The sequence below is a fragment of the Tursiops truncatus genome, chromosome 9, assembly GCF_011762595.2.
Source record: "Tursiops truncatus isolate mTurTru1 chromosome 9, mTurTru1.mat.Y, whole genome shotgun sequence".
NCBI lineage: Eukaryota > Metazoa > Chordata > Mammalia > Artiodactyla > Delphinidae > Tursiops > Tursiops truncatus.
Window position 1 is genome coordinate 99,074,090 of NC_047042.1, and position 60,522 is coordinate 99,134,611.

At 49.8% G+C, this 60,522-nt stretch overlaps 3 protein-coding genes across 17 annotated transcripts; 2 read left to right on the forward strand and 1 right to left on the reverse strand.

The window, feature by feature from the left end:
- Nucleotides 1-10,973: 10,973 nt before the first annotated feature.
- Nucleotides 10,974-19,701, reverse strand: TMEM176B (transmembrane protein 176B). 15 transcript variants are annotated; one of them, XM_073810072.1, is made up of 8 exons: nucleotides 19,110-19,701; nucleotides 18,322-18,387; nucleotides 15,551-15,747; nucleotides 13,647-13,757; nucleotides 13,217-13,273; nucleotides 12,750-12,977; nucleotides 11,688-11,807; nucleotides 10,974-11,290 (listed from the first exon to the last, which is right to left on the reverse strand). In XM_073810072.1, exons 1-8 carry the CDS (start codon nucleotides 19,354-19,356, stop codon nucleotides 11,201-11,203), a joined length of 1,116 nt encoding a protein of 371 aa, XP_073666173.1. In that variant the 5' UTR covers nucleotides 19,357-19,701; the 3' UTR covers nucleotides 10,974-11,200. The 15 variants fall into 15 exon arrangements, with proteins under 15 accessions (XP_073666173.1, XP_033719368.1, XP_073666174.1 ...); XM_033863477.2 differs by having other exon boundaries at nucleotides 15,551-15,750; XM_073810073.1 differs by having other exon boundaries at nucleotides 15,551-15,750; nucleotides 18,322-18,361; nucleotides 19,093-19,701.
- Nucleotides 19,684-25,747, forward strand: TMEM176A (transmembrane protein 176A; the record flags this gene model as incomplete). The annotated part of the gene is made up of 7 exons (XM_033862706.2): nucleotides 19,684-19,868; nucleotides 20,456-20,663; nucleotides 21,143-21,253; nucleotides 22,381-22,437; nucleotides 22,601-22,813; nucleotides 23,360-23,470; nucleotides 24,863-25,747. Coding segments are annotated over 7 exons (978 nt in total), but the record flags the coding sequence as incomplete, so codon positions are not given.
- Nucleotides 25,748-41,991: 16,244 nt separating this feature from the next.
- Nucleotides 41,992-46,409, forward strand: AOC1 (amine oxidase copper containing 1). Its single transcript, XM_033862735.1, has 4 exons — nucleotides 41,992-43,570; nucleotides 44,398-44,683; nucleotides 45,038-45,170; nucleotides 45,389-46,409. The coding sequence occupies exons 1-4, from the start codon at nucleotides 41,992-41,994 to the stop codon at nucleotides 45,656-45,658; spliced, it is 2,268 nt and encodes a 755-aa protein (XP_033718626.1). The 3' UTR covers nucleotides 45,659-46,409.
- The last annotated feature ends 14,113 nt before the right edge of the window (nucleotides 46,410-60,522 follow it).

A 60,522-nucleotide genomic window follows, 5' to 3' on the forward strand; every position in this document is an offset into this window, starting at 1 on the left:
ATGATTCCACTTATAGAAAACTCTAGAAAATGTACGCTCATCTACATGGACGAAAAGCAAATCAGGGGTTGCCTGGGCATGGGGGGAGAGGAGGGCCAGGGGGGAGAGATTGCCTAGGAGCACAAGGACACTCCCGGGAGGTGATGGATATTTTCACTACCTTAATCGTGGTGTATATATGTCAAAACTTACCAAATTGCATCCTGTAAATATGTGCAGTTCACTGTGTATCAATTATACCTCAATAAAGATAAACAAGTACCAAGAAAAGTACAAACAAGCATCAGTTGTTAAGACAAATCACTTGGGAATGGGCGGGGCTAGCCAAAGGAGTGACCGAGGATTTCAGAAAGGAAAAGAAGAAAAATACTGCACTGAAAATCAAAACTAGTATGAAAGGGTCACAATTGAAAAAATACTTTAAATTACTGATTCTAGTGATTGGTTTTACACGTTTTTACAATTTGTGCACGATGGCTGCTGTCTTTCAAACTCACCTACTTTTTTTTTTTGGCGGTACGCGGGCCTCTCACTGTTGTGGCCTCTCCCGTTGCGGAGCACAGGCTCCGGACACGTAGGCTCAGCGGCCATGGCTCACGGGCCCAGCCGCTCCGCGGCATGTGGGATCTTCCCGGACCGGGGCACGAACCCGTGTCCCCTACATCGGCAGGCGGACTCTCAATCACCGCGCCACCAGGGAAGCCCCAAACTCACCTACTTGTAAGCAATTATGTCCGGTCCCAGAATCAGGGACGGATATCTGTGGATAACTTTCTGAAACCTGAGATGCCTTTGCCAATTTTGGTGTGCTTTCCTACTTTTTGGTCCACTCTCAGCAATGACAGTCAGCCTGGCCTGTTCTGTGTGCTTGGCAACGTTCTCATCACTTTTACAATTTTGTTTCTGGTTCTAAGTAAGCTAACCAATCCCTCAGGCCCCTCCTGCTGCAGGAAACAGAAGTACAACTCACACAGCTTAAACAGAAAAGGAAATGTATCTAGCTTCAGTCATTGCTATATTCTCTCTCTCCTCAACCCTCCAACAAAAAAATCCCAGGACTGAGTCTTGTGGGACAGCCTTGGAGCCCAAGCCCATACCTAAGCCTTGGGGCTGGGATACACCGATTACCCTGCCTCACATGATGCCCTGCATCCTGCCAGTCCTGGGTTGAGAACTGGTGAAGTCAGAGTCACTTAGTTAAGGTTCAGGGGCTTACAGCCGAGGAGGACTGTTTCCAAAGGAGACCAGGGGCCTGTTCCCAGAAAGAGCAGGAATGCATGCTGAGCTGCCAAAAAACCAACGCTTAGTGATGTCACCCATAAAAGATTAATCAGATTTTTTTTTAAGGCCAGTATTTATTTCTATTTTTTAAGTGTTCAAGAAACTTTTAAAAGGTCCAAATACCCAAAGATGTTCAGGTTTGATATAAGATCATACTGAGCTGGCGTCTCTCCGTTTCTCTGCTGCTAAAGCCTCAATTGGATCCTGGTTAATTACACATGCCGCTAATTCTTCCAGTTGGGTAGCCGTGATTTCCTCCGACTCCCAGCATCTTCCATAAATGGTCATCAGTCCACGAATGATGAAAAATGCAATACCAGAAATAATCACTAAACATTTGCAGATCCTTCCTGTATGATTTTCTGAAACCAGGTCCTCTGAAGATCAATTTGGGCAGCGGAGATAATGTGAGTCTCATCTGGTATTAAACACAGCTCTTCACTACAGAAACCAGCAAACACCCTTCATAATAAAACAAATTCTCCAAAGAGAGGAAATATGAGGGGGATAGAGATGAAACTAGATCTGATCGCTGAAAGTAGAAAATGTGCTCTGAGGGCGCGTGGGTGCGTGTGTTACAATTGGCTATAGTTTTTTGTGCTTGAAAATGTCCTTTAACGTTTGTACTTTTAGGGCTCAATCCCTAAGTAATGCTATTTGAAATTATAAATATTCAAAATAAAATGAAGTATGTAGACAATAAAGATTAATCAAAATTGAATGTTTCATTCATGTGCTGATAATGTTGGTGCGTACCAAGATGATGTGGTTTGAGGACTTATTTATGCATAACTTAAGTTCATATATGCCCTTTCTAAGTTGTTTTCGAGTTTTCTTTGGCATTTTTACTTTTTTCTCAGCCAATGATGCCTTCATTATCTATGAGTACCGGCCTTGTTCCGTCAACAGGAGTGACTTTCTGGGTTCTCACAGGGAAGATGAAATATCCTCACCCTGCCCTTCCTCCCTCACCCACCCCCCCAACTTCCACGTCCCTCCTGCCGCCAACCGCACCTCTTGTCCTTCTTCTTCTGGATCACATGCCCTGGGAGATCCCATCTCTCCTTTGGGTGGATCTCTCCCTAGTTTTGCCAGCGCAAACCTTCAAATAGCTATCACTAAAAAGTGAGGAGGAGGCAAACTTTCTGAATTCCAGATGTTGTGAAAATAAAAGTATTTTTCTGCCCCTTCATTCAAGAACTGGATTCACTTGCACTATCAAAACGCCGATTCAAAATCATTTTCCCTCAAGATGCTGAGGACATTTCTCCATTTGTCCTCCAGCTTAGACTGATTGGGTCTGATGCCAATCTAACTCCTATACCTTCGCAAGCAACCAAATCATTATTGTTGTTATTTAACTTTTGGAATCTTCTTATCCTTTCATGAAGATGGGTCTACGTGGGAAAGAGTCTATTTTTTTTCCTGTTTCTTGTGCTGGCCACTAAATGGGCCTTCTCACTCTGCAAATTAAAGTCTTTCTTAACTCTGCAGTTTTCTTCATGTTGATTTTTCTCTGTTCTCTCTTGCAGACACCGCTATTGGTGGATGTTTCTCTAACAGAGCCATGGCCACAGGGGTGGCCTTCTTTTGCTCTTATTCTCTTCTCTCATATTTCATACCTCTTTTTCATTCTTTTCTAGATTTTCTTTGGATTTTTTTTAACTTTAGCAACCATATTTTTTTTCTTTTTTTTTTGCGGTACGCGGGCCTCTCACTGCTGTGGCCTCTCCCGTTGCGGAGCAAAGGCTCCGGACGCGCAGGCCCCGGACGCGCAGGCCCAGCAGCCACGGCCCACGGGCCCAGCCGCTCCGCGGTACGTGGGATCCTCCCGGACCGGGGCACGAACCCGCATCCCCTGCATCGGCAGGCGGACCCCCATCTGCTGCGCCACCAGGGAAGCCCTAGCAACCATATTTTTAATCTCTAAGTAACTCTTGTCTGTTAATTGTCCTTATCGATAGCACTTTCTTATGCTGAGAGATGCAATATTTAATGCAATTCCTCATCTTGCTAAAGATGTTATTTGAATGGTCTTAATTTCCCTTCTGCATCTCAGGGCTTCTCTATCAGTTTGCTGGGCTTCTGCTTTCCTCAGGTACCTGGTCTTCATTCCTACAAATGAAGGTGGCGGCAGCCTGAACTTGTGGCCTCCACGCGGGAACTTTCCCGGGGGCCCTCCCTGCCCAGGCAGCCTGATTAGCGACTCTGGTCCATCAGGCAGGGACTCCCCACCCCCCAAATGTCAGAAACAGGGGCTTTCCTATGCAGTATCATAGCCCTACTTGAAACCTCAGTTCTCCCCAGAGAGATTGCGCAATCATTTTGGAGAAAGGCTCTTGGCAGTTGACGTGTTTTTTGTGCTCTTTTGCCTAAAGCCTGACTGTGCTTTGGGTTCTCTGCGCATGCAGACCATCCCTGGATCATGTCATGTTGTCGTCTCCATCTAAGGTAGTAAAGGGACAAAGCAGATGGGCTTGGTGATAACGCCCAGCAGGCACTGGGTTAGCGAGGATAGAAGGGACCGAGTGGAAGTCTTCAAATATTTTAGTTTTTTAATAATTTAATTTAAACTACTTTTCTGATTAGGGAATACTCAAAATGTAGGAATGAGTCTACCATGAAAAGTCCCCCTGCTTCATCTCCTGATGTCCAATTTCCATCCCTCCAGGCAATCAGGGGAGCCAGTTTTGGTGTTTCCTTCCAAAAACCGATCCTATGAGTATATAAATTATACATATATGTGCATGTGTATATTTGCATTCGTTGCAAAGAATGTATACAACTTGTTATGCCGCACATATATTTTTGTAACCAAATTCTCTCCTAAGGGCATGGAAAATGGGGGGAAGGGAGGCAGTAGAATGTAAAAACCATATTGGGGCACATGTGATTTCCCTCCAACCCCCAAATCACAATGTTTTATCCCCCCAAGTAACAGCAATGGAGTAAGTACACCTGGGTTCACCCCCACAAAACAGCAGCCCACCCAGGCGGTTTTGAGTGCAGCACCCTAGGATGTGGGACCTGGGGACTCCTGGGCACCCATTTAAATGCCAGTTACCTTAGCCCAGTCTCTCAGCCTATTAATTAGAACTCTTTCAAACTGCAAGAAGCTTAAGCAAAAGACTACTTACTGAGCACGTACTAAAATGTCAAGGCTCAGTCCAGCTTCAGGCACTGCTGGATTCAGAGCTCGAGCAACACCTTCAGGAGTGGTTCTTTCCCACCTCTCAGCTCTGCGTTCCACAGGTTGTCCTCATTCTCGAGCCCGTGGAGGGGGTGTGGTCTTTGGCAGCTCCAGGAGAACCTCTCGTGGGGGCGAGGTGGCGGCTACAGCTCCAACTTTACATCCTTGCAGGTTCAAGTTCACTCTTCAAGTGAACCTTGCACTCTTCAAGTGCAAGAGCTTTTCCTGGTAGCCCTAAGATTTACTGTAATGTGACGGAGTTGGGCAATGGGCCCACTCCTGAAACAATCACCGTGGTCTGCGGGAAATGATCTGCGCTTCATCTAAGTTTGGGTCACATGCCTTATGCCTGGAACTGAGGATAAAGCCCCACCATGAACACACAGCCAGACAATGAGGAAAAACTGGATCCCCAAATGGAAATCTAGGGCTGTGCCTAGAAAATTGGGGAATGGTGAATGCTGGGGCCATCTACTTATGAAACTGCATGCTAACACTAGTCCATTGGTTCCAAAGGTGGAACCAAGATATTTCAACCAAGAATGGTAGGAGAGCTTGTGAAAGCTCCAGGGGGTTCTCATTCCTAGTGGGAATGTTATTCTAATCCCACACTGAGAATCGTTGCCCTACTCAATTACCCCGCAAATATATCCCATTGATCCCACTGCAGACAGTATAATTAGTTCAAACAAAACTCTACTCACACTGCAAAAAATAATTCATGCCATTTATTGATTCATCCAGCAAATATTTAGAAGCTGTCCTCCCAACTCTCTCTAATATCACTCTTGTATAGACAAGACAGGAGGGTTTATTTACCATTACAATTCAAGACCAAATCGCCTATCAACAGAAGAATGGGTGAACAAAATGTGCCACGTACAATGAAATACTGTTCATCCTTAAAAAGGAAGGAAATTCTGATGTGAGCTACAACATAGGTGAACCTTGAAGACATTATGCTAGACACGAAAGAAATATGCTAGACACGAAATAATAAATATTATATAATTCCACTTATATGAGGTACATAGAATAGTCAAATTCATAGAGACAGAAAGCAGAATGGGGGTTAGCAGGGGCTGGAGAGCGGGGGAAATGGGGAGTTAGTATTTAATGGGTACAGAGTTTCCATGTAGGATAACAGAAATTTCTGGAGAGGATGGTAGTGATGGTTACACAACAATGCGAATGTACTTAATGTCACTGAACTATACACTTAAAAATGGTCAAAATGGTAAAAAAAAATTAATAAAAATAAATAGATGTTAATAAAATAAATAAGACAGTATTGGTGAGAGTTGGGAGGGTTGGGAGAAAAAACAGCAAAGACTTCAAACTTGGTACTTCTGTTACAGAAAATAAAAAAATAATGTAGTAAGTTTAGAGAAATAAAATAGGTCATTGGTGGCATGACTTAGGAACAAGAAAATATCAAAAAGGAGCAGGAAGATCTGAAAAAGAAGCAAATATCATATCTAGAAAATGGAACTTAAAATTTAATGGAACGGAAAAAGCAGATTATACATAACTGAGGCAGAAATTGGGTAACTTGGTAAATAATTATGAAGAATTTAACCAGAGCACAGCAGGTAGAAATAAAGAGATGAAAAATAAAAAGCACAAACCGGGTTAGGAGATAAGGAAGCTAGAGTGAGAGGGTCTAACATGCGGCAAATCAAAATTTCAGAAGGAAATATTAGAGAGAATGTGGGAAAGGAATTATTCAAAGGCATAATTCAGAGTTTCCCAGGTTAAAAAAAAATTGTGTGAACTCTGAGACTTGGAATGTTTAAAAATACTTTCTCAGGAGGAATTTTCAAGGGAAAATAAATTCATGCACACCTACACACTTTGAAGTAAATTTTCTAAACATCAAAGACAAGTAAAGATCTCAAAAGCAACCAGAATTACATATAATTAACTAAAGCTGGAATGGTATATCCAGTGAAACTAGCTATCTTGAGCCAGGTATAATAAGGAATATTCTGATAAATAAAAACTAAGAAGGTTTACCACCAAGAGATCTTTACTATTAAAGAAACATTTAAAGGATGTACCTCAAAAAAGAAGAAAAAGGATATCAGAAAGAAGGCCTGAATTACAGGAGGAAAAGGAGAGCTTTTTACCCGTTAATAAAACTATAAGTAAAGTTAAACAAACACTGAGTATACGAAAAAAATAAAATATTTAATTTATGGGGTTGAAATAAGTCAATATAGAACTAAAACTCAAGAATATCATGTAACAAGGAACATTTTAAAGGCGCAGTACTTTTCAGGTAGAGGATAAGGTTACTGGTTACCTTCAGAGTTTGTTTAGTTAAGTGCACATGCTTTAAAAAAAAAAAAAAAGATTTCAAAGGCAACCACTAAGAAAGCAGAAATCCTCCTGAATGAGGAGTGAGTGGGGCACTGAAGATGGGAGAGGGAGAAACTAAAACTAAACCAATAAACGCTGAAGAAGTTCAAAGCAGTACCTACCGTGGAAATGAACACTTTCATAATGTCTGCTTCCTACTTCAGAAAGGATTTTTTTTTTAATTGGAGTATAATTGCTTTACAGTGTTGTGTTAGTTTCTGCTGTACAACAAAATGGATCAGCTGTACGTATACATGTATCCGCTCCCTCTTGGACCTCCCTCCCATCCCCCCACCCAGCCTGCCCATCTAAGTCATCACAGAGCACCAAGCTGATCTCCCTGTGCTATATGCAAGTTCCCACTAGCTATCTATTTTACAGCTGGTAGTGTATTTATGTCAAACCTAATCTCCCAGTTCATCCCACCCTCCCCGTCCCCCCACCCCGTGTCCACACATCTGTTAGTTTCCCATAAAAATTAATTGCAACTTTTTTGTGAGCAATTCTTTGCATCTGAGGCTCCAGGGCCTTCTTTGTGGAGCCTGAGGCGATGGGGCTTTATCCCATCCACTGAAATATCTCTGAAGAGACTCTGGGCCTTGCAGGGGCAAGAAATAGTAAGTGAATACTCGTACCGCAGGAAAGCCCTCCCCACCCCCGGCATTTCATAGCTGTCTCCTTAGGATGTACTTTTCCAGGAAGTTTTCCCGATTGAGCCACGCAGCTAACAGAGCAGCCGGCAGGGAAATTCCTAGATGCCTCCGAGACGGCGCAAGAACAGACACTACCCACATCACATCAGCAAATGGTCACTGGCCCCCAGCTGAGCCAAGAAAGCCCGGACCCCCATCCCCTCCCCTGCCTCCCTCAGGACTCTTTAGGAAACCGGAAGGAGAGGGAGGGGCCACACACTAGCACAGCACATCCCTAACCCTCCCAGTCCAAGCAGCGGCCTCTGCTGACAGGGGGACCCAAGCTCTGATGACTGCAGTTTTAAACATGACCAGAACTGGGTCTTGTACACCAAACATGAGACCATTTTAATGACCAGGTTGTGGAATCTGGAATCTGGTCCTGATGTTAAAAGGACCAATATCCAATGGGGAAATGAGGAGCTGACAAAACACAGTTAAAAGCAGTGATTGGAGCCTTCCCTGGTGGCGCAGTGGTTGAGAGTCCGCCTGCCGATGCAGGGGACGCGGGGTCGTGCCCCGGTCCGGGAAGATCCCACATGCCGCGGAGCGGCTGGGCCCGTGAGCCATGGCCGCTGAGCCTGCGCGTCCGGAGCCTGTGCTCTGCAACGGGAGAGGCCACAGCAGTGAGAGGCCCGCGTATCACACACACACACACACACACAAAAAGCAGTGATTGGAAAAGAAAAATAGAACCATTTCCCGTTTACACTCTGAATGGTTTTAAACACTTCAGTAAATATAAATAGGCTTGTGATTAATTGCTGGATCCCAGGGTCATGAAGTCAGTTGCATAAATACAATCTGGTCACCGAAACTGAGTTGTGCAAATAGACAAATAACTGTTGGTTTTTCCAAGTAAACAAAAGCAAGGGGAGAAGGGGATGATATCTGATTTCCTACAGAAAAGAAAAACAAAGATTATGAAACTTCCAAGGTTATTCACAGGGTAAGGAGAGGGAGGGCAGTGGAGCCCAGAAAAGAAGAAATGGGGGAGAGGGAGAAGTCAGATGCAGGGGCGACCCCTTCCTTCAGAGACGTCAGGGGGAAAAGAAAGAAGCTACCAGACTCTGACAGTAAGAGATCGCTTCATGCTAGAAAAACAGCAGCAAAATCAACAAATGAGCAAACTACCAAGTTGTCGTTTATTTACCAGAATGAAAAACGAAAAGAATTTCTATCGAATCCAGCTCTAAAGGGACGGTTTAGAAATACCGAACCACAAAAAACCCACAGCATCTTAAGCTAAGGAAGAGAGGAAAGATGCTTCCTCTTTGCGTCTGCCCTGCTGTTGTTTCTTCTCACGAAAATTCCTTTTTAAAATGCTAAGGTTAACAAATGCATCAAAAGAATGAAAGACATCAAATTCAAAGGGGCTTGTTCTATATCTGAACAAGACACCTAGATGTGATTATCTCCGTGCTTCTCTAAAGGTGATGGGGGCACGAAGCACCTGCCAATCTTGAGAAAATGCAAATCCTGACTCAGCCAGTCTAGGGTGGGGCAAAGCCTTCTCCCTGTTGCCCATGCTAGATTCACATTTGGGGAAGCAAGAGCACAGGCTCCCCGGCTCCTGTCAATCACCCAGTAGGACTAGCTACTTCCTCCACTGGGGTCTCCCACACCAGGGGACGGCAAACTCTATTTTAAGTTTTGTGGGCCATTTAGTCTCTACTGAGACCACTCAACTCTGCCCTTGTTGCATAGACAATGTGTAAACCAAGAAGTGTGGTTGTGTTTCAATAAAACTTCATTTACAGAAGTAGGTGGCAGACCAGACTTGCCCCTCAGTGCGTAATTTGCCAAGCACTGTCCAATAGTCTGAACATAATACCACCTCATCCCTCTGACCTTTATTACACAAGCTTGCTTACAAATCTCTATCTATAAGCCCACCACCCTTACCTCCAATGGTGGGGCTATGCCTCACCCGTACCAGCGGCTCTGCCCCTGCCGACACCACATCGTCGGGCAGGATTGTGCAGGGGGTAAGGGCGGGGCCCCTGGCCAGTTCTGCTGTGGGTCTTCTAACTAGTAATAACACCTGCCTCTCGGAGATTTCATAAAACCGCAATGGAAATGCAAGTCTGCTCACTATGTTGGAACCCAAAATGCCAGAATCCCTATGACGTCTTAATTCTACAGACCATGGCCGCTTTTTTACCCTTCGGAGATGAAATCATGCACCATAAGGCTAACAGAAACTGGTGACTAACAGAAATTCTTGAGCTCATCCTACAGAACTGCAGGGAAGGGAGCCGCTTGTTAAAAACCCCTCCCTTGTAACCTGCGTAACCTCCCTTGTAACCTGCGTAACCTCCCTTGTAACTAAGCTTGTCTTAATCATTTTTTGATTCCTTAGTGGCCCCCTATAGATAACACCTCTGATGAACGGGTCACTATAGTAACGGGGGCTTAAGTTGTTTTCCAAGGCTTGGAGTCGGCTCCTGTCCAGTTTAAGCTGGCTAAGACTGGTTGGGACCAACGACCCTAAAACTGGGCCTGCCCAGGGGTCCAGTGAGTGACCTTTTGACATCAGAGGGGTGAAAACTCCACCCTCAGATCATGCTAAGTACCTCCATTTTTGGACATGTATCCCCTGAAGAAGCACGTAACTCAGATATGCTGGCATGGAATACCAGCTACCTCACCTTTTCCCTACTTCCAATCACCTTTCTCCATGCCTAAGACCACCCTGCTTCTCTATCCCATAAATATCTCAAGCCCCTCACCTTCAGGGAGGCAGATATGAGATTTGTTCTCCTGTCTCCTCGCTTGGCTGCCTCGTGAACACACACTTTCTCTGCTGCACACCTCAGCATCTCAGCACTTGGCTTTCTGCTCATTGGACAAATGAACCTGGGTCCATTCTGAGTCCAGAAGTGCTTACGTCTATATACTTACATTGTACATAGAAAATTTTAAAAGTGAAAAACTAATCAATCGTATCATTTACAATGAAATTGAAGAATAACAGGGGTGTGTGTGTGTGTGTGTGTGTGTGTATAGCGAGAGAACCAACAGTAATTACTGCAAAAAACAAGAGAGAAAGAGAGAGATGGGGGAGAAAGAGAAAAAAGAAAGGAAAGGAGGGAGGGAGGAAGGAAGAAGGAAGGAAAGAGACAGAGGGGGAGGAAGAATAAGGGAAGGAAGAAAGGGAGGGAGGGAGGAAATGATCTTGCTTCATGTCTCACATGGTTCTGTAAAGCCCACTGATCAGTTATAGATGCTTCAAGAAAACCTTAGCAGGTAAAAAGATTCTAAGTATGTAAGAGTTATTTTCACTTTACACTGAACAGAAGGAAATCATGAAAAGGAGTTTTTGCACTTGGGATATAGAGCAGAATGTAAATTAAGTCTTATTGGGACCTTGTTTCCATATGACCCATAACTCTCATTTAATTCCACGTGTACCAACGCACCGTGCGTATCAACAAAGGGAGACTACATCCTTTCTGCACAAAATCATTTTTTGTGGTTGTTTCTGTTTAATCAGCATTGGGAAAAATGTGACAATACCTGTTCACTGAACTGAGGACCCTGGAGTGGGAATAGCGGGTGAGGGTGTTGGCGAGAGGATGGGCAGCCTAAGGAAGCGAGTGTGAGGGACGGGGCAGTGAGGGGCCCTGGGCTACTCTGGGGGGACATGCAGGGTCCAGGCAGGGTCTTTGGCTGCTCACAGGACAACAGCTGTGCTCTTCTCCTTGTGGGGAGAGGGAGGCACTGAATTCTCCCCCCACAGCTTCTTCTCTGACCCTTCTTCATCCTGAAAAAAAAAAAAAACAGGAGGAAAATCAATTCTTGGGAGGAAATGGTTGGAGTAGAGTTAGCTCCATAGAACTGGAAATCAGACAAATGAAAGGAGGAAAGAAAAAGGTGATGGAGGAAGGGGAGCTAGACAAGACCTAGGACGTGGGAAAGAGGGGAATGTAGGGAAATGAGAGCAAAGAAGGGCGCAGAGGCAGAAGGCGGAATTCAACCCAGGACACAATGATGGGGTCATGCTCCCCAGACAGTGAAGGGCAGAGCGAAGCATGGGAAGAGGGCTGAGTGAGGGGGGGCGTGACCCCTGCTCAGCAGTGTTCCTGCCCCGTTGTCCTTCCCATCCCTAGAGCTCCACCAACCAGATCCGCTCCTTCCCTAGTGCCTCCCTAACAGCTCACCAGGGCCCGGGAGCTCTGGCCACAGAAGCGTCGGAGACCCATGCCCAGGGAAGCCAAGGATACAATGACCTGCAGGACACAGATGGCCAGGAGCAGACCACGGATTCCTAGGAACAAATCCTGAAGATAAAAGAAGAAAACAGTTACAGTCAGGGGTCTGCTCCTCTGCTTCTGCTGTTACTATCATCTTGCTACCCCAGGAGGGATCAGACCCTGGCCAACTAACTACTTCCCACCAAAGCAGATTGCATCTTCCAACTATGGGGGCAGCCACTGACTCCATCCCATCTGCTTGCCTGCAATGTGACCTTACCTCCCCGCTGTGAAGAGGTGGGATCCACTGTTCCACCCCCTAGAATCTGGAAGGGCCTGGTAATGCTTTGATCAACAAAATACAGTAGAAGTGACACTAGGTCAAGTATGGGGTGGCCCTTATTTGGCCTGGCAGGTTCCATTTCCTACCTCTTGAAATGCTCACAGTGGGATGCTCCCTGTTGGAACCTGGTTGCTGGGCTACGAGAAGCCCAAGCCACATGGAGAAGCCGTTGTAGGCTCCCTGGCTGATAGCCCCAGCTGAGCTCCCTGCTGTGTGAGTGTGTCATCTTAGTGGCCCAGCCCAGTCGAGCTCTTAGATGACTTCACCCTCAACTGACACCTGACTGCAGCTGCATGAGAAAATGCAAGTGAGGACTGCCCATGTGAGCCTAGTCAACCCACAGAATGGGAGAAGTAATAGTAAATTGCAGTGTTAAGCCAGTACATTTTGGGGTGGTATGTTATGCAGTAATAGATAACTGATAACAGCCACACACCAGAAAAGACGGAAGGGTGGTTCATGAAATCCTCGCTTCAATGTCTCCTCTTTGTCCTCATCCCCTTTGATTCAGGGAATTTTCATGCCATGAGGATCTGAACAATGGCTTCAGATTAAGTTAAAACCTCCTGAACCAAAGACCTCGGATGAGGTCGAAACTCAGAGAGCCTACATCTCTGCCCTCAGGTGCCCCAATTCCCCAATGCACAGCTGTGACGCGTCCTGGAAGACTGACTCTCCTTTCTCACCGTCAGCATTTGCATGTAGCCTCTGCAGCGCTCCTCCCTCCACGATGAATAGGAATCGCTTCGTCTAGTCTCTTCGTACCCAAAGTTGGAGGTGTCAGGGATTGAGGAATCATACACGGAGCTGATGTCATAGAAGACAGGTTCCCAGGTTAAACTATTCACACAGAAGACAACGGCGGCCACGGCCGTGGCAATGCCAGCCAGGGTGAGCAGACTTGATATGAAGCCCTAGAAGAGAGAGGTTCCGGCTGCAGACTCCCTCTGTGGATAGCAGAGCCGTGGGGTCCCGGCCTGAAACCGGTCTCCTCTTCCCCAGCTTCCTGGCTGAGGAAACCCTCCCTACCCCTCCAGGAAACAGCTTAGGATATTTGAAACCAAAGGGGAGAAGACAGAAAAATAGGGCAGGAAAACAGAGACATAGGAGGGGGAAGAGGACAAGGTGGGGCACAGAGGATGCCCAGACTCACTGAAAGTTTGCCGCAGTGTTTCTCATGGACAATGGTCCCAACTCCTGCTGCAATGGCCTAGGAAGAGAAGATACCAGAAAAGTCCTCCAGTTGGCTGTCCTGAAATGAACTCCCATCAGACTTCTCCCAACAGGCCCCAGAACAGCCAATTTGAAGCAGGATCCAAGGAACAGGCAAAGAAACCTAGCAGATGGACAGGACTCCACCTACAACTGCCCCGCTATTCCCAGCCTTGCCTTAAAGAGAAAAACAGAGGGTGGAAGGGTTTTGCCCCCCCCCCCCAAGGCAGCCTCCTCATAACAGAGAGCATCTGGACTCTGGGTCTGTGGCCTCTTCCCCAAATCCCTGACCCAGGTCCAAAAGGAACTTTCTTTCTCCTTGTCCATAAACACTTGCCTCCCTCAGAGCTCACAACCCCTTTCTTACTCACCACAAACCCTGCCCAAAAGGCACAGCCTGAGTCACGCAGCTGAATCCAGGGCCCCAAGCAGAGAAGCCCTCCAAGAGCACAGCTCATAGCCCCCAGCAATATCTGCGTCACCTGCAAGAGATGCGGAAAGCCACACCCCTTCCCGTGAGTCACCTGCTCCAGGAGCAGCCCCCCAGCTCCCACCTAGGTGGCTTTCCTCTCCTCTTCCTCTGCCCTGACTTCTCCGCAGCTCCGATTCTGGAAATTCTGTTCCCTTAACGTCCGTGAAGCAGCCCGTCCTGGTTCTCCCTCATCTCTCTGACTTGCCAGCCTTTTATCCTTCATTCTTTTCTAAATCCCATTTTCCCTGAATACCACAATTTGTCATCCCACCTGATGATTCCTCCTTTTTTTCCTCCTCATTTTCTCTTGGGAAGCCCGTCATCCATGATGGGCCATGATGACCTCCTTCAGGAAAGGAGAGTGGTCAGCTGACAGCCTACAGTGGTCAGCGCCTTCAAGGTCCCTTCATCTTTCAAACTGAGGGTACAGTCTTTCGGGGTGGCTAACCAGCCAATGATTAAGCAAGGCAGTGGTTCAAGGGCCATTTTCAGCTAACATGGAACTCCTGTGATGGGCAGTCTTTGCTCCCGAGCTCCCCACTGGGCGGGCCCAGACCTCGTCAGCCCTGCCTCATGATCTGATGTCTCCCCCTGCCCAGCCCTGCTCCTGCCCTTTTCATTGCATGGATGTTACACCCCAATAAACCTTTCGCACACCCAACTCCCACTCAGCGTCTGCTTCCTGGAGGATCCAACTATCACAGCCTCTTGGACGTCACCACCTACATGTCCTGCCAGCTTCTCAGATTCATTGCGTCCAAATTCCAGACCCTACGCACACCCTCAGTGTCTGCCTCGCTGACTTCCAGGGCTCCAATTTTCCGGTCTCCTTCACTCCAAACCTCAGCATCTTCCCGGACTCCTCTCCTCCCTTGTACTCCACATCCACTCACTCTCAAGTCATGGCAACCCCATCCTCAAAGGATTTGGACTCCTCTCTTTCCTCCTCATTTCTGCTGCGACGTTGCAGGTGCAGACCCGCCATGCTTCTTACCTGGACACCTCCTGGCTGTGAGGCTGCCTGAAGTTCAGGTACCTGCTCAGAATCCCTCCACAGTCTTCCCACTATCGAAGCTGATTCAGGACAGCAGACTCCTCACCTTGTCACTCAAGGCTCTCAGCAATATGGCCCTGGTCTGTATTTCCAGTCTAATCAGCCATGAGTCCCATCCTCTGTACCCTGACAGAACTTGTCCTATGCTTTCTGGCCTCTTTGCCCTCTTTCTTGCCATTCTTTTAACTGGAAATTCCTTTTCTTCCATCTTCCACCTCTATCTGTCTAAACACGCTGCTTCTCCATTCAAGGTCTGGCTCAGATGCCTACCCCTGCAGGACGCCATCCTGCCTCCCAAGGATGTCACCTGAGCTACCTTTAATTTTAGGCATTAGTGTAGTTGCCTGATCCCTTCTGATGGACGCTGGGCACCTTCAGGTTATTACCTAGATATTCTCTCTGAAGTTTTTCCCCCAAAGTGCCCATCATATTGCCTTGTGTCACAGGCCCTCTGTCCACGTGGGTTCAATTAACCTGAATGAACAGCCTCCAGGGACCCTTCCGCCCACCCCCCCCCCCAGCTCCGGCTGGGACCGCTCACGTTGCCCCAAAGAAGGGATCCACTATTCCTTTCCATCTAAATCTCTGTGGCGAAACTTCCCAAACGTTCTTTTCCCAAACAAGATGGGATACGAATAGTGAGTTTTCATGGGGATTCGACCCACTTTCCTTTTCCGCATCGTACTGAAGAAGGAGCGTTACCCTCCTCTGTGTCACCTTGCTAACCCACCTCTCCATCCCGCCCTTACCCCTACTGCCAGCTGTCCGTAGCTTATGCTGGCCTTGGCAGGATGGTGGGACAGGCGCTTCATCAGGGAGCTCCCAGCTTTTAGCAGTTGTGCCAAAGCAGATTCCTGATGGATGTGGATGTCGATGTGAGTGGGCTGGGACAGCGGAGAGACCACATCGACTCCATTCACAGCCAGCATGTTTTGGGTCATCCTGCCTGCTGGGGAGATGCACAGAAGTGAGGTTTGAGATCTAAGTAAGGGAAAAAGGAATACACTGCATGAGTGCAGGGAGAGAAAACAGTCTTTGAGTCAAGCCAAGTCACGGCATGTGGGATCTTAGTTCCCCAACCAGGAATCAAACCCACGGCCCCTGCCTTGGAAGCACAGAGTCTTAACCACTGGACCGCCAGGGAAGTCTCTGTCACAGTGACCTTAATCTGGGATGCAAATCTGAATCACCTCTAGAGTTTTCACCATATAGACTCTTGGACCTCTTCCCAAAATGGTCAGATACAGTTTGTCTGGGTCTTGGGACTGACAAAGAAAGGAATCTGAATTATTTCAGCAACATAGTGTACATATTTATACGTAACACTTTCATATGGTTAAAAAAAAAATCAAAAGATAAAAAAGGGTATACTGCTAAAACCCACTCTCCTCTCTTTCTCTCCTAGCCAGCTAGTTGTCTTCCAGGTGGAAAAATAGTATCATTTTCTAATATATCCTACAATGACTTTTTTACATATAAAAACATGTAAAAATATTCTTTCTCTCTCTCTTTTCCCACAAATGGCAGGATAGCACACACAGTTTCTGCACAATGATTTCTTCACAGAACCATCTTTTAAAAATAATCCTACATTGGGCTTCCCTGGTGGCACAGTGGTTGAGAGTCCGCCTGCCGATGCAGGGGACACAGGTTCGTGCCCCGGTCCGGGAGGATCCCACATGCCGCGGAGCGGCTGGGCCCGTGAACCATGGCCCCTGAGCCTGCACATCCGGAGCCTGTGCTCCGCAACGGGAGAGACCGCAGCGGTGAGAGGCCTGCGTACCGCAAAAAAAATAATAATAATAATCCTACATCAGTCCATAAAATGCGTCCTCACTCGTTTTTATGGCTGCATAGTATTCCATTGTACGAATGCATCATAATTGTTTTAAGCAGTCCCCTATTTATAGACCTTTATTTTTTTTCTTACAAGCAATGTGGAATCAGCAGGTCAATGGGAATGTGTATTTGTAATTTTAAAAGGTATTTCCCTCCATGGAGTTACTTCCATGCAATTCTTATGCAAGGGCAATTCCAAGAGTGTCCACTGCTCCTCCCCGAGACCAGCAGAAGGTGTCAGCAAACTTTCTAATCTTTTCAAACGTCTCTTGGAAAAATGACATTCCGTTGTAGATTTTAATCCTTTTTAGTCAATAAAATGCCCCCTTTTAATTGTGTATCTCAGTGACTTTTAACAAATGTGTACATATGTGCAACCGTAACTACAGTGAAGATACAGAACATTTCTATGTTGCAAAAAGTCCCCTAAGGTCCCTTCCCCGGGAACCCCTCCAACCCTTGGCCCCAAGCAACCACCAGTCTGCTTTCTGTGACTACTCCAGTATCAGTTCTCTTATTATGAGTGAGGTTGGTCATCTTTCATACGTGTGAGAGCCTTTTTCCTCTTCTTTTGCGAGCTTTCCTTTCATATCCTATGAACTCCTCGTTACTCTGTTTTGTTTTGGTCTTTATAGGAGTTCTTCGTGTATTTGAAAAATTACCATCGGCGACGCGAGTTACAGATAGTGCTTTCAATTTGTGATTTAGTTTTGACTTCATTTGTATTTTTATATAATCAAAGGTTTCAGTCATTTTTTATGATTTCTGGGTTTTATATTGTACTTAAAAGGGACTTTCCCATGTCAAGATTATAAAATAATAATTCATCCATGTTTTCTTCTAAGTGCTTTTATGTTTTCAGTTTTCACATTTAAATGTTGAGCCGTCTGGAATTTACCTTGTAAGTTGGAAAAAATGGGTCCAAGTTGGTTTTGGTTTGTCCTCTTCAGATGGTTAACTTCTAAAGAGTATATTCTGTTTACGGAATATATCATCTTTCTCCCACTGATTTAAAATGCTCCCCTGAGCAAAAATAAAATTCCCATAGGAATCCAAGCCTATTTTAGTCTTTATATTCTGCCCATTGGTGGATCTGATGAGTCATGCAACATTACTGTAATTTTAATAATGAGTACAGAGTTTAATATTTAGTTGAGCTCTTTCATGACCTGCCCCCCCACGTTACTTTTTTCTTTCATGGCCACTTTTTTTGTTGTTGTTGTTTTTGTTTTGTTTTGGTTTGTTCGTTTGTTTTGGTTTTTGCAGTACGCGGGCCTCTCACTCTTGTGGCCTCTCCCGTTGCGGAGCACAGGCTCCGGACGCGCAGGCTCAGCGGCCATGGCTCACGGGCCCAGCCGCTGCACGGCATGTGGGATCTTCCCGGGCCGGGGCACGAACCCGTGTCCCCTGCATCGGCAGGCGGACTCTCAACCCCTGCGCCACCAGGGAAGCCCCTCAGGGCCACTTTTGCTAGATTACTTCTCCTTAGGCACTTTAGAACCAACTTGCCTAGCTCCAAAGGAAATCCTTTCCAGGTAATTCTCATGGGCATCCTACTTACCACTGTTTAAATCATAACATTATTAATAACAATTCTAAAAACACCAGCAAGAGCAATAAGTTTAAGGCTTCCCCATTTGTATCGTATGGACTTTACAGAGCAGTTTCACTCTTCACCTACCTGGCCTCCGTGCGGTATAAAGGACGGGTGTTTGACGATTCTGCAGACGTGCAAGGAGGTTCAGACCTGTTCGCAGACACACAAGGAAGCCCAGCCGGGATTCTGGCCAGATCTTCCTTGGGACTCAGCGATCAGCACCATATTGCAGAGTCCAGAACGTGCCTTGGGCTCCGGCTCCCTCTGAGCCCTCCGGATACCACTGCTTCCCCCTCTCGCCTCACCCCCAGCTCCAATCCCCAGCTCAACCTAGATTCCTGCTCTTCCTCTGAGCCAGGCCAGCCCCATGCAGATCCCCTTTCACGCCACCCTAACCCCAGGGTGTGGGGCTCTTCCCTGCTGCCTTGGACACTCTTCTCTGCCCAGCTCCTCCCGGTGCCCCTGAAGCTGGGGAGAGAGGGCCAGGATCCCAGCTACACCCTGGGCCCTCCACCTTCTGCCGTTGCTATTGAAGGACCTCTCACCAGGAAACCACCCGAGCCTCACCACCCCACCCTCAGAATAAAGACATGAGGCACTGGGGAGGGAGAGTCCAGCCGACGCGGCCAGGCACGGGCCCCCCGACCTCCCTAGCCATTTTCCTAGTGTCACGTCCTCTATCTAGTGTATCCCTCCCTCCCAAGGAGGTCCTACAGGGACCAGGAATGGGGGGAGAATGGCATCCTGTGAGACAGGATGGGGGCTTTGGGGACTGGTCTTGGAGACTCCTCGAGAGAGAAAGAGAGAGGGTCCTGCACTGAGAGTCTCCTGGGACGGGTCACCTGGACTGCTCACCTGAGGGCCCTGCTCACCTGCTGTCCTCTGGGAACCAGCGGCCGAGTGGAGCAGAGCTGCCCAGAGCTGAGGCACCCGGCAGTGGGTGGGAGAGAGCAGAAGGAAGGGGTGGAGTGATGAGGGTTTGACCTTCAGCGTCTTGACTTCCCAGAAAAGAGCTGGCCCAAAGGGGCCCCTCTGGGGGCGGGGGGTTGGTCTTGAGTAGATAATCAGGCTGGCGGGAGAAGACAGAGCGCACAGACACGCACACGCTGGCGTGTTCATCCCCACGCAGCACACACGCTGCGGTGCACACAGCACAGGCAAGTCCTTGTTCAGAAAACCCCTGCCCTGGTGGGGACGGGGGATTTTCCAGGGCTGGTCAGCTCTGCAGTCTCCTCAGTGCTCTCCAGAGCGTCGGAGCCAAGTGATCTCCCCTGGCAGCTAGAAAACCCTGGAGGGGCCCTTTGCTCCAGCTGTGTGCTGAGAAGTTGCCTCATCCTTCCCTTTCTGGAGCTCCACCAAACCCCTCTCCTTTCTGCCTGGTTCTCAGCCCCCACTCAGCCGTCCCCAGCCCTCCTATCACCCTCGACCGTGACTGCCGGTCCCTGAGGAGAGCAGGTGAGGCAGACCCTCAGCCCAGGCGGCCTTTTCCCAGAGACCCTTCTCACAGGGCCCCTCCCCGGAGGAGTCCACATCCTGCCCCCTCAAAGGCCCCCCAGAACTTGCTGGGGAGGGAAGGACCGACCACCGTGTAGAGGACATGCATCCAGGAAGGCGACAGGAGTGGAGGCCAGGTACAGCCTCGTCCCCGTTTGAAGTCAAGTCATTCTGGCCTTGGGCCTCCATCTGCACCCACAGCTTCATGCAGAGGGTTGGGGGACGCAGTTTGAACAGGCAGCGTGGGGCTGAGTAGCCATTGATGGAAAGGGAGATATGTAGGGGCGGGGGGTGGGTCCCCGGGCTCAGCTGGGAAGCAGATACCTCAACAGTAGTTCAACAGGCAGCCAGGACTCTCTTCTGTCCGGCAGCCTGAGGGCTCTGGAGGGGGAGAGGCAGGGGGGAAAGCCAGGGTGAGGGCCGTGATCACACAAGCGGGCTGGGAGCAGAAAGGAGAGAGGTGAGGGCTCCAGGGCACTGCTTGGTCCAGACCCTGAGGCCGTGGGTGGAGGATGGGGAGACACAGCAGGTCTAGGGTGAAGAGGGCAGCTCCAGTGGGCTGGGCGGTGGCCACAGCCTCAGCAGACGCAGGGATCCCTCACATGACACCCCTCAAGGCAGGTCCCAGATGCTGCACTGTGACCGGGGGCCTCGCCAGCTCCCATGGAATCTGTGCAAACCTCCTGCCAACTCTTCCCCCTGACGCCCCCTTCCTCCCTCCCAGGCGGGTGTCCACCAGCTTGAAGATGGCAGATGGTGGGGACGTGGCCTCTGGGGCTCCCCAGCCCACCTGCATCAAGGTGGACATCCACCAGGAGTCGGCTCTGGCCAAGCTGCTGCTGAGTAGGTGTCCCCTGCTGCAGCCCCACGTGCCCTCGCCGCACGCCGCCTCCCGGGCCCTGGGCCACCGCCGGCTGCTGGTGGCCTCCTGGGTGAGTAGGGCGAGGACGGGCGCCCAGGCTCCCCAGACTGGGAAGGGTAAGCCCCCTCCTCTGGCTGCACGCTCTCCCAGCCAGCCTCTCTCTGAGTGGGATGCTTATGCTCTTCCTAGAGATCAAGTTCCGGCCTTTCCTTCACTTACTGGCCTCTCAGTGAAAGCTGTAGGTAGGGTGGGCTGTGGGCTGAAGGGTGCAGAGGAGCCCCTGACCATTTAAAGTCCCAGCTGGTGGAACCCGGAGTTCATCCTCTCACGGCCCAGCGTGGGCTAGCTCTCCCCTCCCCTCGCCTTCTCTCCCCTCCTGTCCTCTCCCTTCTCGTGCCCCCTCTCTTCCTCTCTTCTCTCTCTCTTCCCCTTTCATAGGGTTCTAACCTTTAGTACATGGAATGGAAAGTCCTCAAAACTCCCCTGAGGCTTAGACGCAGACTGGGCCTGGGACCCGGGCTCCGGGTTCTTGGGTTTTTCATCTTTCAGGCGGTGCAGATCGTGCTGGGGGTGTTCAGTGGGGTCCTGGGGGGATTCCTCTTCATCTCCTACTACACCACGCTGCTTGGATCGGGAGCCCCCATCTGGACAGGGGCTGTGGTGAGTGGGGCGGGAGGACCGTGGGCAGAGGGACCCCCTATCAGAGGTGAGAGACCACCACCATCGACCCCATCAGAATGTAGACTGCAGCTGAAAAGACTCCCAGATCTCTAGGCTGACACCAGGCTTCTACAGACGGGAAACCAGCTGAGCTAAGGGCTGGGAGAGCCACGGTCACCGGTCAGCTCTCCCGGGTCCCTGCACCGGGCTTCTCCCACCTCTTCTCCCACCTTCAGCAGCAGATCAGCTAAGGATCTAGGACAGGACTCATCTCCAGGCACTTGCACTGAGATGGAGGGAGGCGGAACGTGCTGGAGCGTGTGTACAAGGGAGATGTACCCCCCCCCCCCGGTGGTTTCCCATTGCCCTCTGCAGGCCCTGCACACAGGGGAAGTCCAGGGGGGCTCACCGGACAACGGCAGCTATGTCAGCAGATGGACGTGTGCCATCTGCGGCAGGAGATGGGTGGGCGGATCATAGCAGGAAGGAGGCGCCCTCTGTCCTGCCCACCCTCACAGAACAAGAGCAAAACACACATATCGATTAAGAGAGGAGCCCAAAGTAATGATCGTCATCCACCCCACGGCCGAAAACACTGAGATTAGCTACAGAACTCCCAGACAGGATTCAGATCCATCTTTCCCTTGGCATCAGCCAGACTTCCTGTCCCGGAAGACCCGCTGGGTGGGAGGCTGAGCGCTGTTGGAACGAGCGCCTGCCCTCACCCCGAGGCAGCGGACGCTGATCCTGTACTGAGAGCTCCTCCAACACCCCGGACCTTCCACCCCACCGCCCTGGAGCTTTCATAAAGCACCTGGTGTTGCTTAAAAAGAGAGGGTTTTGGAGAAGGGAAGGGGGGCTTACACCCGGCTTGACCATGAGCAGTTTTGATGTCCCTAAAATAGAGGGTCCTGCAGCCTCGGGCGTTTGATTCGGCCTTCAATACCCTCACCGTTGAAGACAACAGAGCTCAGCTCAAAACCTCGGGTCCACGTGAGGTGCTGTGGGGAAAGGCCAGCAGGACGGTTGGTTTTGCCTGTGGGACTTGAGGAAGGAAAAAGAAGCAGGCTGCTGGGGGTGGGGCTCGGCTGCCCCGGGCTACCCCTGCTGCTTCAATCCCTCCCCAGGCTGTGCTGGCTGGAGCTGTCGTCTTCATTTATGAGAAACGAGGTGGCACCTACTGGGTGAGTTCGGGGAGGGGTTGACACCAGCCCCGGAAGCTGGAGGCCACCCCCAGCCTGCCGCCCATCCCACGCCCCCTCCACTAGACTTCCCGCTCTTCGTCCCGGGCTGGGCTCCAAAGAGACTGAGTCTCCAAGGTCTGTCTCTGCACACTGCCCTCACCAGGCCCTGCTGAGGACCCTGCTCGCCCTGGCAGCTTTCTCCACGGCCACAGCCGCCATCATCATTGGGGCTAGAAGTTTCCATGAGTACCACCATTTTCTCTTTAATGGTATCTGTGATGTCTCCCCTTCCTGGAGGCCCACCGGGGCCCCCAGCTCTCCGAGTGCAGACGAGGGAAGGCTGCAGCTGTGCACCTCCTATGTGAACATGCTGAAGGTAGCCGGGCCGGGGAAGGCAGCAGGCGGTGGGCAGGGAGGGTCAGACAGTGGAGGAGAGTGAGGCTGTCCACCAAGAAGGGCGTGACCTGTTCTGCCCTGAGCATGTCTCCCGTCACCCCAGCGTGGCAGCGAACGAAACAGAAGCGGTTCCTGTGGTTGTGGGAGGTACAGATCTGTGGGAAATACAAACACTGAACTCATAATAAAGGAGCTAATACTGCAAATACGTGAAGAGCTACGAAGGTGTTAAATGCATGTTCAAGTCTTGGGCTTGTCAGGGAACCAGACCACAGCCCAAGCCCATCGCTGCTCAGATGGGGACGCTGAGACCCGGTGACAGGGGTTACTGGCCGCTCTCTGCATGCTACACCCACTGACCCCCACCCCGGGCTCCTTCGTCAGCCTCCCCCCACCCCGGAAGCTACCGACTTGGGGATGGGATGAATGGGGTGGAGAGTGACCCTGTGCCATGATCAGCCTGAAGACAGACCACAAATGGCAACAGTCTCTCTGGGTGCCTAGAGCTTCGGTCCTCTGTCCCCAGGCCCTGTTCATAAGCATCAATGCCATGCTGTTGGGGGTCTGGGCTCTGCTGCTTCTAGCGTCTCTGGTCCCCCTGTGTCTGTGCTGCTGGAGAAAATACCGATCTAAGGAGGTGAGTGCCTAAAGCTTGTGTCTGTGTGTTTGGGGCAGCAGTGCTGTCCAGGGGAGACAGGAATGGAGAGCGGATGGTTTGGGGAGGAGAAAAGTGTCATTACAGTGAGTGTCAAGGGGCATCATTCCTGTCTTTCCACCCCAGTAGTGGCCCAGCCCAGAGACCCCCTGTCCCTGACCAAGTAACACCCAGTCCAAAGACCCTAGTGAGGGACTTCCCTGGCAATCCAGCGGTTAAGACTTCACCTTCCAATGCAGGGGGTGCTGCTGGTTCAATCCCTGGTCAGGGAGCTAAGATCCCACATGGCTCGCCGCCAAAACACCAAAACATAAAACAGAAGCAATAAAACAGAATAAAACAGGGAACCACCAGGGAAGCCCTGTATTTTCAAATAAACAAATTGCTTTTGAAAAAAATTTTTAAACAAAAGGCAGGGCTGGCAAGATACCTGATTTCCTACAGAAGAGAAAACCGAAGATCCAGGACTCTCTGAAGCTGTTCAGAACGAGGGAGGGTAATCAACGGGGATGGAAGCTGAGGAAGAGCTCTGGGGGTGGGGGTGGGGGGGGACTTGGGAAGGGGTCAGTCCCAGAGACTCAGATCTGCCAGATGCAATAAACAAAGGAGGTTGCCACATTCTGACAGTAAAAGATCACTTCAGAGCAAAAGGGCAAACTGAGTTGACATTCATTTAACTGAATAAAGAATGGAAAGAATTTACATCTAGTCAAAGCCCTAAAATGACTGAATTTGGAAACAATGTAGAAGAGAAATTCATACCATCTTTAGCTTGAGAAAGAAAGTCATCCACCACGGTCTTTATCTCAGATTTATCCTGCGAATATTTCTTAGGACAATATGTTTTTTAAACTTAGTAATTAACAGGCTCCAAAACAGAATTAAAACAAGATTGAATTTAAATTCAAATGCCTGCTTCCCTATCTGAATTCCACCCCTCCCCCCACCCCCCACCCCCCGCACAAGCCAGCTTGATGTAATTAACTCCGCCACCTAGTGGCTACAAAAAGTGTTCTTCAGGAGAAACTAGAAAATTAATTTTTTTACACAATTCTTTGAAAATTGTCAATGTATTACTGAACAAATATCTACTAATGCCTCCCATGTGGCAGGCACTGTGGGTCCTGGGAAGGGAACTGTGAACAGTGCGACCATCCTTGCCTAACCCAGGTGACCTTGAGGAGTGAGGGCCAAGGAGTCAGGACGTCTTCCCCGTCCCCCAACAGGCAGAAGCCTGCCACCTGTTCTGCTTGAGGCAGTTGGTTAGAATCGTGCCATTACATCCCCTCGAATCCAGAATTACAGGGCAGATGGGAGGTTTCCTACTGCTCCACCACCTCCAGTTTTCTCCCTGTCCCACCTCATCTGCTCCAGGGACCCACAGTTCAGGAACCAGATATCCCAGTTCTGAGCTGGAGTCAGCCCCTGTCACAGCCCACCCTGCCTGAGCGTCCATACAGGTGGTAGCTCGGTCCTGCCCCAACCCTGGCCCACTGGGACACAGGCCTGCCCATCCACTGGGAAGACCTTCCACACTCACAAGAATGGTGGGGACACGGTCCACGGAAAATCTCTTCTTGGAAACTTGGGCTCCATGGTAGAAGGACCCCGGAAGTGGCCTCTCCCTCCCCTACCCGGCCAAGCCTGGGGTCCCAGAAGAACCTGCCTGCCCCACAGCGGAAGCAGTGTGACCCAGGGCCCAAAGAAGACGCCCTGAAGCACAGCTCCAAGCCTCCAGCACAATCTGGTCACCTTCAGCACAAAAGACAAGAAGGATTTCTTAAACAAGACACCAAAAGCACCAGCCATAAGAAAAGACTGATACATTTAAATCCATTAAAATTAGAGACATCTGGGCTTCCCTGGTGGCGCAGTGGTTGAGAGTCCGCCTGTCAATGCAGGGGACACGGGTTCGTGCCCCGGTCCGGGAAGATCCCACATGCCGCGGAGCGGCTGGGCCCGTGAGCCATGGCCGCTGAGCCTGCGCGTCCGGAGCCTGTGCTCCGCAACGGGAGAGGCCACAACAGTGAGAGGCCCATGTACCGCAAAAAAATAAAATAAAATAAATAAAAAAGAGATTACCTGAGACCAGATTAAAGGAGTGCAGGCACTGCACACACCCTAACCCTATCAACAACCCCATCCTTGAACCATTGTTATAAAACTCCTCACCAAATCCTCCTGGGTTGGGACACACAGTTTTGAGGGGCAGGAACCCTCTGTGTTCCCCTTTGCCTGGCAGAACAATAAAGCTATCGTTTTCTACTTCACCCAGAACTCTGTCTCCAAGATTCGATTCAGCCCCGGTGCACAGAGGCCAAGTTCTCGGCACCAGTACCAGGAGGAGTGGAGAGCAGGCAATAGATGAAGGAGCTGCTTGGGCATAGAACTGGCTGGTGTGCTGGAGGGGCTGGGAGGCCAAGAAGTCCAGGTCTGGCAGGACTGTCAGATGCCCAGCTGGAGGGTGGAAGGAAGGGGCATTCCCATGATAAGGGAGCTATAGTTCTGAAACTCCAAATAGTAGGAACTAAAGATAGGTGCTTAATAACCATTTTAAAGACATTGGTGGAATGGCATAAGCCATGAGTACAGATAAACTGCATGTGGGGAAGTAGACCAGTGAGCAATAATTATTTGCTGAACATTTCTTCAGCACTGGCTGCACGCCAGGCACTAAACCAAGTATTTTACGGTGATTGAATGCCTTTGCCTCATTTATTATAATCCTCACAGCAACCCTTGTGAGGCACTGACTAGTGTGCCTCATTTATTATAATCCTCACAGCAACCCTTGTGAGGCACTGACTAGTGTGATCCTCATTTTACAAACAGGAAACTAAGGTTCAGAGAAGTCAAGTAACTTGCCGAAGGTCACACCGCTAGGAAATGTCATCACGGAGAGTTGAATCCAGAGAGTCTGACTCCTGATCCTGGGCTTTTTGTTAATCATTTCACTGAATGAGCTCCTCGGTTGCTCAATCTATACTAGAGTTTTATATTTTTTTCTTCATGTTGTTTACCCCCAAGGACTGGTAGGTCTGAAAGATAACACTAGAATTAACTGCTCTATGCCTGCAGACTCTGAGTTTTCCAATCTGTACGTGTTCCTGAAAGAGCCTGGGACTTTGCCCCCATACCCACGAGTGAGAAAGAAAACCGAGGGAAGTAATGCTTTGACTAATGCAGAATCGTCTCCTAACTCCATTCCAGATGATTTGCATTTCAAATCAAGTAACCAGCCGTTCGGAAAATTCAGTCTGTGGGTGTGACTTGCGCAGTGAGAGGTGAAAATGCAAAAACATGTCTGTTTTCCCCGTTTCAAACATTTTATTGGCTTCTCAAGGTCTCCGAGATAAAGTCCACATTCCCTGCACGTCCGGCCCTTGCCTACCTCTCTGGCATTTTTACTGGCTGTACCAACTGCTCCCTCAGCAATACAGACAACATCGCTGGGCAGCTGCCCACTCCTAAACACCACCAAGGGAGCCTCTGCCTTTCCTCCTGGCATCTTACTATGAAAATTTTCAAACACACAGAAAAGTTGGGGGGAAAATTTACATGTACCCATGACTCAGACTCTACGATTAATATTTTGCTATGTTTGCTTTGTCACATACCTGTCCACCTCTCCATCCCTTTTTGCATTTTGTCTTTTATGCATTTTAAGGGAAGTTGCAGACATCTGTAGCCGTCCCCTTAAATACTTCAGCACACATATCATTAACTAGAGTTCCATATTTGTTTTCAGTTCTTTTTTCCCCGCTTTGAGGTAGAAGAGGCCAGACCTTGCTTCTTCGAGCAAGTGTCAGAGCCCCACAGCTGAGAAGCCTTTTCTACCCTGGGTGCTCACAGATCTCCCATGTCTTGGAGCCTGCGAAAAACACCGGCTCGTCGGCTCCTACAGCTCTAGAGAAGCCTTGGATTGTGTGCAAAGCCAAGGCAGCCTGCTAACGGGCCTGACCGCCCACGCAGGGCAGAGGCCACTCTGCTCGTGCGTGAAGTCGGCGCCATCCCTGGCGGGGGGGCGGGGCGGGGACCAGCTCACTCCTGCCTCCGTGAGGAGCCTTGTCACGTGTGGCACCACCAGGCCGTCCTTCCGGTGCCCCACGCAGCCCCCGCCGGAGAGGGTCCCTTCCTCTTCCAGACGGGACCCAGAACTGTCAGAGGAAGCCTCCAGTGCGTGGAATCTGGGTTTATCCTGGACAGATTCCGATAGCTTACAATCAGAGATTAAGCACCTGTTTAGGTGCAAAAATCTTTACCAGAAAAAGCAAATTTTTCCAGCTTATGCCCTACCTTCTAGGTTAAGTTATAATGCCACTGAGGTGGCGAAAGATATCCTCTAGGTATAATATTTGTTTGAAGATTTTTTTTAAGTAGGTGTGAGCAAAGGTATCTGTTACTAGCAGTAGGTCTTTTTCTCCCACACACCCATCCTGGCATAGACACAAAAGTTCCTTTCCTGAAAGAGACATGGAAGGGCTACCTACACAGATGAAGGGGGCTCAGCAGATGCCTCTTGTAAGGAAGGTGCTCACCTGCCCCTTACAGGACTGAATACCACCCTGTCGCAGGGAACAGGGATGGCTGCAAGTTTGGGGGCCAGAGAGACCCAGGTGCAAATCCCAGTCCTGCCACTGACCAGCAGTGCAGCCTCAGGGTTGATGCCTGTTTGCAGGGCCACCTCTAGGGTTCCTCGAGGCCATGCACAGCGCCCCTGGCACAGTGGCACCTGGGCCTGCGTGAGTGGTGGGCGTGGTGGGGGGTGTTCACTCCTCAGTGAAACCCAGAACCTCCCACGTTAATGTGGAAGGGACCCTCCTCACTGAAGAGACAAGCTGGCCGGTGGCCTCAGTTTACCCCCTGAATGTCACCTCCTCTGGGTCCCCTGCCTGCACCTCCCTTTAACAAGCACACCCAGCCTAACCCTCGAAATCTGTAAAACAAGATTCTGCCGAGTCCTAGTGGGGAACAAATCAAAGGGATGACAAGGATGGACCTGGCCCGGGGAGCTGGGTTGTGGCTCCCTCATAGCCAGGGCTGGCGAAGCCTGTCTCACTCTGTACCCTCAGGGCCCAGCTCCAACCCCAACCTGAGAGCTTGATACTCTCTCTGTTAATCTGAGCTAGAATATTACTCAGCCATGAAAAGGAACAAACTAGTGCCATTTGCAGAGACGTGAATGGACCTAGACATTGTCGTACAGAGTGAAGTAAGTCAGAAAGAGAAAAACAAATACCGTATAATATTGCTTGTATGAGGAATCTAGAAAAATGGTAGAGATGAACTTACTTGCAAATTAGAGAAAGAGTCACAGATGTAGAGACCAAACTTATGGTTACCAAGGGGAGAAGCGGGGGAGGGTTGAATTGGGAGGTTGGGATTGACACATATACACTACTATGTATGAAACAGATAACTAACGAGAACCTACTGTATAGCACAGAAGGTTCTCTACATTGCGTAGAGGGAACTCTACTCAATGCTCTGGGGTGACCTAAATGGGAAGGAAATCTAAAAGAGAGTGGATATATGTATACGTATTACTGATTCAATTTGTTGTACAGCAAGAAACTAACACAACATTGTAGAACGACTATACTGCAATAAAAAATTAATAATAAAAAAATAAAAAACCTGAGCTACATGCCTGGGCCTCATTCATCCCTCCACTGATGTGGATAATGTATGATAATAGATGTTTTCCTTTTCTTGCTGTTTATAAAATCCTACAGCTTTCAGCAGGAAGGCGGAGAAGGAGAGAAGAAATGCCCGGCCGCAACTTCAGTGGCCGAGGAGCCTGTCAAGGGCTCCCGCAGGCTGCAGACTGGAATGTGGGTTTGTTCCTTTTCATGGCTGAGTAATATTCCAGCTCAGATTAACAGAGTATCAAGCTCTCAGGGTGGGGTTGGAGCTGGGCCCTGAGGGTACAGAGTGAGACAGGCTTCGCCAGCCCTGGCTCTGAGGAAGCCACAACCCCGCTCCCTGGGCCAGGTTCATCCTCGTCATGCCTTTGATTTGGCCCCGGGGGCTTCCTGTGGCCACTGCCTTTCTTCTACAGCAAACATCAACCGGCTCAGAGCAGCTTCTTCAATCCTGCTCCCTTCGATCAGTCCCCAACCTGCCTCCAGACCCAGGGGCTGTAACATTGAAAGTGGGCATCTGCTTTGAGGGAAATAAGGCTTTGTCCAGCACTCCAGCAAAGGGGGAGTTGTATGAGAACAATGGGGTTAGAGAGCATCCTTAAGAGTAAGAAATAGGAGTCGGCAAGGGTTACGCCCAGAACCAGGCACCTGAGACTTTGGCCCCAATTGATGTTACATATTTGCTGCTGTCACCCATCTTCCCAGAGCTTCTTTTCCTGATCCCTGACCTGGATCCCTCTGCCATTCAGCCTCGCCCCTTTATCTTATCAACCCTGTTCATCTACCTTCAGTGGGCTAGCCTGATTGCCCTCCGCCCTGTCCCCGTGACCTGCCCTTCCTTGGCCTTCTAAAGGCAGGTCTAAGTCTTGTCCTTATGAAGCCAGCAGCAGGAACATGAATTGCAGAGCCCAGTATAAAGTGAAAATGTGGGACCCCTTTTGTAAAAGTTAAGAACTTCAAGACAGCAGTAGTAGAGCATTAAACTGAGGGCAGGGCCCTTCCTAGTGTGGAGCCTGGGAGACCCCACAGGTTGCACGTTCTCGAAGCCCGAGCTGACTCACACCACCCTCAGCTGTCCTTGCCCCAAGGGGTCCACCCCAGACCCCGGCCATGTGGCCATATTAATAGTAACCTGGTTGAGGGACTGCATCAAAGGAAAATGTTTCTGCTCAGCAAAAGAAGTAATCAACCAAATGAAAAGGCAACTTACAGAATGGGAGAAAATATCTACAAATCATATATCTGAGAAGGGGTCAATATCCAAAATATATAAAGAACTCACACAGGCTTCCCTGGTGGTGCAGTGGTTAAGAATCCACCTGCCAATGCAAGGGACATGGGTTCGAGCCCTGGTCCGGAAAGATCCCACATGCTGCGGAGCAACTAAGCCCGTGAGCCACAACTACTGAGCCCGTGTGCCACAACTACTGAAGCCTGCGTGCTTACAGCCCATGCTCCTCAACAGGAGAAGCCACTGTGATGAGAAGCCCGTGCACCGCAACGAAGAGTAGCCCCTGCTCGCCGCAACTGGAGAAAGCCCGCGTGCAGCAACGAAGACCCAATGCAGCCAAAAATAAATAAATAAACTTTAAAAAAAAGAACTCATACAACTGAATAACAACAACAAAATTAACACTCTGACTGAAAAATGGGCAGAGAAACTGAATAGGCATTTTTTCCAAAGAAGACATAGAGGTGGCCAACAGGTGCATGAAAACACGCTCAGCATCACTAATCATCAGGGAAATGCAAATCAAAGGCAAAATGAGGTATCACCTCACACCTCTTAGAATGGCGTCGTCAAAAAGACAAGTGGGGGCTTCCCTGGTGGCGCAGTGGTTGAGAGTCCGCCTGCCGATGCAGGGGACGCGGGTTCGTGCCCCGGTCCGGGAAGATCCCACATGCCGCGGAGCGGCTGGGCCCGTGAGCCATGGCCGCTGAGCCTGCGCGTCCGGAGCCTGTGCTCCGCAACGGGAGAGGCCACAACACTGAGAGGCCCGCGTACCGCAAAAAAAAAAAAAAAAAACAGACAAGTGGTAAGAAGTGTTAGGGAGGGTGTGGAGAGAAGGGAACCCTCCTACACTGTGGGCGGGGATGTGAGTTGGTGCAGCCACTATGGAGAACAGTACGGAGTTTCCTCAAAAAATTAAAAATAGAACTCCCATATGACCCAGCAATCCCACTTCTGAGTATATTTTCAAAGGAAATGAAAACAGGATGTGCACTCCCAGGTTCACTGCAGCATTATTCACAATAGCCAAGGAATGGAAACAACCTAGGGGTCCACTGACAGATGAATGGATACAGAAGATGTGGTGTATGTTTACACACTGGAATATTATTCAGTCATGAGAAAGGAGGAAATCCTGCCACTCGTGACAACATGGGTGGACCTTGAGGGCATTATGCTGTGTGAAATAAGTCTGACAGAGAAAGACAAATACTATGCGATCCCACTTTTATGTAGAACCTTTAAAAAAAGCCAAACATGTAGAAATATAGAGTAGAATGGTGGCTATCAGGGGCTGGGACATGAGGGAAATGAGGAGATGTTGGTCAAAGAATACAAACCTCCAGTTAGAAAATGAATAAGTTCTGGGCATCTAGTGCACAGCATGGTGGTTATTGATACCGTGCTGTATACGTGAAGGTTGGTAAGAGAGCAGATCTTAAATGTTCTCACCAGGAAAGAGAAATGGTCATTATGTGACATGATGGGGGCATCAGCTGACACTACAGCTGGTCAGTTGTCATACTCATACGTAAGTGTATCAGATCAACACATTCTATGCCTTAAACTTACCCGCTGTTGTAGGTCAATTATATCTCAATAAAGCTAGAAGCGTAATCTAGTCGCAACTTCACCATGGAGCATGCCTTTTCCTTAGAATGCCACACAGCAATCCGTCAAGACTTTTCTAACCTCTGGGTTCTAACATCTCTTCTGTGCCCCTTGTGTCCGCATGATCTGTTCATTCATGCGCTCTGAAAACAAACCTCGAGCCCCTGCCGTATGCCAGGCCCTGTGTTGGTCTCCGTATATTTGAAGAAATTAAGACACAGTCCCTGAGCTCAAGGAAGCAGATAAGAAGAGACAGAACTGTGAACAGAGAGTTACGAGCAGTGAAGGAAGGCCATGGGGGAATGGAAAAGGGGTTGAAAGAGGGGCCTTGGCATTGAGCCTTGAAGGAAAGAGCTCGGTGAGTGAACAAGGAGAGTGAGAGAGAGCTTTCAGACAAGGGAACGATGTGGACCAAGCCCAGGAGGCCCCGTGGGCCTGGCCTGGTTGGGAATGGCTGGAGCACGGGGCCAGGTGATGGCAAATTAGAGGGAAAGGGATATTCCAAGAACAAAAGGAAGGTCAGGGCTGGGCTGGAAAGGGTGTTTAATGCCAACTCAATAGTATGAGTGTTACCCAATAGGCAACAGTACCCCACCAACGCGGGGAAGGCCCGTGGCCAGATTTATTCTTGCAAAAGCATGAAGGCCAGATGGGAGAGACTCCAGCGGAGAGTCAGGGAGTTTGGATGCTATTGTATAATAGCATCCAATAGCAATAATAATAATTTCCAGGTACAAATCATGAGGGTTTAAATATAGACCAATGGTTCTCAACAGGAGGGCAATTTTGCCCCTCAGGAAAGACTTGTCAATGTCAGAAGACATTTTTATTTGTCACAACAGGAGCGGGGTGGGTGCTACTGGCATCTAGTGAGTGAGTAAAGGCCAGGGATTCTGCTAAACACCCTACGATGCACAGGACAGCCACATAACAAAGAGCGACCAGGCTCGAAATACCAGTGGTGCCAAGGGCCCCTTTTGAAAACGGTAGAATTTTCTCCTTGTGAACCAGTCATCCCTAATCAGGGATGCAACCCATGACGGTGGCTTCATTAGTCTAGAGAGCTAATCAGGCGACTTCGGTGGTGCAGCACCTGCAGAACTATTTCTTTCTCCCGGTTCTACAGAAACACTCACGCTCTCTAGACTATCGCAAATTATCTCTGATGTGTTGTGACTTTTCCAGAAACAAAATATCAAGAGTTAGCAATGGGGAAGCTGTGAGCTGTGGCCTCTGGCCCACTAACCACAGACACTGGATCCATCCTCACCTGTCACGCTGCCCCTCTCCAAGACTGGATAATCTGTCCCCTACAACACGGTCGTCCGCAAGGCCACCATTTCTGCCCCTTTAAGGGAGGCAGGCAGCCCAGAACTTCAAGGACACAATCTTTGCCAAAGTGTTATCTGTAACTCTCACCAATCATTAACACCAAGAGGGGAGGAACCACACCTCAGAAATCAAGGTCATGTACAGGAGGGACCAGCAGCCAGACAGAGACTATGGTGAGCTGGGAAAACAGAGCAGGAAGCCAGGTAGCAGAGCCCAAATTCCAAAATTCCACACCTCACTACCCTTGGCCCCATGTGAACAGCCATAGCTTCACCCGACACCTCTGCCGGCCCCATTCTTTTCTCTTTCCTTGGGGTGGTTCTTAAAGACGTTTCTCTCCACGGGCTCCATGGCATTCCCTCAAGTCCCCCTCTTCGTCCCACTTTTCCACAGATGTGCACAAGGGGCTCATGGCTCTAACCACCTCCTCCCAGACACCCCACCTCCGCCCTCCTCGGCACAGTAGCAGATTCTGCCCAGGACTCACACCCCAGCCGGGCTCCTGGGAATATACCACCCATCTCAGCTCTGCAGCTCTGCTCCTACCTGGCCCCCCAGGACAACACTCGCCTCGGCTTTGTGGAGCCCTCAGGGTGGAGCAGCTCACCTGCCCTGAGCCACACACCTGCTAGGGCAGGGGGTGGGGGTTGTGAAAGGGTGTGCTGGGTTGGATAGCGTCCCCCCAGATTCTTGTCCTTCCTAGAGCCACAGAATGCGCCCTTATTTAGAAATAAGGTCATTGCGGGCTTCCCTTGTGGCGCAGTGGTTGAGAGTCCGCCTGCCGATGCGGGGGACACGGGTTCGTGTCCCGGTCCGGGAAGATCCCACATGCCGCGGAGCGGCTGGGCCTGTGAGCCATGGCTGCTGAGCCTGCGCGTCTGGAGCCTGTGCTCCGCAACGGGACAAGCCACAGCAGTGAGAGGCCCGTGTACCGCAAAAAAAAAAAAAAAAAAAAAAAATGTACAAAGAAATAAGGTCATTGCAGATTTAATTAGATAAAATGAAATTATACTGGAGTAGGGTGGGCCCTTAATCCAATGACTAGGTATCCCTGTAAGAAGAGGAGAGACATAGACACAGGGTGGGGGGGCGGGGGAGAGGGGGGAATGTCATGTGACCACGGGGGCAGGGACTGGAGAGATGTGTCTACAAGCCAAGGAACGCTGGGACACCGGGGATTGCCGGCAACACCTGAAGCTGGAAGAGGCAAGCGAGGGCCCTCCCCTAGACGTTGCAGAGGGAGCCTGGCCCTGCCAGCACCTTGATGTCAGCCTTCCAGCCTCCAGAACCGTGCAAGAATAAACTCCTGTTGTTTAAACCACACAGTGTGTGGCACTTGTTACAGCAGCCCTGGGCGTCTAACGCAGGGGAATCTAAACAGAGCCGCAGGCCTTGAGAAGCCGCAGTCCTGAGGGCCAGCTCCTTCTGAGTCCTGCAGGATCCCAGTCAGGCACAGCTCCTGCGGCACTTATTCTGTGCTACCCTGTAACATTTTTATCTTTCTATGAACATTTTTTGTACTCCTTCAAAAAAAACAGTGAAATGCACACTTGTACGCCCTCCCTCCCTGCCTGCACAAGAGTAAGCGGTGGCCTCACCCTCCTTCATCCTCCAGGAGTGAGCCCTGCAGGGGTACCTGCTCCCGAGGCTGTTTCTACCCTGAGATGCAACTACCTTGTGCCCACGTCCTGGGGATGGCGCTCCAGAACGACTGTGTCATCGCATCCCCTCCCTCAAGCATATTTCCCTACGTCTCTGCCAACACTTGGCGTCATCCAGCTTTCTCATTTCTGCCAGAAATGGGTATAAAATTATCTCTCGTTGCTGAAGGATTTGCGCTGTTCGAAACCCACTACATTTGGGCACCTTTTCACGTGCGCTTGCGCCCTTTAGGCTTCCCCTTCTGTAAGTTACCCTGAGATTCTTCACTCGTGTTTCCGTTGGGATGACTTCCTCATTCTGGTTGATTTTTTAGGAGTTTTGTGTGTGTTTCTAGATATTAGTCCCTCTCGATATTTTTTTAAAAACAGCTTTCTTGAGATAGCATCCTCTTACTACACAATTCACCCATCAAGTAAATAATCGGATGGATTTTAGTATATTCACAGATATATACAACCCTCACCACAGTCAATTTGAGAACATTTTCATCAGTTCAAAAAGAAACCCCACATCCATTTGGTATCACCACCTGCACAACCTCCCCTCCTCAGCCTGAAGCAACCACTAATCTACTTTCTGTCTCTATAGATCTGCCTGTTCTGAATTCTTCATTTAAATGAAATCATATAATAGGTGGTCTTTCTTAACTGGCTTCTTTCGTTTCACATGTTTGTTGTTTTTGGTTTTTTTTTTTTTGCGGTACGCGGGCCTCTCACTGTTGTGGCCTCTCCCGTTGCGGAGCACAGGCTCCGGACGCGCAGGCTCAGCGGCCATGGCTCACGGGCCCAGCTGCTCCGCGGCATGTGGGATCTTCCCGGACCGGGGCACGAACCCGTGTCCCCCGCACCGGCAGGCGGACCCTCAACCACTGCGCCACCAGGGAAGCCCCATTTCACATGTTTTAAGATTCATTCATACTGTAGCATGTATCAGTACTTCGGTTCTTTTGAATGCAGAATAGCATTCCATTGTGTGGATACAGCACATTTTGTTTATCCATTCATTAGTTGGTGGGCATCGGGCTGTTCCCACCTTTTGGCTATTATGAATAACGCTGCTATGAACGTCCATATACAAGTTTCTGTGTGAGCATATGTTTTCATTTCTCATTCACTGAAGAGTGGAATTTCCGGACATACGGTAACTCTATGTTTAATCATTTGAGGAGCTGCCAGCCTGTTTTCCAAAGTGGCTGCACCGTTCACATTCCTGAGGACTCTGTAGAGGGTTCTGATTTCTCCACATCCTTAACCAGCACTTGTCATCTGACGTTCTGATTTCTGAAATTGCAAACAAGTATCGGGTTGATTAACAGTTTCCTCCTTCCTTCATCTGGCTGTCAGTAAATACTGAAATGACTTGCAAGAAGCAGGAAGATAATGATGAGAAAGACAAAAGGCATGTAATAATAAAAGAATAAGCCGTCAAGAATCGGTGAGCAAGGGAATTGTGTAGCTTGGTTCTCCCAAGCCACACAATGTTCCTGACTGTTCTTTCCCTTTGACCAAGAGCATCCTCTCTGCCCAGTTTTGCCCTTGCCATCTAACTAAGCCACTCTAGTACCATCTCCCCTCCTGGCACGGGTACCTGCCCCATCCCACCCGCACTTCCCTTTCCCTTTTCCCTTCTCTGGGCCGCAGCCTCAGCCCTCCTGATAGACTTTCTTCCCAGCCAACTCCTCCCTCCTTCCTGAATCCTGTCAGGGTCTCAGAGATGGCTAATATGACTTCTTCTGGAGTCTCAGCTCAGTGGCTTCTCTCTCCCAAACTACTCTGTCTCTGATTCTCCATTTACACATGGGTTAAATTCTCTGGTTTTTGTTTTGGTGTCCGTCTCTACCAGCTTCTGCCTCCGTCCGTATATCTGCTTCAGGTGAGACTACTTGCTGGTAAATTTCTCCTTTTCCTTATCTCCGGCCTCTGAAACTCACCACCTACTTTAACGGACCTTGGCACAGCACAGATCATAACAGAGGAAACACAGACAACGCCTGCGAAAGGTGTCCCTGCAGAAGGAGGATGATAGGGAAGCAGATCTAGGGCACAGGTGTTCTTGGGGAGAACAGAAGTGAACCCAGCTGCTAAAGTGGTGAAGGACTGGGCAGTTTCCAAACTTGGGTACTTGGGGTAACAGGCACCTTTTGGGCTGCAGCCGCCAGAGCCCCGTGCACTTCCTTGTACCACTGCCCTTGCCCATTGTGGAGCTCCTGAGCTGTAGGTCACCACCTTAGTCAGCACATGCCTCACCCTGCCCCTCCCTCCAGGGCGGGACCAGTAGAGCCATAAAGCTCAAGGAGTCAGAGACAAAGTCTGGCAGCAGAGGTGAGTCCAGAGCAGAGCACACAGGTACGTACTGATGGGGTATCCAGGGAGAGTCAAGCAGGGGTTGACTGGGAAGGAGGGAAGCAAGGGAAGATGGACATGGAGTGAAGGGTCAAGAGAAACAAGTACACAAGACACAGCCCAGAAGGTGTCACTCCAGGGCACAAGCCGCCCGGGGGCAAGATGGGAAATGTGCCGCGAGGAGGCGGCTTCTGTCCTTCGGGTGCTGGAGACGAACAGTGGGGAGGAGAGGGTGCGTTTCACATCTCCCAGCATGGAGGTCTCACTGGCCACTAGGTTCTCCCTTCTCCCATGGCTTCATTGTCCACCTCACCCACTGCCCATTTGGACACTGGACAAGAGGATGGTCCTGGGAAAGGGAAAGGTTAAAGGAATCGCCAAGTTCGGCTTAAAGGACCGCAGGTCTCTTCCTCATCTCCCTCCTTAGCGGAGCAGAAAGCAATCTGGGGATAAGAAGTGTTGATGAAAATTCAGTTAACTACCAAGTTAAGAAGGAAAAAGGAGAATTTGATGCAAGTCAAACTGAGGATTAGAACTCAGGGAGCAGATTCTCAGGAAGCTCTGAGAGCTGCTCTACCAGTTAGAAGTGGAAGGCACAGTCACATACATTTTCAAGACAAAAGGATCATACATCAAAATGCCATATTGACATTTTACATAAAGTTCACCAAGGATGCACAGTCCAGGTAAACACACAGGGAGCAAAGCCACAAGTCACCATGACCCCCTGCAGAGCCGGGAAAGCACACTCTTCTTATAAGCGGTTGCATTGCTAGCATCAGAAGAAAGGGGGAAAATTGATCGTTACGGTCCAGCAGGCACTCCCATCTTTGAGGACCTCTGGTTAATGTGTAACGCAGATGCACCTTGCATTTTAAGGAGGGAAGGAGGGAGGCCCAAACAAACACAGAGAGAGAATTCTATGTTTAAGTCTTTCTTGCCCTACCTTAACATGTAAATTTTATTTCATTATTTCCCCCCTTTAAGATCATTAATCTTTCAGTAGAAAGCATTTGGTGAGCAAATATTTGGTCCCCCAAGGCCAGGAGGGTTGCTTATCTGCTCTGGATCCACCATGTCCCCCAATGCCCTGTCTTAACAGCCCAGTTCTTTCTTTCCTTTAAGGGGATTAGGCTAGTAGAATGCTTGGCATGGACTGATAGGCAACTCTAGGTTGTCCGATAAGACTTATGCCAATTTTACTCTGTATGTGAACTGTGCGTGCCCACTATTTTATATAGAGCTATAGATATGATCGGTAGTTTCAAGTCATTTAGACATCGGTATTTTAGGTGGAGTTTTGAATATACATCGAGAGGCACAAGAGATTATTAGTCTCTAAATGGCATAGAACACAATCAACATGGCCAACAACAATAGCAAAGTCAGAAGCAGAGATTTAAGCTACGAGTCCCCAGAACTGAGCCATTTATTCAAGATTTCATTTAGACTAGAAAGGGAATTCCCCAGGGCAGAAATCTGGCTTCTTATGTGAATCATTAGAAGGTTATGTTAGAGGACTCATCTGGTATGAGCATAACGCTGTCTGGATTATAGCGTAAGTTTTCACCTGCAAAGCAGTTTTAAAAATCAAGTGTCGTTTGATTTTTCAGCAGGACTTTCTCATCATAGAAACTTCAGAACTGAGTAAACTAATGGAATGTAGTAAACCAATATGGGGGTATAGGCCGATGGGGAGACTTTTTATAGATGATAGAAACATCTGAAAAGTCAGTGACAGAAAGTTATGTGGGGTTATCTCGGCCTTGTGTGGACTTAGGAATTGGATGACAAATCCAACCGCAGCTAAATTGCCCCTAGTCACTATATTCTGTGACAGTGTCACTAAAGAGTTCTCTTCCTGTCCTGAACTTTGGGGCAAAAACATAGCTAGAAATAAAACAATAACTTTTTGATAGAGAGACAGACTTTTGGTAAACAGTACAATTGAACCGGGAGGATGGGTCTTACAGGCCTGGTTTCGACTCTTGCTGTTGTCATCTTCTTCTCATCCTAGCTTGGTGATGCTCGCCTTAGTTGAAGCCAGAAACAGGGATCCAAGTCCATTCAAGTGGAGGGGTCTTTTTAAGATGAGAGGTGTGAGTCCATGAATTGGTGTCTTTCAGTTTGGCTGTGCATGGATTAGTGAATAATACTGATACTTGATAAGGTTCTTTCCATCATGGCTGCAAAGAATCTTTTATCTGATGTCCTTTCCAACAAACAAAATCTCTAGGTTGTAATCCACGATCCTTTGCACCTCCTGGGAGCTTGCTGTAAAAGTAGTTACCGATTTTTTTAATTGTCTCAGTAAGTCCCTGTCAATAATACAATATATTTCCTCTGCACCACTATGGGTGAAGTTTTCCAAAATACTGTTTTCCCCAGAAAAACCTTTTTTCAGACACCCAGCAGGTTAAAGAATGTACATGTTGGAGTAATAGCCATTGGGCTTCAAAAGACGCTATAGGTTTCATTTTGTTTTATCAGGTCTAAACCATATTTGTGTGGAGGGGTCAAAATTCCCCCTTTTTGTTGCCATATCTGTTTCTCTCCTTTAGAGGTGATTTCTTGAGCCTGTAGAAAGAAATCTTTTATTGAGTTAGCAGGGTTAGCGGACAGCAGTGGACATTCCGGAGGCTGGACAGGACGAATATTAAAGCTGCCCATCTGGCGGCAGCATCCGCAAGCTGGTTTCCTTTAGCTTCTGCAGCGTCAGATTTGGAATGCCGTGTTGTTTTCCTAATTGCTAACTGTTTGGGCAGTTGTATAATGATTAATAACTCTTCAACCTGTTTTCTATTCTTTTTAAGTTGTCCTGAAGAGGTTTAAAACCTCACTGTTTTCACAGCATTCCAAAGTTGTATGCCACTCCAAAAGCATAGCAACTGTCGGTATAAATATTTGTTACCTGGGCTTCCCTGGTGGCGCAGTGGTTGAGAGTCCGCCTGCCGATGCAGGGAACGCGTGTTCGTGCCCCGGTCCGGGAAAATCCCACATGCCGAGGAGCGGCTGGGCCCGTGAGCCATGGCCGCTGAGCCTGCGCGTCCGGAGCCTGTGCTCCGCAACGGGAGAGGCCACAACAGTGAGAGGCCCGCGTACCGCAAAAAAAAAAAAAAAAAAAAAAAAAAAAATTGTTACCTGGGCTTAGCTAGTTGACAAGCTAGAGATAAGGCAGTTAACTTGGCTTGTTGTGCTGACTTTGTTTCTGGTAAAAAAAAGTTTTCAATTATGTCCATTGTGGACGTTATTGCATACCTGGCTCGGCAATGTCCCGTTCATCCCGTAAGTAGGACCCATCTATAAATTAAATTAGGTCAGCTTTATCGATAGCAGCTTCTTATAAGTCATTCCTGGGAACAAGAAGATAATGTGTTAACAAGATACGGTCATGGTTGTTTTCTTCCTGTGCTTCTGGAAGCAAAGTTGCAAGGTTAATGCTATTACATCAAACCAAGGTAGTATTAGGAGCAGAAAGCAACAACTTCATAAGTTAGCTGGCTTACAGAATTGTGCTGAGTGTGCTGAGAGTTTAAAAGAGACTCAGCTGAGTGTATGACATAAATAGTTAAAGGAGACCCTATTACTATTTCTTCAGTAGCCTTACGAGAGAGCTGGTTCCGAAATAACCCTCATACCAGGTGGAAGTCCTTTTGCTACCAAGTTTAACTTAGTTTTGGAGCATAAAGCAAGTCATCTACAGGCATTTTTGTAAAAGCATCAGGTTAAAACAATAACTGTCTATAAATGACAAAAGACTTAAGAAGCATGGTTAGGGCTTCCCTGGGGGCGCAGTGGTTGAGAGTCCGCCTGCCGATGCAGGGAACGCGGGTTCGTGCCCTGGTCCGGGAAGATCCCACATGCCGCGGAGCGGCTGGGCCCGTGAGCCATGGTCGCTGAGCCTGCGCGTTCGGAGCCTGTGCTCTGCAGCGGGAGAGGCCACAACAGTGAGAGGCCCGCGTACCGCAAAATAAAAATAAATAAAACAAAAAGCTCGCACTTCTTGAGTGCTTCCCAGGAGGCAGGCTTTGTTCTAAACACTTTATCTTTATTGTCCAACCGATTTTTCCATTTATTTCCATTTCACCGTTGGGTGAGTGGAGGCCCAGAGAGTTTAAGCAAGGAGCCCAAGGCCACACAGCTGTTCCCAATGGTGAGATGTACTAGCACTCGAAACCTGGCAGCCTGGCTCCAGAGCCACATCTTTGAACTTCTAAATTTCAGATTTTATCTACATAAAAAATATCGTGTTGTATCAAAAACGCAGTTTTGCCGTCAATACCCATGGCACAATAGGCATTTTGTGGGATTTGAGGGGCACTGTGAATCTCCGAGTGACCTAAAGCTGGAGAGATAAGAGCTGCCCCGCAGATAACGCACAGAGAAGGGGAAAAGGAGTTTGCACAAGTAAGAAAATCTACGGGACTAAAAGAGGTTTACGGACCAGGGAGGAGACAGCAGAATTAAAGTCGATGGACAGCAGAGACCAGAGCAGTGTTGGGAGCTGCGTGCGTCCCCTGCTGCCACTGAGGGCTGCCTCGAGCTGGGCGGGGACGAGCCAGGAAGTGAGTCTGTGGGAAAAACACGAGGCCAAGGGATATCGTAGTCCAAGACCCGACCTGGTGGAAACCCATTTCCTCCCATAAAACTAAGTTCATCTATTCCACTGCATTCCAGACCATGGGGCGGAAGACCCTGGCCCTCGGCTGGGCGGGCGCTGCCATCCTGGTGCTACAGACATTGGCCGCGGCAGAGGGCTCCCCACGGAGCCCGGGCAACAAGGGCAGGGTGTTTGCGGACCTGAGCGCCCAAGAGCTGAAGGCCGTGCACGGCTTCCTTTGGTCCCAGAAGGAGCTGAGTCTGCAGCCAGCCAGCACGTTGACCATGGCCAAGAACTCCGTGTTCCTCATTGAGATGCTGCTGCCCAAGAAGCAACACGTGCTGAAATTTCTGGATAAAGGCCACCGGGCTCCCGTTCGGGAAGCGCGCGCTGTCATCTTCTTCGGAGCCCAGGAGCATCCCAACATCACCGAGTTTGCTGTGGGACCACTGCCCAGGCCCCATTACATGCGACACCTGCCCCACAGGCCCGGGCACCAGGCCTCCTGGGCCTCCAGGCCCATGTCCAAGGCAGAGTATAGCCTCCTGAGCCACACCCTGGAGGAGGCCAGCAAACCCCTGCACCAGTTTTTCCGTCACACCACGGGCTTCACATTTGGAAACTGCCACGAGCGGTGCCTGACGTTCACAGACGTGGCGCCCCGTGGCCTGGCCTCCGGCCAGCGCCGCTCTTGGTTCATCCTGCAGCGCCATATGGAAGGCTACTTCCTGCACCCCACGGGGCTGGAGCTCCTGGTGGATCACGCAAGCACGAACCCCCAAGACTGGACGGTGGAGCAGGTCTGGTACAACGGGAAGTTCTACCGCAGCCCCGCAGAGCTGGCTCAGAAGTATGACGACGGAGAGGTGGATGCAGTAGTCCTGGCAGACCCGCTCGCCAAGGACAAGGATGGAGAGAACCTACCAGAGGCAGCCCTCTTCTCCTTCTACCAGCCACGTGGGGACTTCGCCATCACCAAGAACGGCCCCCGCCTGGTGCAGCCCGAGGGCCCCCGCTACAGCCTGGAGGACAACACTGTGCTCTACGGGGGCTGGAGCTTCGCCTTCCGGCTGCGCTCGTCCTCAGGGCTGCAGGTCCTGGACGTGCACTTCGGAGGTGAGCGTATAGCCTACGAGGTGAGCGTGCAGGAGGCCGTGGCGCTGTACGGAGGACACACGCCCGCGGGCATGCAGACCAAGTACATAGACGTCGGCTGGGGCTTGGGCAGCGTCACTCATGAGCTGGCCCCTGGCATCGACTGCCCGGAGACGGCCACCTTCCTGGATGCCCTCCACTACTACGACGCCGACGGTCCTGTCCTCTACCCTCGAGCCCTCTGTCTCTTCGAGATGCCTACGGGGGTGCCCATCCGGCGGCATTTCAACTCCAACTTCAGCGACGGCTTCAACTTCTACGCGGGCCTCAAGGGCCAGGTGCTCGTGCTGAGGACCACTTCGACGGTCTACAATTATGACTATATCTGGGACTTCATCTTCTACCCCAATGGGGTGATGGAGGCCAAGATGCATGCCACCGGCTATGTCCATGCCACCTTCTACACCCCCGAGGGGCTGCGCCACGGGACCCGCCTGCACACACACCTGCTTGGCAACCTGCACACCCACCTAGTGCATTACCGCGTTGACCTGGACGTGGCAGGTAGGACTCGGGCTCGGAACCACCCTCCGGGCCAAATGTCCACATCAGAGCAATAACTTACACTCGTGGGAGATGGTGCTTAGACCCCCCCTGGAAGTGCAATACCAGGAGAGTTTACCCAGCCTGCATGCGTGGAACCTGCAGTGCTAGAAACCCGTGTGCCCCTGCAAAATGGTGAACGTGAATAGTGCCAGCTGTTCCCCTGGTGCTGCATTGACCCCCTAGGGGGACGGACCGGAGAGAAAGGCGTGCACAGGGCAGGGGAGGTGATAATGCCCAGTGGTGCTTTGAGTGGATGCGGTGACGTCAGGAATACTCCTCGTGTCTCCTGAGTTAGTGGTGTCACCTTAAAAGATGTCATGGGCGTAATGACAGGATGTGGCCTGACATCAAATCACATGTTAGAAGGGCCCCCCGTGACCAGGTGGGCGGCTTCTTCTCACTCCGCCCCTCTTGCCCCTGGGCCCAGCGGGCACTGACATAGTCTCTTCCCCTGGGGAAAGGCCAGCTGCCCTTTGCTGGGACCAAGGCATAGTCTCTTCCCCTGGGGAAAGGTCAGCTGCCCTTTGCTGGGGCCAAGGCCTCAGCAAACAGACACAGAGCTCTGCTCTCAAGAGGAACTGTGCAGAGTCGCGGTGGAATCACCGCAGCTGCCGTGCCCGACTCTGAGCTGTCTGCTAGTTCCTCGGTCCCTTCCCTCCACCACCTTCTGGCTCAGTGCACGCCCCGGATACCCTCTCCACTCCCGTGGTTTGTTGCTGGGTGTGGTCGGGAAGGAGGGCCCAGGGCGGAGCGCTTGACTCTCCTCCTTCCCTGCACACACGCAGGCACGAAGAATAGCTTCCAGACCCTGCACATGAAGCTAGAAAACATTACCAACCCCTGGAGCCCGAGACACCGCCTGGTCCAGCCGACTCTCCAGGAGACGAAGTTCTCCCGGGAGCGTCAGGCGGCCTTCCTCTTCAGACAGACTCTGCCCAAGTACCTGCTCTTTACCAGCCCCAAGAAGAACCCCTGGGGCCACAAGCGCAGCTACCGACTGCAGATCCACTCCATGGCCGACCAAGTGCTGCCCCCGGGCTGGCAGGAGGAACGGGCTGTCACCTGGGCCAGGTGAGGGAGGCCCAGGAGGCCGGGAGGGCGGGAGGTTCTTCTCGGTGTCCCTGTGTTTCCCTGTGTCCGTGTGCGTCTGTGTTTCTGTCCAGGAGATTCTGAGTCTATGCTGTGGTATGTCTGGGCGTGTGTGTGTACGTGTGCACGTGTGTACGATCTTGGTCACATGGCTCTGTTTTGGGGGGGAAGTACAGAGCCCCTGCGGAGCCCTGGAGCCTCTGTTGACAGTGCGTCTGGCTGACTCCCGGGGATGATCCCGCAGCTGAGCGAAGGCAGTAACTTTCCCCCATCATCGACCCTGAAGATGTTCCCTGGGAGCGGCTGGAGGCTACCTTCCTCTCTCTGCCCGGACAGGTATCCCCTGGCAGTGACCAAATACCGGGAGTCGGAGCTACACAGCAGCAGCGTCTACAACCAGAACGACCCCTGGGACCCGCCTGTGGTCTTTGAGGAGTTTCTTCACAACAATGAGAACATTGAAGATGAGGTACCAGCTCTGCCCTTTCCAGCCCCACCCTGAGACCAGATCCCCGCTCGGTCCCAAGATCTGTGCCCGGTCCCAGGTTGGTGAGGGCCGGCCTGCTGCTTGGGGAGCAAGCTCGGTGGTCACTGGATTTGCCCCTTCCTTAAACATGGGGCTTAGGGGGGTTGCCCACCCCTTCCCCTCTGAACATCCTCAGCACCGCCCACCCCTCTCTCCTGTAGGACCTGGTGGCCTGGGTCACAGTGGGCTTCCTGCACATCCCCCACTCCGAGGACATCCCCAACACGGCCACGCCCGGGAACTCCGTGGGCTTCCTGCTCCGGCCCTTCAACTTCTTCCCAGAGGACCCGTCCCTGGCGTCCAGAGACCTCGTGGTCGTGAGGCCTCTGGAAAATGGCTCCACCTATGTCCAGCGCTGGATCCCTGAGGAGGACGGGGGCTGCTTGATGCCTCCCCCTTTTAGCTACAATGGAACCTACAGGCCTGTGTGAAGGCCCCCTCCCCCCACTAACTCCCACCTGAAGCCCGAGTGCCCCCCTTACCCCAAGCACAGACAGTAAACCCCCTCAGGCCTCAGCTCCTATGCTGCCTCCTGCAGAAGGCGTAGCAGATGAGGCCATACACCAGGCCGGGCGTGCGGCACACACACCGATGAGAAACACAGGCCTTGGCCTCCACCCCAGAGAAGACCTCCATCACTAAGGCGAGGACACTCACTGAAATACTAGTTGACCTATCAGATCAGTTTGGAGAATCTGAGGCTGACGGCTCCCTCTCGGGGGGCTGTGGGGGACCCTTCTGGGTGGCTGACAGGCATGCAATAGTGCAACCACAGGAAGACACTATGGAAAAATCGAGCAAAATTGCCAACACCTTTACCCTTTGACACACTGATCCAACTTCTCAGAGTTATCCTGGAGATCTACCTACAAACAGAGGAAGAATAGATGTACACAGTAATCCACTGCAGTACTGTTTGTACTGGCAGAGCCTGGAAACGACCCAGACGTCCTTCTACAGGAGAGAGCCTATAGATCTGAATAAACTACGGAGTGTCCACACAGTGCCAGTTTAGGTGATTGTAAAAGAAACGAATGAACAGGGGCATTCTCTAGACTGATGGGGAAAGATCTTCAGGATATACTAAGTAAGAAAATAGGTATAGAACAATATATAGATAGCATGCTAATCTTCGTGTAAGAGAGCAACATATGTATTCATAAAAACCCAAGAAAAATACACATGATTCTAATATAAATGGTTACCCATTGTCTTCGTCCATTCAAGCTGCTGTAACAAAATACCGTAGTCTGGGGGGCTTTTAAATAGCAAAAGTTTATTGCTCACAGTTCTGGAGGCTGCAAGTCCAGGATCAGGGTACCAGCAAGGTCACGTGAGGGGCTTCTTCTGGGTCAAAGACCTGTGACTTTTCGGTACATCCTCCCATGGCAGAGGGGTGAGGGGTCTTCCGGGGTCTCTTTTATAAGAAGATTAATCGATTCGTGAGGCCTCCGCCTTCATGACTTAAGCACCTCCCAAAGGCCCCACCTCCTAACACCATCACATTGGACATTAGCGGGGACACAGGCGTTGAAACCACAGCACTGAAGACACAGGGAGAAACGGGATGGCTGAGGCAGGGAAGGGAGAAGAGATGCTCCATTTGGCTGGGTTTCTTTGTGGGCTTTTTTTTTTTGAGTGAAGAGAGCCTGAAGGGACCCACAGTGGGGCGGGCAGGGTGGTGGGGAGGGGCGGGGTCTCCTCCCTCCCTCTGGAGGTCGAGGGAGCCTCCAAGTGTCCCGGCCACAGCGCAGTCCCAGGTCGGTGGGTCCCCAGGTGCCATCACCCCCCACCCCAGTGCTATGTTGTTTTTATCTTTTAATCATGGGAACATATTACCTACTCAAAATAATAAAATCTAAGTTTTAAAAGAAAAAGAGAAGGAGGGAGGAAGGAAGGAACTCTTATTGCTGATTAACGGGATAAAGCAGCTGGCCAGGATGGACGGATAGACAGACTCAACCCCCCACAAAGATTTCCACATTCTAACGTCCCTGGGACCTGGGAATACGTCACCTTACACGGCAAAAGGAAGGCGTTCTGCAGGTGTGATTAAGGTAAGGATCCTGAGATGGGAAATTCTCCAGGTGGCTCGATATCATCACAAGGATTTCTCAGCGTAAATCTTCTATATTGTTCTTGGGTCTGGGGTGGGTTTTTTCCTTCTGAGGGTCCTTCCCGGTAAGAGAGAGACAGGGGGTCAGAGAGGAGAGAAGCTGCCACACTGCTGGCTCTGAAGTCGGGGAAGGCGCAACAAGCCAGGGGTGTCGGCAGAAAAGGCAAGGACGTGGATTGTCCCCAAGAGCCTTTATTAGCAACACAGCCCTGCAGACTCTAGACGGTAAGAGAATAAACGTGTTGCTTGAAGCCACTAAGCCTATGGCAGCTTATGTATGGCAGCGATAGGAACCAATACAACAGGTGTGGATTTCCACCCGGACGACTGTGGCTGGAAGGAAGCAGAACAAGCAAATCCTCCTCTGCCCCCTCACCACCACCTATGTGTCCCCATCTCTGCTTGGAGCTCAGTCACCCAAGCGAGCCCAGGACCAGGATCTGCCGACTGGGAACCAGGGCACACAGGGGGAGGGGGCCGAGTCCTGGCTTTTTGACTGGATGTTAATTATACAGATTCCAACCTTTCCCCCAAGACAGAAGACCGTAATTGGTTTAAGGGGACCCAGATGAGAGCAGGTTAGAAACCAGAGGACAAGGGGCTCCTTCACATGCGTTTTGTTGTGTGTGTGGGACTGTTGCATCCCCACCCACACTGGGGGCAGCTTGAAGACCAAAACCCATCCCTCACTTACCTCTGTGTCTCTTCATAGCAGGTCTGATGGTGTTCTGCATTCAGTGGCCCCCAGTGGTGCTTGTTGAGTGGCTGAGTCACCAACAGCCTAAGAAATGCAAACTCCAGATACACCTACTCCTCGTGTCCTCTTCCCCCCACCCTGTTCTTGTTCCCTGGCCCTAATAATTTGGGCCATTTCCCTGGCTACAGCACCGCCTCCCCACCTAATGAGACGGCAAGAAAACCTGAGTGTCACACCTAAAAAGGCAGCCCCAAGCACCCCAGAGTCTTCACCTCCCCCTCGTGCAGGCTCCAGACCCCTGGTGGTCCTTGCAGGCAAGCACTTTTCAACCTCCTTGCTTTGTGTGATAATACCACCTGTGTGATAACTGACCTGCTCTTTTGAATTGCACGATTCCCTGTCCTGGGGCCACTTGAGCTCCACATCCCATAATCTGGAATTTCTAATGGATGAAACCAGGGTAAATCTGATAAAAATGAAAACATACCAAGTGTAGATGTTGGATCCAAGGATTTGGCTAGAAAGTTAAAAGGACGCCTACCAGGGAACTCCCCGGTGGTCCAGTGGTTAAGACTCTGCACTTTCATCGCTGAGGTCACAGGTTTGACCCCCGTTCAGGGAACTAAGATCCCACAAGTTGTGCAATGCAGCCAAAAAAAAAAAAAAAAAAAGACACCTACCAAACCCACAGGCTAGGGCATTCAAGGGTTGGTTTGCAAAAGTCACAGTATCCCCATCAATGCCTGAGAATTGATTCCGTGTTACAGTTACCCACTGTCACGTAACAAACTGCCCCAATTTAGTGGCATAAAATAACAAGTATTTTATTATGCTCCCAAACTCTGTGGAACAGGGATTCAGACAGGACACACCAGGGACGGCTTGTCTCTGCTCCATGATGTCTGGGGCCTCAGCAGGGAGGGCTCAAAAGCTGAGAGTATCTCAGAAAATGAGGAGGAACATCTGGAATCTTCTTCCCTTATGTGTCTGGCACCTGGGCTGAGATGACTCGAAGGCTATGCTCAGGAGGGACTATAGACGGAGCACTTATGCATGGCCTCTCCACGTGGCTTGGGCTTCCTCACAGCATGGTGGTCTCAGAGTAACCAAACTTCTTAGGTGGAGACAGGGCTTCAAGAGTGGGTGTTCTAGCAAACAAGAAGGAAACTGCATGCTTCTTATGACCAAGCTTCAGACGTCACATGACTTCACTTCTGCCATACTCTCTACTGGTCGGTGAAGTCACCAACTCCCCCAAATTGAAGGGAAGAAAACACAGACCCCACATCTCAATGAGAGGAGCATTTATTCATATATAATTTTTGTAATCTTGAAAAATGTTTAATTATCCAAAACTAGAAATTCTAATATATGACAAAATAAAACTCAAGACCGGGAAATATCAAAAGGGACAAAGAGATATGTCATACCTATATATAAAAAAGGATACTGGAGGGAATCCCCTGGTGGTCCAGTGGTTAGGACTCAGCGCTTTCACTGCCGTGACCTGGGTTCAATCCCTGGTGGGGAGCTAAGATTCCACAAGCCTTGCAGAGCGGCCAAAAAAACATTTTTTTTAAAAAAGGACACTGGATGCATATCAACTAATCATAATGTATGAATCTTATTAGGATGCTAATCTGAGCAAAGAGAATCAAAATATTCATGAGACAATTGGGAAATTTGAACACTCATTGGATATTTAACGCTACTAAGAAATTTTTATAAATTGTTTAGGAGTGATGATGGTATTGCGGTTATGTTTTAATAAGAATTCCTTACCTTTTATAGATAGGTGCTAACATATTTACTAATAAAATGATATGATGTCTGTCACTTACTTCAAAATAATCAAGTAGAAGGGCTGTGGAAGAGTCCATGGGGTACAAATGAAATGAGATTAACCACGCGTTGTTGAACCTGGATTCAGGAGGGTTTGTTTTATTCTTTTCTCTACTTCCGTGTATGCTTGAAAGAGGATGATACACCTTGATAAAAGAAACAAGAGATGAAGGAGATACAACACGTGTGCACCTAGCAAGATTATCTCAAGTGCACGAAGAAAACATACTTAGTACATAACTCAGAAACTGACAGGTCAAGCAGATGAAAACTAAGCAGAGATATAGATTATCTGAATAATACATTTAATAAGTTCAAATGTATATATTGATATAAACCTCTACACTCTACTTGAAAGTTGCTAGGAGGGTAATTCTTTTTTTTTTTAATTAATTTATTTATTTATTTATTTATTTTTGGCTGTGTTGGGTCTTCGTTTCTGTGCGAGGGCTTTCTCTAGTTGTGGCGAGCGGGGGCCGTGGTGCGCTTGCCTCTCACTGTCGCGGCCTCGCCTGTTGCGGAGCACAGGCTCCGGACGCGCAGGCTCAGTAGTTGTGGCTCACGGGCCCAGCCGCTCCGCGGCATGTGGGATCTTCCCAGACCAGGGCTCGAACCCATGTCCCCTGCATTGGCAGGCAGATTCTCAACCACGGCGCCACCAGGGAAGCCCCGAGGGTAATTCTTAAAAGCTCTCATCACAAGAAAAAAAAATGTAACTATGTGAGGTGATGGAAGTTAACTGGGCTTGTTGTGGTGACATTTTGCAATACGTACATGTATCAAATCATTATGTGGTACAGCTAGAACTCATACAATGTTACATGTCAATTATATCTCAATAAAACTGGTGAAAATTTAAAATAAAAAAATAAAAGGATATGGCATGAGCAAATATGTGATGGCGATATTTCACCAAGTCTCAACTTCCTACACGCAAAAGCTGGATCATAAGAACAAAACACTGCATCTGTGTAATTCAGCAATTACTATTTTACTAAAAAGAAGGAAGACCCGACCCAGGAAAGAGAGAAAAGCATTATTTTGAAATCTGCGGCGCCGCATCACCATATTTTATAAGAATACATACGAAATCAAGGGTAGGGTATATGTCAAATTTAAAAATAAAGGGGGCTCAGGCTGTCCCTACGCTTCTTCTCCTCACCATCTTCATGACCTCCTTTCGCCAAGGCTTCCCAGGCGCTGAAGACCGGTTCCTTCTGGACTCCGCATCTTTGCTCCTTTGGGGAGAAAGAGCTGAGATTTCGCGGCGCCGCCGCCGGTTGGGCGCTAGGTGGCGCCGCTGCGCTTCTGCGCCCACCCACACCCTCCCTCCCATCCCCGCCACGACGCCGCCCCGAGCCCGAGATCCCCTCCAGACCCGAGGCTCCTCCGCGGTCCTGCTGTATGCACCACTGGGTCCAAATTCAGCGTCCAGACAGGTGCACCTGGGGAGGCCTGGGAGTGATGGCAGGCTACAGAGTGGCCAGACGCCTGCCTTCCTGCAGGGAGTGTCTTCTCCAAAGCCCAGCATTCACGTCTTATTGCATATTATTCACTTCCCTTACTCCTTCCTGCCCCCTCCTCGGGGCCCGTTTCTCCTCCAGGACCTCTAAGAATGTGCCTTCAGCTTATGTTTCCAAACCTCCTGGGTTGTCTCAGGCCGCCTACTGGCTCCATTCTGAGTCGGGAGAGCAAGCAACATGTTTGCCAGAAAGAGCACCGCCAAAAACTACAACAGGCCTCTTATTATCAAGGAAAGAAGCACCGGGTTGTTGCATTAGTGGGTTACTTTAATTCTGTAGATTAGTCTCACCTTGTCTGTAGGTGAAGTAACAGAACCATCTCCAGCTCGCGAAAGCACGAATGGAGAACGTACTGTGGGCGCGCAGGGCTGTCTCTACATAACTGGCCATAATAGAGAGGGCATTTGGGCTGGCCATGAACTAATTCTGGAATCTTGGTACCACATGCGCATTATCCACCTCCCGGTCCAGGGAGGATAACCAGGGGCAGGCAGGGATCACAGCAGTGGCTTTAAGAAGTGACAGGCTCCACTCTTTGGCAGCCTTCCAAGGTGTGCAGCCAGGCTCCTGGCCGACCAGACTTGGCCATCAAGCTGAGTAGGTTAACAAGGGACAAAGAAATGTAGAGAGTGCAAGCTAGAGGAGAAGCCTGCTTCCTCCTGGGCCGCCACCTTCCCCAACTTTCTATTCTGTTTTCAAGGAGACATGGGAAAAAATAAGCCCATGGGTGTGGTTGGTTCTCCCTTCCCTCCCCCCATGCCTCGGAATGAAGGGCTAGTGCCGTTTCCACCTGGGAGATGGGCCAACGCTGCCCATTCCTGTTCTACCTGATCATCTATGGAAACTGGGGTGGGAGGGGGTGGACAGCAGACCGGCACACCTGTCATCTTTCTCTCCTCCCTTCCACACCTGCATCCAGCTGGTGGGAAAATCTGAGACAGTTTGGGGTGAGAGGAGACTCACTGAACAGCCCTCCACTCTCTGCTGTAGTCTCCCCTAAAGAGATTGGGGCCACCCCCAGTTAACAATTCGTGTGAGCTCTCTTGCCTTTGCTCCTGCTTGCCTACCCCTAACCCCAGGACTCCAGTGGGGCAGGTTCATTCCGGGTTCCCTGGTGCCGAAGGAATGTGAATTAAGCAAACAAAGTTTCACATTGTGCTTAATATTCCAGAAAACTGTCTGAATACCTTTTATTTTTCCAGCAGTAAGGAGGTAAATCTTTTTTTTTTTTTTACTGTATGGTTTTATTTATATGTGGAATCTAAAAAACAAATGCACAAACATAACAAAACAGAGTTATAGGTACAGAGAACAAACAGGTGCTTGCCAGAGGGGAGGGCAGCAGGCAGAAGAAAGAAAGAAGTGAGGGAGATTAAGAGATACAAACTTCCATTTGCAAAATAAATGAGTCATGGGTAAGAAATGCACTATGGGGAATAGTTAATAACTATGTGATATCTTTGTAGGATGACATATCCGTAACTAGACTTATGGTGGTGATTGGTTTGAAATGTATGGAAGTATCAAATTGCTGTTATGTAACAGAAACTAACATAATGTTGTAGGTCAATTACAAACAGACAAACGGGGCTCCCCTGGTGGCGCAGTGGTTGAGAGTTCGCCTGCCGATGCAGGGGACACGGGTTCGTGCCCCGGTCCGGGAGGATCCCACATGCCGCGGAGCGGCTGGGCCCGTGAGCCATGGCCGCTGAGCCTGCGCGTCCGGAGCCTGTGCTCCGCAACGGGAGAGGCCACAACAGTGAGAGGCCCGTGTACCGCCAAAAAAAAAAAAAAAAAAGACATAGAAAAATAGATCAGATTTGTGGTTACCAGGGGCAGGGGATGAGAAAAAGGGAGATTGTGTGAAGGCCGTCACAAGGTACAAACTTATAAGATCAATAAGTACTAGTGGTTTAATGTACAACATGATAAAAATATAATTAACACTGCTTACATTATACATGAAATTTGCTAGGAGGGAAAATTCTAAGTTCTCATCACAAGAAAAAAATTTTAACTTCTTTAATTTTATATCTATATGAGATGATAGATGTTCACTAAACTTATCATGAATCATGCTTCAAACCTTAAACTTACACAGTACTTTACGTCAGTTATATCTCAATAAAAAGAAGGAAAGAAAGAAAGAAAGAAAGAAAGGAAGAGAAAGAAAGAAAGGCAAGCTGACTTTCTTTAGAACAAAATGTTGGGGAAGTTCCAGCATAAGGGTGCTCTTGAAAACCATGGAGATTCTGGTGGTAAACAGTGACGAGAACACTGGTAGCTCCATAAGAGCAATGAGCTAAACTGCAGGTCAGCTAGTTTGTCAGAGAAAAAAAAAGAGAGAGAGACAGCGAAGACTCCTCCAGAAGTTAGAACAAACCTCAAAGGCTGGCCTCAAAAAACCACTCCCAAGTGTGAGATTAGAACACTCCCTAACACCATACACAAAAATAACTCAAAATGGATTAAAGACCTAAATGTAAGGCCAGACACTATCAAACTCTTAGAGGAAAACATAGGCAGAACACTCTATGACATAAATCACAGCAAGGTCCTTTTTGACCCACCTCCTAGAGAAATGGAAATAAAAATAAACAAATGGGACCTAATGAAACTTCAAAGCTTTTGCACAGCAAAGGAAACCATAAACAAGACCAAAAGACAGCCCTCAGAATGAGAGAAAATATTTGCAAATGAAGCAACTGACAAAGGATTAATCTCCAAAATTTACAAGCAGCTCATGCAGCTCAATAACAAAGAAACAAACAACCCAATCCAAAAATGGGCAGAACACCTAAATAGACATTTCTCCAAAGAAGATATACAGATTGCCAACAAACACATGAAAGAATGCTCAACATCATTAATCATTAGAGAAATGCAAATCAAAACTACAATGAGATATCATCTCACACCGGTTAGAATGGCCATCATCAAAAAATCTAGAAACAATAAATTCTGGAGAGGGTGTGGAGAAAAGGGAACACTCTTGCACTGCTGGTAGGAATGTGAATTGGTACAGCCACTATGGAGAACAGTATGGAGCTTCCTTAAAAAACTACAAATAGAACTACCATTCAACCCAGCAATCCCACTACTGGGCATATACCCTGAGAACACCATGATTCAAAAAGAGTCATGTACCAAAATGTTCATTGCAGCTCTATTTACAATAGCCAGGAGATGGAAACAACCTAAGTGTCCGTCAACAGATGAATGGATAAAGAAGATGTGGCACAGATATACAATGGAATATTACTCAGCCATAAAAAACAAAATTGAATTATTTGTAGTGAGGTGGATGGACTGAGAGTCTGTCATACAGAGTGAAGTAAGTCAGAAAGAGAAAAACAAATACTGTTTGCTAACACATATATATGGAATCTAAGAAAAAAATAAAATAAAAAGGTCATGAAGAACCTAGGGGTAAGACAGGAATAAAGACAGAGACCTACTAGAGAATGGACTTGAGGATATGTGGAGGCGGATGGGTAAGCTGGGACAAAGTGAGAGAGTGGCATGGACATATATACACTACCAAACATAAAATAGATAGCTAGTGGGAAGCAGCCGCATAGCACAGGGAGATCAGCTCGGTGCTTTGTGACCACCTAGAGGGTGGGATAGGGACGGTGGGAGGGAGGGAGGGAGACGTAAGAAGGAAGAGATATGGGAACATATGTATATGTATAACTGATTCACTTTGTTATAAAGCAGAAACTAACACACCATTGTAAAGCAATTATACTCCAATAAATATGTAAAAAAAAAAAACACTCCCATAAAGAGGCCCAAATTTAAACTGGATCAGACAGTGAGGCACTGTATACCCCAGGCACGGTTGAAAACAATAGAGCAGTCAACCAGTAGTCAGTGGAGCCTAACATCTGAGTGTGATGCCAACAGAGACAGAAGGTTTGAGAGAGAGGTCAGGGGAAGAGAAAATCAAGCTGCTCTCGTCCCAGGGCGATTGTGCACAGGCTGAGTCTGCACCTTCTGAGGAGCAAGATTAGAGCCTTCACACTACGGGTAAACACACTCCACAAAAATAACCCAGCAAAGTCACCAAAGCAACAAACCAGCAACAGCAAGAAGCCTGGGGGCGGGGGCAGGGTCAGTGTCCAGTATCAGTGCAAGTTTGTCTTAACTGTCTTAACGGTCTAAAGAAAAAATATATAAATTTGACTTCACCACTGTTAAAAACTTTTGTTCTTCAAAGGACTTTATCAAGAAATTAAGAGGACACGGGACTTCCCTGGTGGTGCCGTGGTTAAGAATCCGCCTGCCAATGCAGAGGACACAGGTTCAAGCTGCGGTCCGGGAAGATCTCACATGCCACGGAGCAACTAAGCCCGTGTGCCACAGCTACTGAGCCTGCGCTCTAGAGCCCACAAGCCACAACTACTGAGCCTGCGTGCCACAACTACTGAAGCCCGCGCACCTAGAGCCCATGCTCCGCAACAAGAGAAGCCACCGCAATGAGAAGCCCGCGCACCGCAATGAAGAGTAGGCCCCGCTCGCCGCAACTAGAGAAAGCCCGCGCGCAGCAACGAAGACCCAATGCGGCCAAAAATAAATAAATAAATTTATTTAAAAAAAAAAAAAAGAAAGAAAGAAAATGAGAGGACAACCTACAGAATGGGAGCAAATATTTACAAATCATATACCTGACAAGGGTCTGGTGTCCAGACTCTATATGTGTACGCGTGTGCACGCCCACACACACACACTTTATCAATAAAAAAAGACAAATAATTAAAACTGGGCAAAGCATTGAATAGACATTTCGCCTAAGAAGATGTCAGATGGCCAATGAGCATATTCAAAGATGCTCAACATTATATTAGTCATTAGAGAAATGCAAATCAAAACCACAAAGAGATACGATTTCACGTTCACTAGGGTGCTAATATCAACAAGACAGACAATACACATGTCAGCGAGCACGTAGAGAAATGGGAACCGTCATACATTGCTGGTGGAAATGTAAAATGCTGCAGCCATCTTGCTATTTCTGTAGATTAACGATTGCCTAGGGCTGGAGAGTGTTGGGGAGAAATTTGGAGTGATTGCTAATGGGCGTACAGTTTCTTTCTGGAGATGCTAAAAAATGTTCTAAAATTCAATGTGGTAGTGGTCACACAACTCTGTGAAAATATTAAAAACCACTGAATTGCACACTTTAAATGGGCGGATTGTATGTATTATATTTTAATAAAGCTGTCATATTTTTTAAAAAAGAAGAGAGGGGGTTTCCCTGGTGGCGCAGTGGTTGAGAGTCCTCCTGCCGATGCAGGGGACGCGGGTTCGTGCCCCGGTCTGGGAGGATCCCACGTGCCGCGGAGTGGCTGGGCCCGTGAGCCATGGCCGCTGAGCCTGCGCGTCCGGAGCCTGTGCTCCGCAGCGGGAGAGGCCACAACAGTGAGAGGCCCGTGTACCGCAAAAAAAAAAAAAAAAAAAAAGAAGAGAGGAAGAGACGCGGCATAGAGAGAAAAAGGAAGGAAAGATTAGGGTCTTTTTGCTCTTCATCACTTCTTACATTTTCCTACAGGATCTAGAATTAGGAGTATTTTCTGCCCCAAGCCACAAAGATCTCCGATTCCACACTGGAATTCCTGGCTGTGATCCACGTCAACAAGAGGGAAGAAGTGTCAGCATGAGAGTGAAACCCACATGACCTGGCTGCTGGCCCTCCGAGCTGAGTGTCCGTGGCCCAGCAGGAGGCTCCGGACTGGCCGGTCAGGTCACTGCCGGAACAATTTATAGCCAAAAAGAATTTGGAGAGATTTAGACTTGACCATAAGCCTGAGCAGATGCCTGGATTCTCACCCTTAGGGAAGCTAATTAGAAAGAAGGATGAGAAAAAGGCAACTGATTACGGAATGGGGCTTTTTCCACATCCACAAATCTTTGGTAAAGCCCAAAGCTGAAAACACAGAGTACCCCATGGACTGGAGGGCCTGAAATGTCATGTACTGCCTTGACACCTTTGGGCGTCACAGGGCCCCAGAGGCCCAACCATGAGTTCCCAGCTGTCTCCTGTTCGCGCCCCCCAGCAGGCGGGAGAAGGTTCCCATACAGCTCACTGCACTCCACCTGGTCCTTTTGGGTGTCACGTACCTGCCGCTTGCCGTCCTGAGCCCGGGGATGGCAGGAACGGCCCACACCAGCAGGGCCAGTTTTCCTCAATCCTCATCCCACCCCTGCCTGGCCCTGCCCCAGTGGGGGGAAAGCAGACCCTGCCCATTCTCAGGCCAGGACCCGTGGACCTGGGATCCAGCAGAAGTGGGAGGAAAAACTTCGAATTGGATGTCAGATAAGAGTTTTAAATCAACTCGACAGGGTGTGTAATACCCAAACATAATCAAAAATCAATGGTGGGGGCTTCCCTGGTGGCACAGTGGTTGAGGGTCCGCCTGCCGATGCAGGGGACACGGGTTCGTGCCCCGGTCCGGGAAGATCCCACATGCCGTGGAGCGGCTGGGCCCGTGAGCCATGGCCGCTGAGCCTGCGCGTCCGGAGCCTGTGCTCCGCAACGGGAGAGGCCAAAACAGTGAGAGGCCCGCGTACTGAAAAAAAAAAAAAAAATCAATGGTGGGATCTGCTCCCAGGTTAAGGCCAGGATGAAAGGCCCAGCAGACGTGGCTGTGGGGAAACAGAAGCCCTGGGGCACTTAGCACAGAGACCCATGAAGTTAGGGACCTGGTGACTTGGGTGACAGAGGCGCTAAGAAACAAGCAGGGGCAGGCATTCCAGAGACGGCAGTTACAGGAGACACGTCCAGCCCGGGAGTGGGGGACAGAGGGAGGAAGAGGGGTTCCCAGACCCAGGGGCCAGGTTCACCCCTGGAAGCTGGACCCTGTGGGCGTCTGTCCACAGACGGAGACGGATGGGGATGACCCACCCCAATCTCCCAGCAGGGCCTCTCGCTGGTGGAACCTGCAGCGTGGAAGACACAGCCGCAGGGCCTGTCCCCAGAGAGACAGGCGGAGGAGGGAGGGAGAGGAAGTGTCCCAGGACCTGCACGGCAGGTGAAAAGGCAACAGGTGGAAGCCTCCATTTCTTTTTTTTTTTTTAATTTATTTATTTATTTTGGCTACACCAGGTCTTAGTTGCTGCACGTGGGATCCTCCTTGAGGCATATGGGCCTCTTAGTTGCGGTGGCATGTGGACTTTTTAAATTTTTTTTGCGGTACGCAGGCCTCTCACTGTTGTGGCCTCTCCCGTTGCGAAGCACAGGCTCCGGACGCGCAGGCTCAGTGGCCATGGCTCACGGGCCCAGCCGCTCCGCGGCATGTGGGCTCTCCCCGGACTGGGGCACGAACCCGTGTCCCCTGCATCGGCAGGCGGACTCTCAAGCACTGCGCCACCAGGGAAGCCCCGGAAGCCTCCATTTCCACTTCTCGCCCCTTCTGGCTCAGACTGTTCAGTAAGTTGGCTCATGTCACGTTGGCCCCCAGGAAACAGGACCGGCGGTGCTCAAACAGGGCTGCCAGGGTGGTCTGACCCAAGTCACATCTATGAAGCTAGTGTCCAGGAGGAGGACCCTGGCCGCATCCTTTGGGGTAGGCAGACTGCAGCCTGGGCCGTGGGTGTGTCCTGTGATTTGCCTCCCATGTGGCCAGACTGGCCCACGGTCCTCTGGCGGCTCAGACCCCAGAATATAGGGGCTGCCTGGCACGACTCTACGTGTGTTTGGTTGAGGGAGAAGATGTACCGAAGAGGGAGACCGTGTTATACACACCTTCCCCCATCGGATCCGTACCTGCCGAAGGCTTGGACCCCGGGATGGGGGGATTGGTCCTATGCATTTCCCCCAGCTCTGCTGGAAGCATTGCTGCGGGGCTCCCCCATGCCAGGCTCGGCAAAGCTGCTGGCGGGGCAGCGACAGAAGGAGAAGCACGGGAAGAAGGAGAAGCTCTGAGTGGGAAGAGACACCGCCCCACCAGGAAACTTCCTGGACCATCGAGAGAAGAGGAGAGAACAACAGGTTCCCCCTCCCTCCGCTCCCCCTCCCATGTAAAGCAGATTGTCATTTTGTCTGTGGCCCCTCCTCTACCAGGTGGAGATGCAAATAGGAAAAAGGGAGAGAGGACTAGATTGCTTTACAGAACGACAGAGGATGAAGCCAGAAGATTTAGGGAAACAGGAACCTGTTGCTTTGAGAGGCCTTCCAAGAATGGGGCACAGATTAAAGCAACCCCGGGGCAGGGAGGGAGAGCTTCTCTGGGAAGGAGGGGCGGGGGAGGGGGTGGTGGGGGACCTCCTGGCCCACACGGAGGAACCCCTGTCTCAGAGCAGAGTCAACAGGTGTAGGGTTTCTTTAAGAATGTTCTCATTTTTCTCATTTCAAGTATAAAAAGGAGAAAGAATTACAAAGCAGAGCCTTCCGGTCGTCTGGGTTCTGATTCCAGGGAAGCAGGACTCTAACCCCAGGGCCCCTCAGGCTGGAGCATCCTCCACGGAGGTAGAGAGCCTGGGCCAGCCCAGCTCTGCCAATAAGCGCCATGCGGTGCAACTCACACACAACTCAGTTTCCTCGGCTTGACACTCATTCCTTCCTTCCAGCCTGAGGGTCACAGCTTCTGGACTGGGGGTGCCCTTCGTCCCCCTCTCCCTGCTCCATAGACCTCATTCCCTCTTCCAGCTCTATCTCCTCCATACTCACTGCCCCACCGCCCTTGACCCTGGGGCTGCTCTGTCTGCCCTCTGGCTCTCCTCCCCCCACCGCATTCCCCCACCCTGGCCTTACAGGTCCCCTGCCCCCACCCCCGGGAAAAACCAAGGACCCACGTCAGTCTGCTGAAGTCCACCACTTCCTAGGTGACATTGACCTCCCCGCATGGCAGGCGTCTCATTCCTGCTCCCAGTTAAAGCTGGAGAAGCCATCGTCCTGCTCTTGGTATCTGTGCTTCTCCCCAAAGCCTACGCGGTCTTGCTTTAGTGACGCAGGGCCACACTTATTACAGAGGCCTAGGCGGCAACACAGTGGTGTCCCAGCCACCTCCTGTCCCAAGTGAGGCCAGAGAGAGAAAGTGGGCCCCGGGTTACACACCGTCCATGACCAGACTGGGTGTAAACCCGTGTGTCCGGGTGCCAGGGGTCTTTCCACCA

What these genes read in the sequence shown, in the direction of transcription:
- TMEM176B (XM_033863475.2), bottom strand. Translation starts at nt 19,356, where the DNA reads ATGAACACGCCAGCGTGTGCGTGTCTGTGCGCTCTGTCTTCTCCCGCC. An exon ending in CAGGTGAGCAGGGCCCTCAG is followed by an intron (nt 18,434 to 19,092) that starts GTGAGCAGTCCA and finishes GTCCCAAGGAAG; the next exon opens with ATCTGGCCAGAATCCCGGCT. An exon ending in CCTTTTGGGCAGGGTTTGTG is followed by an intron (nt 13,274 to 13,646) that starts GTGAGTAAGAAA and finishes TTCTCTTCCTAG; the next exon opens with GCCATTGCAGCAGGAGTTGG.
- AOC1 (XM_033862735.1), top strand. Translation starts at nt 41,992, where the DNA reads ATGGGGCGGAAGACCCTGGCCCTCGGCTGGGCGGGCGCTGCCATCCTG. An exon ending in CGGGCTGTCACCTGGGCCAG is followed by an intron (nt 44,684 to 45,037) that starts GTGAGGGAGGCC and finishes CTGCCCGGACAG; the next exon opens with GTATCCCCTGGCAGTGACCA. An exon ending in ATGAGAACATTGAAGATGAG is followed by an intron (nt 45,171 to 45,388) that starts GTACCAGCTCTG and finishes TCTCTCCTGTAG; the next exon opens with GACCTGGTGGCCTGGGTCAC.